The following is a 71,928-nucleotide window of genomic DNA, read 5'->3' as shown; positions in this document are numbered from 1 at the left end:
CTGTGTTGGTGCTTGTATTTAAGACTTTAAATCTCATCAGGTTTTGCACAGTTAATACCTCTATTAGACTCTTTAGAAAAGTATCTTTTACAGTTAATAAAATGTAAAGACTGCACCTGCTATTATGCTGGCTTTCATTCCTACATATTTTCACAGGAAACTTGCTTTAATGAATTTATTTTGAGAAGTTTTAAATCAAATTCTGTCAGGATTTTACATTAATGTCCAATAGGTGGTTAGATTTGTTCAGTGTTAAAATAGGTATTATGGTAACTTCCTCATCAGTTAAATTATTAAAGTATAACATGTTTTTTTATTAAGAGAAACTAACTTACAGAGAAATTTGGCTGAGAATAGACCACTCTTAAGGCCCTTTGTTGTACAGAATGCTGTGCTTTAATAAATCATGATGTTGTAATAGAAAAAAAAAAAAAAAGAGGGCAACCAAAACTAAAGAAATTAAGTATTTTTTTAAAGTGCTGATTCATTGCTTTGTTCCACTGAAGGTAAATCATGAAAATCAAAAGGAAGAAAAGAAAGTTCTGCTCAGGAGGCCGTGGTCCTCTGTGTTCTGGCCCAGGATTGTCTGTGCCCGATCATAACATTCCTGGGGACAGTTTGTCACCAGAAAGGGCCCAAAACACATGACTTAGGGGAAAAGGCCCAGTAAGAAGTTTTCAACATGCTGGGTGGGGAAGAAAGGCAGCAAAATGGCCCAGAGGCTAGGAGATGAGGGTGGAGGGAAAGACTACCCCTGGAAATGCCTGCATTAGTCATGAAAGCATCAGAACCAGAGGCTGAGCTACAACACACAGGTTGGATTTCGCAGATACGGTCATCATGGTGCTGTTGCTCATGCCTATTGGAGGAACTGGCCCAACAGAACTCACATTCCCAGGCCATGGGTTCTAGACAGAACACAGAGGGGCTCAGACCTTGAGGAGCACGAGACCACTCAAGAGGGCCTGTGAGCAATGGGTCCCAGGCCCAGCCCATCAGCAGCCCTGTCACTTCCGGTGAGTTCCCTGGGATGCTGAGGCTACTGGTCTGGGGTCCATGCTCTGTGCTGGCACCTGTCTTCCCTTCCTTCTCCAAGTACCCCTGAGGCTCTGCTGACACTCAGCACCTGGTTCTGGGAGCAGCATTTTCCTGGGAAATCTGCCCCAGAGACCAGTTCAGTTCAATTCAATTGCTCAGTCATGTCTGACTCTTTATGACCTCATAGACTGCAGCACATCAGGCTTCCCTGTCTATCACCAACTCCCAGAGCTTGCTCAAATTCATGTTCATGGAGTTGGTGATGTCATCTGATTCTCTGTCCTCCCCTTCTCCTCCTGCCTTCAATCTTTTCTAATGAGTCAGTTCTTCATATCAGGTGGTCAAAGTATTGGAGCTTCAGCTTCAACATCAGTCCTTCCAATGAATATTCAGAGTTGACTTCCTTTAGGATTGACTGGTTTGATCTCCTCGCTGTCCAAGGGACTCTCAAGAGTCTTCTCCAACACCACAGTTCAAAAGCATCAATTCTTCGGCATTCTTTATTGTCTAACTCTAATAGCCATACATGACTACTGGAGACACCATAGTTTGACTTATATGGACCTTTGTTAGCAAAGTAATGTCTCTGCTTTTTAATATGCTGTCTAGGTTGATCATAGCTTTTCTTCCAAGGAGCAAATGTCATTTAATTTCATGGCTACAGTCACCATCTGCAGTGATCTTGGAGCCTCCCAAAATAAAATCTCTCAGTGTTTCCACTGTTTCCCCATTTATTTACCATGAAGTGATTGGACCAGATGCCATGATCTTTGTTTTCTGAATGTTGAGCTTTAAGCCAACTTTTTCACTCTCCTCTTTCACTTTCATCAAGAGGCTCTTTTGTTCTTCTTCACTTTCTGCCATAAGGGTGGTGTCATCTGCATATCTGAAGTTATTGATATTTCTCCTGGCAATCTTGATTCCAGCTTGTGCTTCTTCCAGTCCAGCGTTTCTCATGATGTACTCTGCATATAAGTTAAATAAGCAGGGTGACAATATACAGCCTTGATATACTCCTTTTCCAATTTGTAACCAGGCCATTGTTCCATGTCTGGTTCTAACTGTTGCTTCTTGACCTGCATACAGGTTTCTCAAGAGGCAGGTAAGGTGTTCTATTATTCTCATCTCATTAAGAGTTTCCCACAGTTTGTTGTGATCCACACAGTCAAAGGATTTAGCATAATCAATAAAGCAGATGTAAAATTAATAAATAAAGCAGATGTAGATGTTTTTTCTGGAACTCTCTTGCTTTTTCTATGATCCAGTGGATGTTGGCAATATGATCTCTGGTTCCTCTGCCTTTTCTAAATCCAGCTTGAACATCTGGAAGTTCACGGTTCATGTACTGTTGAAGCCTCACTTGGAGAATTTTGAGCATTTCTTTGCTAGCATGTAAAATGAGTGCAATTTTGCAGTAATTTGAATATTCCTTGGCATTGCCTTTCTTTGGGATTGGAATGAAAACTGACCTTTTCTGGTCCTGTGGCCACTGCTGAGTTTTCCAAATTTGCTGGCATATTGAGTGCAGCTCTTTCACAGCATCATCTTTTAAGATTTGAAATAGTTTAACTGAAATTCCATCACCTCCACTAGCTTTGTTTGTAGTCATGCTTCCTAAGGCCCACTTGACTTCACATTCCAGAATGTCTGGCTCTAGGTGAGTGATCACACCATCATTGTTTTCTGGGTCATTACAATTTTTTATGTATAGTTTTCTGTATACTTGCCATCTCTTCTTAATATCTTCTGCTTCTGTTAGGTCCTTGCCATTTCTGTCCTTTATTGTGCCCATCTTTGCATGAAATGTTCCCTTGGTATCACTACAATTTCATGTAATTGGGCCCAGAGATGTGATAATCTTGTACTAACATCAGGGTCATTTTTTAAGGGGTGTGTAAAGTGAAGGTCGCACTAGTGGTAAAGAATTCACCTGCCAATGCAGGTTAGATGCAAGAGACTCAGGTTCTACCTCTGGCTGGGGAAGATCTCCTGGAGGAGGAAATGGAAACCCACTCCAGTATTCTTGCCTGGAGAATCCCGTGGACAGAGGAGCCTAGCAAGCTGCAGTCCATAAGGTGGCGCAGCGTCGGACATGACTGAAACAACTTAGCACGCACGCAAAGTGAAATAAGTCAGATAGAGGAGAAATATCATATAACAGCCCTTATGTGGCATGTAAAAAGAAATGATACACATGAACTTACAAAACAGAAACGACTCACAGACTGAGAGAATGAACTTGTGGTGGCTGATGGGGGCAGGGGTCAGGTAGGACAGGGATAGTTAGGGAGTTTGGGACGGACATGTAAACATTGCTATATTTAAAATGGACAACCAGCAGGGACCCACTGTATAGCACAGGGAACTCTGTTCAGTGTTATGTGGCAGCCTGGATGGGAGAGGGGTTTAGGGGAGAAAGGATACACATATATGTTCGGCTGAGTCCCTTGACTATTCACCTGAAACCATCACAATATTGTTAATTGGCTATACTTTAACAGAAAAAGGTTTTAGTTGTTTTTTTTTTTTTTTTTAATAAAGGGGTGTGTGGCAGGTCAAGTCGATGATGGAGGCCCAAGGAGCCACACCCTTCCCTGCAGAAGACAAGGCGCCTGGACTGTGGTCCCCTTCCCAGACAGAGCAGTCTCCCTGCTGGAACTCAGGAGGAAGGAATTGAAGAGGAGGAAACACAGACCTTGATTTCAACATTTGTGAGGTTTGGTTTCATTGTACTTCAATTTATAAGGGCAAAGTAACTTAATCTTTAGACTCTAATGTCTTCTCAGAAACTAGACAATGGGAAAAGGCTGAAAATCAAATTTGGGACTACAGAATAATACTTCCTGTGTGTGTTTTGGATACTGTCAAAACCACAAACAAGAGGCTCCATTTACGTACAGCACTAACTTTCAACTGCTAATGCTTCCCAGGTTTATGGTGACTGCTTTACTGGCTTGACTGTGCTCAACAAAGGCTGTTTCAGCCATGTGATCCCGCAGCCCCACTCTGGGGCATATATCCAGACAAAAGTATAATCCAAAAAAATACGTGTATCCCTATGTTCACAGGAGCCCTATTCGCGGCAGCCAAGGCACGGAAACAGCCTAAATGTCCATCAGCAGATGAATGGGTAAAGATGTGTTGCATGGACACAATGTAATATTACTCAGCCAGAAAAAAAAAAAAAAAAGAACAAAATAATGCCATTTGCTGCAACATGGATACAACCAGAGATTATCATACTAAGTGAAGTAAGTCAGAAAGAGGACAAATTTCATGACATCCTTATTGTGGAACCCAAAATATGATATGAGTGAACGTACATGTGAAACAGACAGAGAACAGACTTGTGGCTGCCAAGGAGGAGAGGGTTGGGGAGGGTAAAGTGGGAGTTTGGGGTTAGCAGAGGCAACCTACCATATAGAGAGGATCGACAGACAAGGTCCTTCTGCATAGCACAGACTATATTCACTATCCTATGATAAAAGTGAAAGAAAGTGAAGTCACTTAGTTGTGTCCAACTCTTGGTGACCTCACGGACTGTAGCCTACCAGGCTCTATCCGTGAGATTTTCCAGGCAAGAGTACTGGAGTGGGTTGCCATTTCCTTCTCCAGGGGATCTTCCCGACCCAGGGATCGAACCCTATGATAAACCATAATAGAAAAGAACATTTTAAAAAGAATGTATACATATGTATAACTAAATCACTTTGCTGCATAGCAGAAATTAATGCAAACATTATAAAAATCAGCTATACATAAAATATTAAAACTTGGGGGACAAAAGGGTATTTGACCATCTCCTTGAAAAGAATAAAACTGGGAGCCTCTCTGTTTGGTTGGCTCTTTACTTTTGGCCGTCCGATTTCCTTGCACATCATGTGATGCGCTGTGTCGGACTAACTGGGCTTAAATGTATGAACCACGTGTTTCTGAGGCTTTGATATCCAGGCCTCACTGGCTCTGAAGGGACTTCCCCTCCCCAGGCTAGCCAATTCCCAGAGCATGTGTTTCGAACAGAGTCCACACCCCAAACATCTCCTTTATCAGCTCTGACATTCTGGGCCGCCGTTCACCTGCCCCAACCCACACACCTGCCACCAGGGACAGCCCCGGGCCCCAGAGCCCACTGACATGATTCAGACGAGCCGCCACTAAGCCCACTTCCCCTGCCTCACCCACTCCTCCCACAGGAACCACAGTAGGGGCTCTCTCCTCGGCCTCCCTGACCCACACTGGTGCAGCATACCCCTTCTCCTGGGATCTGTGAGTAACATGCCATCTTTCCAGTGACACTCATCTCCTGATCTGCTGGTCTCGCCAGCCCTGAATAATAATAAAACCTACATTTTCGTGTGGTTACTGGGAACAGGAAACACAGTCAGGTGAGTTTCCAGCTCTGAGTAGAGCGTGGTTTTGCTGCTAATCTAATTCCCATCATGCTCTGAATCATTTCTGAGCCTTTTGGAGGCTGAATGCATGTTGTCCGACAGCAGGCTCAGAATGATCCAGAAGGTGCACCTGTACTTCCTGGACTGAGTGGGACTGTATTGGTGGGCTGCTCACCTCCATCCCAGTGCGGTAAGCAGGGCCCTGGCTGGAGTCCCACGAGCCAGGAGAACAATCCCCAGCAAAGGCGACAGGGACCACTTGGCTCCCATGTCTGGCATTTGGTGCTTCCTCCCGAGTGGAGGGACCCCCATGAGTCACTCCGGTCCCCTCACAGATTCTAGATGAGTGGGGAGAGGAGCTGGACACATGTGGCTCAGCGCTTCTCGACAGTCAGGCTGCGCTCCACTCCCCGCCCCCCCCAACACCCAGAAAGCAAATATTTGCCCTGCTCCTTCTTCCTACGTTCTTGAAAAAAATTTGCCCCCAGCCTGGACCAGCTGTTCTCAGCTGTGCTGAGTTCCGGAATCCAGTCTTAGGCAATCCTTTGTGGCTGCACATCTAAGCCACCTTCTCTGGGAATTAATGTTTAAACTCCTTGGTTTCCTCATCTCTCAAACATGAGTTACAGTATCCACCTTGCAGATTTTTGTTGAGGATTAAATTAGGTAAAACATAGAAAATCTTGCACATTTACAGATGCTTAAGTGTCTTTCCTCTTATCCATTCTTGCTTTTTTTTCTCTCTCTCCTACATCAACAGTTTTTCTCTCCGAGTCCCGGCCTCTGGCGGAGCAGCTCCTGACCCCACGGAGCCTGAGTCCTGGGCCTCCCTCAGGGCTTGGCAGCTGTGCCGTTTCTGAAGAAGCAGTGGTCAGCACCCCGGGGAGTCTCTCTGCAGGAGAGTTGATCTGGTTTCTCTCTATCTGCCAAGGAATGAGGAAGTGGTTTCGGCAGGCGGCCAGGGAGGAGGAGGGTGGCTCCGTGGCCAGGCCCGTGGGAGAGAGGCTGTCAGGCCACCGCATCTCCATTGTGACGCCTGGAACGGGGGCCCCTATGACAGTACGAGGCAGCTCCTGACACCATAGCTGACAGAGGCTGCAGCCGCGGGAGGGGGGCAGCTGGGCTGCTTGCTCCCCAGTCGGGTCACCCAGAACACTCTGTGGGGTGACAGCGCTCTCAGAGGCCAGCAGCTGTAACAAGGGGCCCCGACAAGATGGCATGAGTGACAGATGCCCGTGGGGACCTTGGGCTTGTTTTTCCCATGGGCAGCAGAGAAGTGCAAGGTGGTCAGATGCTATCTCCCCTCGCCCCCACATTTTGTAGGAGGAGGTAAAAAAATTCACCTTAAGAAAGTGAAACCAATGGAATCAAAGTAAAATGGGTGAGATCAGCCACATTAAGAAACCATCTTGTTTCTTTTTTGTTTAATTTGGACTCAGGGGCTCAGAATTAGATTAATCAGAATCTTTGGTTCAGGGCACATACTCTTAAGCGGCCTGTTTCTTGATCTGTTTGATAAAAATAAAAGCCCACCACCCAGCATAAGAGCCAGGGCATTCTTGGAGGCTCGGTGGTAAAGAATCCACTTGCAGTGCAATGCAGTGCAGGGACACGGGTTTGATCCCTGGATCGCAGAGACCCTCTGGAGAAGGAAATGGCAACCCACTCCGGTATTCTTGCCTGGGAAATGGAGGAGCCTGGTGGGCTACAGTCCATGGGGCTGCAAGCAGTTGTACCTGACTTAGTGACTAAACAACAGTGTGACAGCCAGCACTTGAGGAAACTTACACCTCCCTCCATATTGCCACCCTGGTCCTATCTGTCACCTGATGATGTCACTATCCTGAAACTTACATTTCTCATTCTCCTGCTTTCTTAAGTGTCAGTCACTCAGCCGTGTACAACTCTGTGCGACCCCATGGACTGTAGCCTGCCAGGCTCCTCTGTCCGTGGGATTCTCCAGGCCAGAATACTGGAGCGGCTTGCGATTCCCTTCTCCAGGGGATCTTCCCAACCCGGGAATCAAACCTGAGTCTCCCACATTGCAGGCGGATTCTTTACCAGCTGAGCCACCAGGGAATCCTGCTTGCTTAAAAGTACAGGCAATTTTAAACCCTTCAAATCACATATGTGCTCTTTAAATACAGATACATTCACATACAGTTAAAATAGTTTTATCATATGTGTTCAGATATAAATTTGAATGTATGTTAACATATGTGCATGTAGGTATGTAGAGTTTAGTTTGTTTTCCACTTTATATAAAAGAATGTATGTGCGTGCTTGGTTGTGTCCAACTCTTCGCAACACCATGAAATGTAGCCTGCCAGGCTCCTCTGTCCATGGGATTTCCCAGGCAAGAATGCCGGAATTGCCATTTCCTTCTCCAGGGGATCTTCCCGACCCGGGGCTCAAACCTCAGGTATCCTTCACTGGCAGGGGGGTTCTTTACCGCTGAGTCACCAGGGAAGATCATATAAAAGGACATCATTCTATAAATCAATGTTTCTGGGATTCGCTATTTCTGCAAGAATATCTTTCTAAGATTCAGCTGCAGGTAGCTGTCATTTACTCATTTTCACCTTTGTAGAAGATTCCGCTGTGCTACGATGTCTCAGTTTATGTACCCACTGTCTTGTCTAGTGGGTATCTGCGTTGCTTCTATGTGTTTTTTTTTTAACCGCTCTGACGGAAACTTTTAAACATAGAGAGATTGGTGTGAGGAATGTCCTACACACGTGACCGGTGTAAGCAATGGCCAGCACACAGCCAGTCTTATTTCACCCGCATCACTCCCACTCCAGCACCAGATTGTGCCTGTGGGTTAATTGCTTGTCGTGTCTGACTCTCTGCGACCCCATGGACTGTAGCCCATCAGGCTGCTCTGTCCAAAGGATTCTTCAGGCAAGAATACTGGAGTGGGTTGCCATTTCCTCCTCCAGGAGATCTTCCCGATCCAGGGATCAAACCCACATCTCCTAAGTCTCCTGCACAGGGAGGCGGGTTCTTTGCCACTAAGGCCACCTGGGAAGCCCAGGGGTCCCACTTACCCCTTGATACTATCATAAATCAGTGCCCCAGACTCCCCCAGTGTCTCCCACTTTCTCATGCTGTGACCCAGACTTCAAATCTTCGGAGAGGGGAGGAAATGCATAAGGGAGCTGTCAGGTAGAGTCTGGTAGTGGTCTCTCCTGGCTGCAGACTGGTCCTTTTCTGGGTCGTGGCTGAAGCCACCCAGATCTGAAGGTGGGGTGAAGAGCCTTGGAGGAGGGGCCCCAGGAGGGAAGCAGGATGAATGCCACGTGGCCCCCAAGTTGAAGATGCAGCAAAGGAGAAGCACCTGAAGCAGCCGTTCACAAGGCGCTCACCTGTCCACCATCTCCAACCTCACTTTCCACTCCGTCATGTGAAAGTTCCCGATGGATGCAAAAGCCCTCTGCCTGCGCCATCTCACTTCGCTCTCCTCACCAGCTTCGAAAGCAGGCAAAGAAGGGGACATGATAGTAACAGGGAGTCTAAAATGAAGGGTCGAAACTGCCCATCATCTCCTTGCCTAAACCAGCCATCTGCAAACCTTTCCTGTAAAGGGCCAGAGGGTAAATTCTCCAGCCAGAGCTCCACTACTCAGCCTCACCTTCAAACAGCCAGGGTAGCTCTTTGAAGCCACGCTGCATCCACAGACAGGCCTTCCCGTGTCCTGATAAAACTGAATTTATAGAAACAGAGGCCATCTGGATTTGGCCAGAAAACTCATTTGTTGACCTTTGGTCTAAACAATACAACTATATTTACTTCTGTCTATTCCTAGGTGTTTTTTTTTTTTTTTTCCTTGCCACTCGGCTTGTAGGATCTTAGTTTCCCCGACCAGAGATGAAACCCGAGTCCACAGCAATGAAAGCCCTGGAGTCCTAACCACTGGACTGCCAGGGAATCCCCACTATGGTTTTTGATTATTAAAGAGCCAAAGACTCAAAAAAAAAAAGATAAACAAAAAGAGCGAAAGGCTCTATTAAAGACTCCAGGGTCAGTCCTGTTACTATCCCCATTTTTCAGATAAGACTGACCTACCATGAGATGAAAGGGCTCGTGCAGGATCACGAAGGCAGCTTGACATGAGCCTAAGAAACATGTGTTCAAAGTCTCTGGGTTTTGTTTTCTCCTTGTCTCAATGCAAACAAATTTTAACATCGCTGCAACCATCTAAACTGCATGGGCCCAGGAGGCAAGAATGGCTCCTCTCTTGCTCTCTGTGCATCCCACCCGTGAATCATACGGACTTCCCCTATGCCCACTCACACGAGAGTGCTCACCCTCTGCTCCAGGCCCAAGACTGTTCTGATCCTTAGGCCAGAAGGGCTCCACCTGCTAGCTTATTAAGGGGAAATGTCTTTAACCTGAGGGCCTGTGAGGTCAGGCCCGAAGCTGGTTTCCCAGGTAACCAATAAGCCAATCTGCATCAATTCCCTTTAGAACCAGTAGCTTCCTGCTCTTCCCTGGTAGCTCAGCTTAAGGAATCTGCCTGCAATGCAGGAGACTCAGGTTCAACCCCTGGGTTGGAAAGATCCCCTAAGAAGGAAGTGGCAACCCACTACCAGTATTCTTGCCTGGGAAATCCCATGGACAGAGGAGCTTGGTGGGCTGCAGTCCATGGGGTGGCCAAGAGTCGGACACGACTGAGCAACTAACACTTCCTACTCCCCCAGGAGTGAAGACTGCCACTCTGTGCTGCTAGCCAGCTACGGTGGGCAGTGGCTCCAGGCCACTTGGTCCCATCCAACAAGCCACTCATGTCTCTGCCACTGTTTCCAAGCTTTCTTGGGTCTCCAATCTGGGCAATTACAAGGCCTGCAGACCTGTGGGGTGCAGTCCAACTGTATAAGACAATTTCTGTTTTGCATACAAACTTCCTTTAATATTATAAATATCCTGGTCTCAGAATCTTGATAATTATCACTTATTACTGAGGCATAATGTTTCATCATCAGGGTGGTAAGTTTCACTGAACGCTATCTCCTGTCTATTTTATTGAATCAGGTCCTAAGTTCCCAGGAATAGCAGTACTGGGCATCTCTATGGTCCTCATAATGGGGTACCACAGAGGGGAGACTTGTGGCATTTGCCAATTTCTATGATGTAAATTCTCCCACCAGAGTTGGCTTTAAGCTGCAGTATGACATCACCGAACAGAGTAGAGGAGATGACATGGCTCTTTAAGGAGGTGCAAGCTGGCCCCAGGGGGTGCAGTGGTAAAGAACCTGCCTGCCAACAGGAGAGGCGGGAGACTCTGTTTCGATCCCTGGGTCAGGAAGATCCCTTGGGGTAGGAAATGGCAACCCACTCCAGTATTCTTGCCTGGAAAATTCCATAGATAGAGGAACCTGGAGGACTACAGTCCATGGGGTCGCAAAGAGTCCAATGCGACTGAACCGACACGCACAGGACTGGAAGCTGGTCCCAGGACCCCACTGGCATCACATGTATACCTTGTCACCTCCCAGTGCCAACGTATACACAGTATCACAGGGTGTGCAGGTGACTGTTTTGTAATGATCTTGGTATCACCTTTTAACACTGGATAGCAGAGGATGAGATGATTGGATGGCATCATTAACTCAACGGACATGAATTTGAGCAAACTCCAGGAGATGGTGAAGGACAGGGAAGCCTGGTGTGCTGCAGGCCATGGGGTCACAAAGAGTCAAACAGGACTTAGCAACTAAACAACAAAAGTGTGTGAGTGCTTATTTAATTCATGATTATTACTGAAGCCACAGGTCCCTGGTACATGTTTCTTCTGCAATTCTTTACTCATGTTCTTTCATCTGTTCAGTTCTGACACCTTTCTTAAAACCTTGAATCACTCTGCAAATTATAGTTACTAATGCCTTGATCTTGCTTGATGCAATTTCTTTGACATTTTGCTTTTATTGTTCTATTATGCAGAAATTGTAACATAATGAATCCTGTCCATCTTTACTCAGGTGATTCTTTTATTGCTAATAAAGAGAATTCATCCTATTTTCTTCTATTCTACAAATAATTATTAAATGCCCAGTGAACAGCAGTCTTGATTCTAGGTACTGGGGATATAGTTGAGACCAAAACAACATCTCTGCCCTCAAGGAACTCCCATGCTGGTGGGGAAAACAGACAGAAAATAAACAAGCAAATATAAAATGGAAGGTCTGGTGTGGGTAAGAGCTAAAATGACACAAAGCACAGTTGGTGGGGGGACAGAGAAGGATGGAAATAGAGGGTCTCTTATTTAACTTCTATGCAGAGTACATCATGAGAAATGCTGGACTGGAAAAAGCACAAGCTGGAATCAAGATTGCCGGGAGAAATATCAATAACCTCAGATATGCAGATGACATCACCCTTATGGCAGAAAGTGAAGAGGAACTAAAAAGCCTCTTGATGAAAGTGAAAGAGGAGAGTGAAAAAGTTGGCTTAAAGCTCAACACTCAGAAAACGAAGATCATGGCATCTGGTTCCATCACTTCATGGGAAATAGATGGGGAAACAGTGGAAACAGTGTCAGAATTTATTTTTTTGGGCTCCAAAATCACTGCAGATGGTGATTGCAGCCATGAAATTAAAAGACGCTTACTCCTTGGAAGGACAGTTATGACCAACCTAGATGGCATATTGAAAAGCAGAGATATTACTTTGCCAACAAAGGTCCGTCTAGTCAAGGCTATGGTTTTTCCAGCGGTCATGTATGGATGTGAGAGTTGGACTGTGAAGAAAGCTGAGCACCGAAGAATTGATGCTTTTGAATTGTGGTGTTGGAGAAGACTCTTGAGAGTCCTTTGGACTGCAAGGAGATCCAACCAGTCCATTCTAAAGGAGATCAGCCCTGGGTGTTCTTCAGAAGGAATGATGCTAAAGCTGAAACTCCAGTACTTTAGCCACCTCATGCAAAGAGTTGTCTCATTGGGAAAGACTCTGATGCTGGGAGGGATTGGAGGCAGGGGGAGATGGGGACAACAGAGGATGAGATGGCTGGATGGCATCACCAACTCGATGAATGTGAGTTTGGGAGTTGGTGATGGACAGGGAGGCCCAGCATGCTATAATTCATGGGGTCACAAAAGTCGGACACGACTGAGCTACTGAACTGAACTATAAGGGCCTTTGGGAAGATCACATTTGAACAAAGATTTGAATAGGTAAAGGAATGAGTCATGCCAATTTTCCTGCAATTTGATTTTTAGATTTAACTCATTAACTTAGCAGGAATTTATTTTTGATATATTATATAAAAGAGGCTGCGATTTTTTTTTTCCACAATGTGTATGAATCATCTCAACACTCTTCCTCTTTATTTTCAGAAGTTTAATTATGAAAGCTAAATCCATTTCTCCATTCACTGGTATGTTACATACTTTTCAGACCATCTATTTGAAATTACCATTTTCTGGATCATCCTTTTAAAAAGTATTTACCAATGCTTGAGGATTCTTCCTCTTTAGCATTTCTAAATCGTCCAGTCCAGTATCAAGATAAAATTCCACCTTTCCAAAAGGAAAGCCATGCCTTCACTATTTTCATATCTAGAACATCTGCCATAGAGCACATTCAACACAGAACTTTTAACACATTTTTATGAAATGAATAAATGAATTTCAAAATTCATTTCGATGTTTTCAACTCTTATTCAAAGAACGCCTCACACCCACCCACAGGCACACTGGTTCCCGTGATCTGGTTTCGCAGTAAACATTACGTGGACATGTCAGCCTTTCACTACAAACCCACTATAAACACAGTTTTTGGTAAATAACTGAGGAAAAGAACAGCATCCTTCAAAAAGCTGAGCCGCTTCCGTTGGAAAGGACGTGGTTTGATTTGAACTATTTTATTTCCTTCATTTTACTTGGATAGGATTGCGAGTCTGGATGGCCAGTCTTTAACTCCATCAAACCATAGGCTTTTCCAGTTCTGCGTTTATACCGTCTGTGCATCCATATGCCCCCCAGAACCAAGACGATGAGGGACAGGGGGGCAAGCATGATCTCCCAGGAGAACGTGGTGGCTGTAGGAAGAAGAGAGACACACGAGAGGTGAACAAGCGCCTGTGGCCAAACAGGACACTGCCGTGCGCTCTACAGAGAAGGAAACGGCGTTCGATTCTTCTAACAGATATGCACTGATTTTCAGAAAGTGTGTCCCTTACGCCCGGATCAAGGGTACTTGAGAACGATATTGGTGGCATTATGGAAACAGGAAGGTAAAACAGGAATTTCCTGGCAATCCAGTGGTTCACTAGAAAAGCCCCTGAAGCTGGGAGAGAGTGAAGGCAAAAGGGGAAGGGGATGGCAGACGATGAGTTGGTTGCAGGGCATCACCGACTCAATGGACATGAGTTTGAGCAAACTCTGGGAGATGGTAGAGGACAAGGAAGCCTGGCGAGCTGCAGCCCATGAGGTCACCAAGAATCAGACATGACTTAGTGACTGAACATCCAGTGGTTAAGACTCCAAGCTTCCAGTGTAGGGGGCACGGGTTTGATCCCTAGTTGGGAAAGATCCCATGTGCCCCACAGTGAGTAAAGAAATAAATAACAACAAAGTCAGGTAGAACAAATATCCACCAGAGAGAAGCAGTGTGGATTTCGGCAGGGGGCGGGGCATGGGCCAAGGTCTAATTTTGTTCCACCTGCTGGACTGTTTGCAATGAGGGGTCCATCAAGGTCTTTGCTGGCTAACTGTGATGTGGCCAGGGTATAATATGTCCTTTTCCAGGGAGCCTGGGTGTCAGGAGGAGTCAGTAAAGTAACAAAGGAAAAGAAAAATTTGGAATAAAGGCGCTTTAGGTGTCAAGATTATTGCCTGGATCCAGCTATTTTTAATTCTGCTCCTTTGCAGCTCTGTGTTACGAAAATATAGGAAGCAAGTGTTGATTAAAAGTTAACCAGTGGTGCAGGAGAGGGATAAACTGGGAGGTTGGAATTGGCATATACACACTATTTAAAATAGATAATTAACGAGGACATACTGTATGGCACAGGGAACTCTACTCAATACTCTGTAATAACCTATATGGGAAAAGAACCCAAAAAAGAATAGATACACATGTACGTAGAACTGAATCACTTAGCTGTACACCTGAAACTAATACAGCATCATAAACCAACTATACTCCAAAATATAATGAAAATTAAATTTTAGAAAGTTAACAAGGATATTTTAACACGTTAAAATGGTGACTGTTATGGTATGTGAATAATATCTCAATAAAATAAATATAAAAGCACAAAAAAAGAGTAAAGCTGGAATTAGAGAAGGTGTAGCTCAGACGTAGACAACAAATGTATAGATACCAAGAGGGAACGGTAGGGGTGGGGGATGAACTGGGAAGTTGGGATTAACATATACACACTATTGATACTGTGTATAAAACACATGATTAATGAGAATCGACTGTCTAGCACAGGAAACTCCACTCAGTGTTGCGTGGTGAGCTAAATGGGAAGAAACTCCCAAAACGAGGAGGTAAATGTAAACAGACAGCTGATTCACTTTGCTGTACAGCAGAAATTAATGCATTGTAAAGCAACTACGCTCCAACAAAAACTGGTGAAAAGGTTAACAAGTATATTACTTGTTAGATGCACAAAAGAGGCTCTGATTATTGATCACACATGGATGAGGAAGCCAGAATTCTACACTTCTAAGCTACTATTTATCCTACTCTGTGCAGATTTGGGGGAAAAAACACATTCTCAGACAACTTCTCCAGATGATTCTTGCATCTTAAAATTCCACAAACCGAGTGAAGCTTTCGTTTTTGGAGCAATTATTGGGAGGCACCTCTGAGCCCTGGTGGAGGCTTTCAGCTGTGAGCTCTGTGCTCAGTCACAGCCGAACCAGCGAAGGACATGCAAGGTCAGGGCTCACGTCCTAGAAATGTGAGCAGGTTCCCAGCCTCAGGACCAGACACACCATGGCTTCCTCTGGGTTACTACTCTGCAGCCTGGCAGTGGGTCCTCCACCTCTAAGTCTGTACCACCACCAGCTTGTTCATGGAGAAATGATCTGAGACGTCAGCCCTTGCTTGTGTCCTCCACCAGTGGTTCTCAAAATACAGCATGAATGGAGCTTGCTAAATGTCAGTCTTTGGCCTCCCCCCGAGAGAATTTCACTGGGTAGGTCTGGGGGTGAACCCAGGAATCTGCATTGTCAACCAGTGGCTCAAGCGGAGCATGCTGGTATGTGGAGAGCACGGTTGCAGAGAAGCTACACTGTGTGGTCATTCCTGCCCTGAGGCTTATCCAGATCCTCAACTGTCCAAGAAAAGCCTGCCTGATGTTTTAAGTTAAGGAATTTAGCGCTTCTCTCTGTAAGGCTTCCCTGGAGGCTCAGAGGTTAAAGCATCTGCCTCCAATGCAGGAGACCCAGGTTCAATCCCTGGGTCGGGAAGATCCCCTGGAGAAGGAAATGGCAGCCCACTCCAGTATTCTTGCCTGGAGAATCCCATGGACGGAGAAGCCTGGTGGGCTATAGTCCACGGGGTTGCAAAGAGTCGGACACGACTGAGCGACTTCACTTTCTGTATGGGAAGATGCAAGAGTCTGGGCTAACTACAATCGATCCTTTCCTATACATCTCAGCTTTCTGGGGCCAGTATCTGGTGGTTTTTCACATCCTCCTCCCACCCACCCCCAGCTCCTCCACAGTCATTGTAGGAAGTGGGTGCAGCCTGGTGGGGGCCCAGATCATAGGTATTGTTCTTTCTGGGTGCCCTCCAGAAATAACTCTCAACTTAAAAAAAAAAAAATTGTCCGCAGCTGCCTCCTCTGCAAACACCCAAATGTAGGGGGGCTTGTGTTTATTGATTGTGCTGATGGCCCAGAAGTCAGGGTAAGGTCCCCAGTGGGAATCACTTTGTCTCTTCCCTTCTTGTCGTTCGAGCAGCTGACAGACTACATCACTCACACCTCCCTTTCCTGCTCAGCACTCAAACACTGAGAAGAAATCGATCTTTCAAAATGATTTTTTTTTTTTAGTTTTGAAAGTTGCTCAGTTGTGTCCGACTCTTTGCAATGCCATGGACTATACAGTCCATGGAATTCTCCAGGCAAGAATTTAGGAGTGGGTTGCCTTTCCCTACTCCAGGGGATCTTCCCAACCCAGGGATCAAACCCAGGTCTCCCACATTTCTGGAGGATTCTTTACCAGCTGAGCCACATCAAAAGGATAAATCAGGCTTTTCTTTTCTCCTTGTTTCAATGTTCTTCCACGAGCAGTGAGTTGACCTAGCTACAGCCTTCACTTTATTTCCTGATGTTGTTGTTTAGTCGCTCAGTTGTGTCCGATTCCTTGTGACCCCATGGACTACAGCCCGCCAGGCTCCTCTGTCCATGGGATTTTCCAGGCAAGAATACTGGAGAGGGTTGCCATTCCCTTCTTCAGGGGATCTGGCCCAACCCAAGGATCAAACCCCTTTCTCCTGTATTACAGGCAGATTCTTTACCACTAAGCAAGCAGAGAAGCCCTATTTCCTGGTGACTGATGGCTTTAACCCTAAAGCCACCTGAGCTCTGGGTACCTCCCAATCCCCAGCCCTGGGAGGATGAAGTTTCTCAACCTCAGGATGAAAAACCTCCCACCCACCTCGAGGGGTCAGGGAAGCACACTGGCCCTGCTGATCCAGCAGAACCACAGGAGACACATGGTTTGGTTTTGTTTTTTAATCTATCACAGAACCATTTTATCTTTTTTCCAAAAAAATCAGCTTCCTCTTTAAATTTTCCTTTGAGTATAATCTCCCAAAGCCAGCCTCCACCCTACCAAAAACATTCACAAATACGGAGAGAAAAACATTCACAAATACGGAGAGAAAAACATTCACAAATACAGAGAGATGTGTTTTCTGAGCTCCACTAATAGAAAACACACACTCACCTAAGTAACCACCTGATGAATTAGGACCTTTGTTTCACACCCACAGAGCACCCAACACTTGTCTTTCCCTTTCATGGCCCCACCCCCACAAAATCCATACCTTCTTTGACCATGGTACGAAGCGTCTGGGAACTCATTGTGTTACGGACAACACATCTAAAATCCGTGTGCAAATCCTCTCTTCTGACAGGATCAAAAATCAGTGGCACTTCAATGTAGTTCTCATTGTTTTCTGAGTATGCCCTGAGTGAGGAAACAGAGCTCAACATCCACAGCCAAACGCCGGCTCGGCTTTTCAATACACACACCTACACATCCTCAGAGCTCCGCGGGACTTAAACGGATGGCACGATTTACCAAGTTAGGGCCACTTGCCATTACAGTTGTTATGTACTCGGGAGACTTTCTAAGCCTGTTCCTGAAGGTAAGAATAACTCTCAAGCTGCTGGTCGCTGGGATAGGATGCTTGTGACAATGCAAACTTACAGAAGCCAGCTTCTTTGGATAAACAGGTAGGGGCGGGGGGGGGGTCACTTTTTAAGGCTCTTGATGAGCAATGAACCATTGGTGGGAACAGAAATGTCTCGTCTGGGGAAATTGGACTGTATGACCAACCAATCATTTGCATATTGAAGGGAGGGAGGGAGTGCCAGGAATCCCATCCTCCTCTGCGTCTGCTCTCATCACCATTCACCGCCAACTCTCACCCTGGAAGTTCAAGTTCAGAACCAAGGGCAGCAGACGCGGGGCAGGGCTCTAGTCAACATTACTGCCACTTGTAATGTTACAGGCATCCAAAGATGCTTCACATTATTTATTAGTACAAATAAAAATACCGTGGCTGTGGATCCACTAGGACTATTTTTGTTTTTCATCTATGGGGGAAAAATAGGCTCCTTTAAGTAAATGGATAGTATGAGCAAGCTGACATATGGCATGTGAGTCTCGCCCAAACTTCTTGCAATGAGGATCCACAAGCAAAGGGTCATGCTAACCACATCTAATTTCTATCCACTAAACTGCATCTAGAAAGTTCTTGTTGGATAGATCTTTCCAAAAAGAGAAGAATTTGGCAAGCAAAAATTCAGGCAAATTCAGAGTACTGACACTACAATTTTAAAAATCCTTTATGATTTGGAACATGGAAGGGTCTGCCTTCCTCACACAAAAATGGTTCCCATTTAGAAGGCCTGACTGTTCTGCGTTCAGAGTGAGAAAACGTTTTCCAGAGATGAAGGCTTATGAGAACAGAATCCTCGCTTTCTTTCATAGCATCCTTCCTTAGAGACTGTGGTAGCCCACTGTTCCCTGAGAAATAGGTGGGGCTTAGATCCTGCCGCTACATCTCAGGGTCTCTTTAAGGGCTGTGAAAATGTTGGACTCCCAGGTTGCAAAGTCAGGAATGGACACATCTTAGCTCAAAGTATTTGTTTGAAAATGTAACACTCGAGGAAAAAAAGGTTTAATTAAACAACCAGAAGAGGCAACACCAACCAAGTATTAGGCTGCTACTCAACTCATAGCGTTCCAAGCCTTGATTCTCAGGAGCAGTTGGTGATTCTTGGCAAAACTCAATGTCAAAGATGCTAAACATCCAACAGATTAGAATAAAAAATATATATAGGTTTGTACTGTGGTGTGTGTGTGTGTGTGTGTCATATAAGATGGGTTGGCTAGGACACTGTCTGTACAAGGAAGTAACGTCTGCAGAGGGTCACAAACAGCTGTGCCCAGGGGACAAGGAAGATCCACCCCATCGCTTACTGGCGCTCCCCCTCGGTCACGCGGCCCCCGTGGTAGGCATCCTCTATGCGGGTGTTGTTGGCCGTCCACCACAGCAGAGTGGTTGTGTGTATGCCGGCTCCCAGAAACACCTTACATGGGATTGTCAGCCTTGACCCTGTGACAGCAAGACATAGCGCATCAGATGTCAGAACCCAGCGGGCGGACAGGGGTCGCGTCAGGGGATCTGAGCAGTGAGTGGGCCTTTCCACTTCTTCTCAGACACCCTCACCACACTATTATTTTTTCTTAGAAGGAATGTTAGTTCCCTTAAGCTTTCACCTCGAGCGTCAGTATTTACTAAGCATCTCCAGCTCCTTCCTCGTGGTAGATGGAAAGCCAGAGGCAAACAGCTTCCCAAGGCCACTGGGCTCCTACAGAGCATTCTGAAGTCCCAGGCCACCTTCCTCCACAATTCATTCTCGCTGCCTCCAAAAATCTGGATGGGAGTGTGGATTCTCTTTGCCCACTGCTGGTCTTGGCTCTCCTGTTTGCCCAGGGAGCTCTCCACCCAGGTCGTGTTCATCTAGGATCAACCCTTTCAAAGGTCGCTGTGTTTACCATTCATAGTCCAAAAGGATACACGCACCTCAGTGTTCATTGCAGCACCGTTTACAATAGCCAGGACATGGGAGCAACCTAACTGTCCACGGAGGAATGGGCAAAGAAGATGTGGTGCGTATATACGGGGAAACGGTGTGTGTGTGTGTGTGTCTGTCTGTCTGTCTGTGTGTGTCTGTGTGTGTCTGTGTGTCTGTGTTAGTCGCTCAGTCATGTCTGACTCTTTGCAACCCTACAAGTTCACCAGGCTCCTCTGTTCATGGGACTCTCTAGGCAAGAATATTAGAGTGGGTTTCCATTCCCTTCTCCAGGGTAACCTTCCTGACCCAGGGATTGAATCTGCATTGCAGGCAGATTCTTTACCATCCGAGCCACCAGGGAAGCCCAAAGAAGACATGGCACATATGTACGATGGAATATTACTAAGCAGATAAAAGAGCAAAACAACGCCATTTGCAGCAACATGGGAAGACTTAGAAACTGTCATCGGAGTGAAGTGAGTCAGACAGAGAAGGAGAAATATTATATGACATCCCTTATATGTGGAATCTAAAAAGAAACGATACAAATGAACTTACAAAACACAGGCTCATAGACTTAGAGACTGAACTTAAGGTTGCCTGCAGGGAAGAAGCCGGGGAAAGGATAGTTAAGGAGTTTGGGATGAACATGTACACACTGCATTATTTAAAATGGATCAAACAAGGGCCTGCTGTAGAGCACAGGGAACTCTGCTCAATGTCATGTGGCAGCCTGGATGGGAGGGGAGTTTGGGGGAGAGTGGATAAATGTATATGTATGGCTGAGTCCCTTTGCTGTTCACCTGAAACTATCACAACATTGTTAATTGACTATGAAAGTGAAAGTGAAGTTGCTCAGTCGTGTCCGACTCTTTGCGACCCCACGGACTATAGCCTACCAGGCTCCTCTGTCCATGGGATTTTCCAGCCAATAGTACTGGAGTGGGTTGCCATTTCCTTCTCCAGGGGATCTTTCCAACCCAGGGATTGAACCCGGGTCTCCCGCATTGTAGACAGACACTTTACCGTGTGAGCCACCAGGGAAGGCCCCTAATTGACTATACCCCCATACAAAATAAAAACTTCTTTCAAAAGAAAAAGCCACTGTCTTTTACGTGAAGGGTGCCTTCTACAGTTGTGCGATGTGATAGTCCTGAGTCCCTTGCCTCAACCACTGTCTTTTTTTTTAGTCACCAAAGTTGGGAACAAAAGAAGAAATCCTGCCCGTGCATGTCTTTCTCGAGAGATGGGCCTCCCTGGGGCATGGGCTTTAACCCCCCGGCCCCACTCAGGCTCAGAAAGCCTGCTTTTGTTCTTCCTGCACACCCCTCTGACCTTAAAAGATTTCTCAGGCAGAAGCAGCCCATTCAATCCGGCCACAAGTGACTCTGCCAGGCACATCCATGCATGCAAAGCAACGGGGTGGGAGGCACAGTTTTGTGGGCTCAGGAACATGGAGGAGCCGGGGTCAGCACTGACCTGGGTCCCCACCTCCCCAGGCTTCCAGAAGGCTCTTCTGAGAGCCCAGATAGCCTCAGGAGCTGCAACTCAGGTGTCAGGCCACAACCCCAGCATCTGCAAGAGCCCCCCTAGGCTCCATGGTCAACAATTAAAGTTTAAAATATAAGTGCTAGTTGCTCAGTCGTGTCCGACTCTGCAACCCCACAGAATGTAGCACACCAGGCTCTCCCATCCATGGGCCTCTCCAGGCAAGAACACTGGAGAATACCGTTTGAGCCACCAGGGAAGCCTCAAGAATACTGGCGTGGGTAGTCATTCTCTTCTCCAGGGCGTCTTCCCAACCCAGGGATCAAACCCAGGTCTCCTGCATTGCAGGCAGATTCTTTACCATCTGAGCCACCGGGAAAGCCCTTAAAATATGAGCCTAAGACCAAACAGAAGAGATAGGTAGGTAGACAGATGGATGATTGGATGGATGGATGGATGGATAGATGGATGGATGGATAAATGATAGGTGGATCAATAGACATATGATTGATAGATGGATAGATAGAACTCTGCAGCCAGGGTTTAATAAATGAGCATAAGACCTAAAAAACAATTATATAAAAACAAACACACACAAAAGGTACCGGCCTCACAGACACACAGGCCTGAGTCTGAACCCCAGCCAGACTCAACTGAGACTTTTTGACAGACACTCAGCCAATGACCCCCACCACCACCTTCACCCCAGGCATCTTTTCTTCTGGAAAATGGGAGAAATAAGACCATCCCACAGGGTTGATGTTGGCATTGAAAGACATCTTATTAGACAGTGTTTGAGAAGAAAGTGTGTGCTGGCCGGAACAGTGAAAGGGTGAAAAACGAAAACCTCTGACAAGCATTACCTACCTTGACCCACTGACCTGATAGTAAGCGACAAGAAACTGTCTCCAGGGAGCCAGCAGGGCAGTCTGAGCCTTGGGCGTAATGCTAGCATTAGCCACATGTTGGTGAAGTGAATTATTAATATTTTAAATACACCTCAGGTGCTGCCTGGGACATCATGCCATCAATTATTCCTTTCATGTAGTTAACAATGGCCACAGAATGTTCTGATTTTTTACACTGAGTTTTTTTGTAGGTAGAGTTTTCAAGAAGTTAAATATGCATACTTCCAAACAATGCCATTTCTATAAACACTTGACAAAGAGAAATGTTCCCTCACACTTGTTAATTCTCGCTGGGGTAACAAGATTGTTATTTCTTGCAGGGAGGGTCTCCACCCGACGTGCATCCCCTAGGGCAGGCACAGTGGGTGACACAGGGGTCCCGGGCCCCCAGGTTTGAGATTGCAGGCACCCCCATGGATCACACGGTCCTTACCCAGCGAGGCTGAGATGGTCTGGTGGGGAGAGATGATCACAGGAATGGTCTCCTCCTCTCGTTCTGAGAAAGCAGGAGGAAAGGAGATTCAATGAGGAAGCGCTTCATTGCGAGCTGAGGGCCAGGGTCTATTGTTTAGCTAATTAGCTAAATTCTCTTTTGCAGCAGAGCCAGACATTGTGAGACTCCGCTTTTGTCTGGCAAAGGAAACTGGCTAGCCATGAAATTGAGGCTCTCTGGCCAACGCTTTTCCCAGAAGAGAGATTACTGGAAGAAGCCGCAGTTATACACACATTCCTCTCGCAGATGTTCTATGCTCTGCGATAACAATTAACCATTCCACTCCCCGGCTTCCTGAATGAACCCTTAACAAGAATGTTCTCGATGTCCACGGGACGGGCATTACTTCAAAGGCTCCTCACCCTAAAGCAGCCCCCTCCACACCTGCCACAGAGTCCTGGAGTCACTTGTGAAAAATAAAAAAGGCACAGGACATCCAGAACCACCTGTTTGTGATGCTAACCCCTGTGTGTGTGCTAAGTCACTTCAGTTGGGTCAGATTTTGTGCAACTCTATGGACTGTAGCCCACCAGGCTCCTCTGTCCATGGAATTCTCCAGGCAAGAATACTGGAGTGGGTTGCCATGCCCTCCTCCAGGGGCTCTTCCTGACCCTGGGATCAAGCCTGAGACTCCTGCATTGGCAGGTGGGTGCCACTGGGAATGGCCACCTGGGAAACCTACTAACCCCCCCACTGAGAGAGAAATAGGGTAACCCAGCTTGGCCCCCTGGGCTTGTAATTGAGGAAATTGACTCTCTGTGGAGGAATCAGAGCCCAGCTCCCCAAGAGGCAGTTCTCCCAGAAGCGTGAAGAAACTGGGCATCTGAACTGGGGCAGAAAGGCCAGCGAAGGGTGGATGAAGGGCTGCCCATGTCCGCCACGGCTCCATCCTCATGTCTTCCACTAAAGAGCATCTGCAACCCTAATGGGATAAGCTGTAGGCAGCAACCCAGGTGAGCCCAGAGAGCAGCCGGCTTCTCCACTGTGACCGAGATCATGACCAGGAGCCTGCGCCTCCCTCCAAGGTCACAGGGCTGCTTCAGGGAGGCAGAGAGGGGAGAAAGATGCCCCAAGGACGAGATACATCCGTGGGTCGAAAGTCACCTGGGAGCTCATTAAATATGGGCTGCTCATTGTTTCTTGCTCAGTACGTCTGGGAGGAGGCCTGAGAGTCTGCATGTCTGATGAGCACCCAAGTGATACTGCAGCTGGTGGAGGACCACCCTTGAAAGCGGCCGAGACACAGTGTGGGCCTCAGGACACAGGATAATAGGTAGGTTGGCGCCCCCTCGCGTTCCTGTGCAGTATCACATGAACAGGATAACGGTGGAGGGGGTCGGGATTCTAGGGGATCCCCTCTGCGGGGGAGCAAGGGGCTGATGTGATTGAATCCTCACCAGACACAGAGATTTCCGTCCATGGAAGACTCGATTTTCCCTGTAATAAGACTGAATCTCTGTATTCTCTGGGAGAAGAAAGTCTTTTCCCTTTGTAGACTAATTATATGCCTGAACATAGTTTCAAAGCTCTCTGAAATGTCCGTGTGTGAGTGTGTGTGTGTCTGCTCACTTGCTCAGTCATGCCCAACTGTTTGCAACCCCATGGACTGTAGCCTGCCAGGCTCCTCTGTCCATGGGATTCTCCAGGCAAGAGTACTGGACTAAGTTGCCAGTCCCTCCTCCAAGGGATCTTCCTGACCCAGGGATCGAACCCTTATCACTTGCATCTCCTGCACTTGCAGGCGGATTCTTTACCACTAGTGCCACCTGGGAAGCCCTGAAAAGACCCTGACTGTGTAGTTATTCAGTGTATAAAATTAAGAGAAGCACCATACTGTCCAGAGCAGGGGCCAGGACTTCACCGCTTGTGTGCCTCGTGCACCAAGCTTGATGCCCAGCACGTAGGAGGCGTGGAAGAAACAGTGACCAAACTTGAAATGCTGATTGGTACTGTTCACACATTATTTTCAGGTAGAACTCATGTAAACCAATGCACACCCTTGCTATTTTAAATCCTGGTTTCAAGAGCCACGAGACCCACTTGTGTGTTAGTCGCTCAGCTTTCTCAGCCGTGCCCGACTCTTTGCGACACCCTGGGTTGTAGCCCACCAGGTTCCTCTGTCCATGGAATTCTCCAGGCAAGAATACTGGAGTGCCTTGTCATTTCCAAATCCAGGGGATTTCCACAACCTGCACTGCAGGAAGATTGTTTACCGTCTGAGCCTTCAGGCTAGACATGCTTGGGGAAGACCAAAAAGGAGAGGTTTTTTCACCAGCTATACCAATGTATAGACTTCTCATTGAAAACTCCAAAAAACCCTAGTATCCTAGAATTAGGAGAAGGAAATGGCAACCCACTCCAGTATTCTTGCTTGGGAAATCTCATGGACAGAGGAGCCTGGTGGGCTACAGTTCATGGGGTCACAAAGAGTCAGACACGACCCACCAACTGAGCACACATGCACCTCCTAGAATTAGACACAAAGTTATGGCAACTGGGTTCTGATGACTGGCCCTCGATGTGCAAGCCTTCCAAACGGACCTGGCAGAGGGGCCTTCCAAGTGAACTACTATTTGGCTCCCTCTAGTGGTGTATATTTTAACTTCAGACTTAGGACCCTGTCAACTACCCAGGGATTCACTGTTCATAAAATCACCCAGCTTCCTATCCTTCCAAGTGTCATACACGTCTTATAAGCCTGGTGCCAAGAGATTTGCCATATCTGTTTTCCTCTCATACCAAAGACACTCAAAGAATTCTACGTGAAATCAAACCAATATTGTAAAGCAATTTTCCCTCAATTAAAAATATTTCTTTAAAAAAGTCAATCAAGAAATAACCACCTGGGGGGAAAAAAGAGTTCTAGGTGAGCCCTAATTTCTTCCTTGCATGCTTGTTGCTGAACCAGGGTACAGAGGGTTCTTGATGGCAAGTACTCACTCTTAACTTGGAGTTTGATATTCCTGGTGATGTTGTATTGCCTGCCTTTGTGGGCATACGTCATGGCACAGGTATAGTAGCCTGCGTCCTCCATGGACACATTGTTTATGAGTAAGCGAGTTCCCTTCACACTGAGAAACTTCTGGTTGTCTTGATCCAAAGGGACAGAATCCTTAAGGGAAAATGGTTTTCAAAGTTACACTGTATCCTTGTATATGTATGGCTGAATCTCTTCATTGTCTACCTAACGCTATCACAACATTGTTCATCGGCTATACCCCAATACAAAGTTTAAAGTTTTTTAAAAAGTTAAACGATATTCTAATCGATATCTCAAAAGCTATGAACAGCATCGGTATTATACATCACTATTGAATTTCCAACCCAAGAATCACCTTGGTATTTACTTTGCAAATATTGTCCTTTGAGGCATGCTTTTAACTGTATTTTTAGGAGAGGGAGTTTTAGCATATAAAATAAAATGGCTGGATTGAAAAGAATGAAATAATGCCATTTGCAGCAACATGGATGGGGCTAGAGCTTGTCATACTGAGTGGTGCAAGTCAGAAAGGAGAAATAGCATATGACATTGCTTACATGGGGATTCTAAAAAGAACTGATACAAAGGAACTTATTTACAAAAAAAAGAAACAGACTCACAGACCTAGAAAAAAAAACATAGTTGCTGGGGAAAAGGATGGAGGGAAGGATAGTTAGGGAGTTTGGGATGGACATGTGCACACAGATATATTTTAAATGGATAACCATCCAAGGACCCACTATTTAACACAAGGAACTCTGCTCAATGTCATGTGGCTACTTGGATGGGAGAGGAGTTTGGGGGAGAGTGGATACCTGTTATGTATGGCTGAGTCCCTTCGCTGCCTACGTGAAACTATCACAAGATTTTTGTGAATTGGCTATACCCCATTACAGAATAAAAAGTTGATAATAAACGGCTGGGTCTGTTTAACCACAAAGTTTAAAGCACGTTTGCTTCAGCACAACGGGGAAAAAAGAAACTATCTTCTTTGACAAAGTAGGCCATTAAAATATAAATATATTTATGGCCTGACTGGTGCCTATAGGCCCTGGGAAACATCCAGAAAGGAGTACTATGAGGTAGTCATGGTAAATGCCCACAAGAGTTGATGTTGCAGTAATCACATTAAGAATCATTTCAAGTTAAAGAGTCAGGAGAGATGGAGAAAATTTTGTAAGAGAAAACTGAGTGTGAGACATGAAGCCACACTTTGGACAAAGGTACTGCAGAGCAGAGCAGAGCAAACATCTCATGAGCACAAAATGTTCTCAGGAACATCTCTTTCAAAACCATGACGATTGCAATCGTCGAATAGAACCCTGAGTCATTTCATAGACTTATTCTGAATGAGAACTCAGGCATAACTGGAAGAGTTTGTCAGCCACATGACTCATTAAGTCTAATTGAACAATATACTTAATTAAAAACAGAGATTTCATCATTCCCAACACATGTGATCAAATATGAACAAACCCAAACAGGGCTCAGATGGTAAAGAATCTGCCTGCAATGTGGGAGACCGGTTTTGATCCCTGGATCAGGAAGATCCCCTGAAGGAGGAATTGGCAGCCCACTCCAGTATTCTTGTCTGGAGAATTCCACAGGCAGAGGAGCCTGGCAGGCTACAGTCCATGGGGTCCCAAAGAGTTGGACACGACTCAGAGACTCACACACACACAGAGTGTGGGTTTCTGATTAGTGTACTTCAAATGTGAACAGTCTCTAGTGTGCCGATTAAGTTTAAAAAGGTAAAATAGGGCAGAGCCACACAGTTCTTCCAGGGTCTACCAGTCTCCAGGGTGCCCTGTGTGGCAGGGATGTGCGCGTTCTGGCCTCCACCATCAGAGGTCTGACTTCACCCTCTGCCGGCTGAGTGAACTTGGGCACGGTGCTCACACTTGTGTGTCTCCCTCTCCTAATCCATAAAATGGAGGTGTTAACAGCCCCTGCTGCACTGGGTTCATGTCGGGGACTTGAGAACGACTTGGACACAGTGCATGCCCAGCGACGGCCAGCACGCTTGGGAGGGGAACCGACATGATAAGTACTACCAGGATGCCCCTGTCCACCCGCATTTACACACCAAGCACTGCCCAGGGTGTGTCACACACTTGCTCCACGTCAACTCGAAAAGTCCCAGGTGAAGGGAGGCATGCACTGCCGCCGTGCAGAGAAAACAGGGTAAAGAGGGAAAGAAGCTGACCAAGGCTAGAAAACAGGTCACTGAAGATGCAGGGTTTCCAATCCAGACTGGTCACCCCCCAGAATCGATGCTCTTTCCTCTATTGTAAAATCTCTCAGTTGACCTTTCTATGCTCTTATGAAACCAAGAGTTCCTCTATTGGGTGGACTAATTCATAAGAGCTGGCTACTTACTGGGTTCATTAAAAAGGCCGTTCAGGCTTTGCCACGCCATCCTGTACAAAAAAACTGAATGGACTTTTTGGCCAACTCTGAAAATCATTTTCTCTGAAAATCACTTAAAAGTTTCCAATATTAACTTGACATACTATAGCTATTTTGTAGTTAGAATGCTTGTCAATTGGTCAACCTATTTTTTTTTACTGAAGTGTTCATTTCTATCCATTTTTAAACAAGTAACTGTACTTTTCAGTATCAACTCACAGTCTATATCAGGGGTCAGCAAACTTTTTCTGTAAAGAGCCAGAAAGTAAATATTTTAGGTCACATGTCTTCTGTCCAACTACTCAACTCAGTTGTTGCTGCCCCATAAAAACAGAGACAAATGAGCCTGGCTCAGTAAAACATTACTTACAGACACTGAGATCTGAGTTTTATATCAGTTACACAGGTCATGAAATAATAGTCTTCTTTTAATTTTTTAAACCATTTAAAAACGTTAAAACTATCCTTAACTGGATAGTTAACATCCAAAAAGGAGTAGCAGCTAATATTTAAAATGGATAATAACAAGGACCTACTCTATAGCATAGGGAACTCTGCTCAATGTTATGTGGCAGCCTGGGTGGGAGAGGAGTTTGGGGGAGAATGGGTATATGTATATGTATGGCTGAGCCCTTTGCTGTCCGCCTGCAACTATCACAACATCATTAATTAAATATACTCCAATACAAAATAAAAAGTTAAAAAACAAACAAAGGAGAGGCAGCTCACTGCCCCGCGGCTGCCTTCTGCCCACCCCTGGTCCACACAAGGGAGCTGACAAGAGTATTTATCAAGCAAGACAGGAAATCGTGTCTACACCAATATGTACTCCTTTAACCCAAAGGTTAATTTTCATGTGCTTTTACAAAAACTCTACTAACACGTATATAAAGTTGTTACACAGTTCTTTCTAAATGTCTATAGACACAACATAGAGTAAAAAGCTACTTTCTTCAGCTTTTATTTATTCTGCATTCATTTCACACTCTATCTTTTCAAATCACTATCTGAGGATGTTTATTCAAGCCTTATAAAGATACATAGAATATACTAATCATGGCCCTCTTTAAAAATCACTGGTTAAAAAAATAGAAAAGTGAACATATTGCCTTCAGAATGGGTATTTTATATCTTTTCTATGGGTCTTCAAACATGTATTCATTAAATGGCAACTTTTAGAGACGTACCTTGTACCACTGAATCTTCACGTCAGCATTGTTACCGATGAACTCGCTCAGATCAGGACAAACTAGTAGCCCAGAGGCTGACAAGGGTATAATTTGTGGGTAGAAGATGAGAGGCACGGAGGCGTCTGTCTTCTCGAAAACCCTGAGCTCAACGGACATTTTGTCACAGTAAGAGGCATTTCTGATTGAAAAGGGGAGAAAAGAATACTAAATGGCAAGGCAGGATGAAAGTAAAACTTAATGAAATTAAGAATAACTTCCCCAATCTCAGTGAATACTTCATTCTGTATTTTTCTCATTAGTATTGTAGTATTTCTGTCCCTAGTCCTTTTGAATTTTGGGGGGCAAAAGAAGTACCGTGTCATAATTGTCATATAGGAACGGTGATGTATTCTGCATGTTTCTCAAAGGACCCTTCACAAGCCTGCTTTCAAGGCCATTGAGGCCACTAAAAAGAAATTCCAGTTTCTTAGTGGAGAAGGCAATGGCACGCCACTCCAGTACTCTTGCCTGGAAAATCCCATGGATGGAGGAGCCTGGTAGGCTGCAGTCCATGGGGTCGCTGAGAGTTGGACACGACTCAGTGACTTCACTTTCACTTTTCACTTTTCACTTTCATGCATTGGAGAAGGAAATGGCAACCCACTCCAGTGTTCTTGCCTAGAGAATCTCGGGGACAGAGGAGCCCAGAGGGCTATAGGCCATGGGGTTGCCAAGAGTCGGACACAACTGAAGTGACTTAGCACACGTACACAAGAAACTCCAGGTCCTCTTCAAAGGGGTCTACCCCCTCCCAGGTTCTGGGGGGTGCTTCAGCACAGCCCCAACATGCTCCAAATTCCTAGCCCAGGAAACCTTATCCAGATGGAGAGACTGTTTCCGAAGAGCCACTATGTTTCCATAGAAAGAATATCCCCTTTACTTCTCTTGGAAATCATGTATCAACTGAAATCACATATCAGGAAACTACTAAGATCTTTGGATAAGATCTGTGAAGTATTTTTTTCAATACTGCATGGGGGAAATGAACTTGGTCAGTTTGTTTGGGTTTTGTTTTTTTGGTTGGTCTAACAATAATCTCAGTATCATCATTCTATCAAGACCTTAGAACTGGAGAAAAGGCAGAGGCAAAATGGTGATAGTAATAGAAACAGAGAATTGAAAGCCTGCAATTGACACACAGACACTATTGATACTATGTGTACAATAGACACTTGATGGGAACACGCTGTCCAGCACAGGGAACATAGTCAGCGCTCTGCAGTGACCTGAATGGGAAGAAGGCCAGAAGGGAGTGGATGCACGCATAGGCACAGCTGCTTCACTGTGCTGTGCAGCAGAGACGGACGCCACACTGCAAAGCAGCTACGTGTGCTTAGTGACTGGCACGTCCAACTCTTTGCGACCGTTTGAACCAGAGCCTGCCAAGTTCCTCTGTCCATGAGGTTTTTCAGTCAAGAATACTGGAGTGGGTGGCCATTTCCTCCTCCAGGGGATCTTCCTGACCCAGGAATCGAACCCGCGTCTCCTGTACTGCGGGCAGATTCTTTACCCACCAAGCCATCGGAGAAGCCCAGTTAAATTTAGAAACAAATAAAAATAAATTCAGCTGAATATTTAAAAAAAAATTCTTTTTAAAGGTTAAAATGGTAAATGTTGTATTATCCTTGTGTCACCACAATTAAAGAGGAAAAAACCAGCAGGACAAAGAAGGGGGAACTAAGTCCCATGTCAGGAACTGTGGGTTCCAGCTGAGCCTGGCTCTCCCCGCCCCAATAAGTATTTGGATTAACTGCTTCCTAAAGTCTCTCCCCCGTCTCCAATCCGACTCAGGGTTCTGCACGTATTCCTTAAGTCCCTGTGGATTCAGCAGTGAACAAAACAAACCACGCCCCCGCGCTCTGGAGTGTCTGTTCTAATGGGGTGGACAAGGCCTTAAATACATCAAACCAGTACATGTGGTCAGATGGAGACAAAGAACTACAGGTTCAGGAGAGAGAGTGACCGGAACCCCGCTCTAGACAAAGGAACCAGGGACATCCTCTTCCTAGAGGTGACACTTAGACAAAGACTTCAGTGAAGGGGAAAGCGGGCACCGTGAGGACATCCGGGGACAGGCTCCCGACTAGGAGGCATTTCGGGAACAGTGAGGCAGACGTAAAGTGGGTTCCCACCTGTGGGCTGCATTTGGAAGCCCAGGTTGTTTTGGAGATGCCATGCAAGCATCTGCTGTGGAAGAGCCCCCTCCCCTCTTCTTGTCCCCAAGGGGCTGACCTGGTGGTGCAGATGTAGGCTCCAGAGTCTGCCCGGGAGGCTGGCACGATCCAGAGAGCTCCGTCTTGGACCCACACGCGCAACTCTTCTTCCCCTGGGACTGCCGTGGCGGAGTCATTCCTACGCCAAGTCACGTTGACATGGGCGCTGGTAGACTCCCAGTGGAGCACCTGGGGGCATCTCAAGACCAAAGGCTCCCCCTCTACCTGGAATCTCGTTTTGGGATGCCTGCCATGAAATCGGCAGCTTCCTGCGGCCACTAAAGGACAGAGAATCCACGGTCAGGTTTTGGGTCTCTCCAGGGACACTACATGCCCTGACGATGGGGGGCCCCACCAACAAATCTGAGAGCTCACAATGCTCTCAAAGCTCCCAGATAATGACATTAGGGCTGCTAACAAGGTCCATCTACATTTTGTGGGAAGAGTTAAATTAGGTTCACAAGATAACAAAAAAAATTTTGGTCTTTTTTAAGAATTTTTTTTTTTTTTAACGTGGACCAGTTTTAAAGTCTTTACTGAATTTGTTACAATACTGTCTCTGTTTTACGTTTTGGATTTTTGGCTGTGGGGCATGTGGGATCTTAGCTCCCTGACCAGGGACCAAACTCACAGCCCTTGCATTGGAAGGCAAGGTCTTACCTAACCTTACTGGGCCGCCAGGGAAGTCTCAAGTTTGGCCTTATTTTTGACTTGATGACAGCTGGCCATTCAGAGTCGATCTTGATTGAGTTCAGCTTAGTTCCAACACATTGGATGGTAAATTCCAAAGGCACCCTTTATCAAGGGCAAAAGCACTGTCTCTTTGGTTTGTTCCTTCAGCAGGAGTGACTGACGCCCACAGCAAACTCATCCACCAGAGGAGAACGGCAAGAGAAGGCTGTGTCTCCTACCAAGGCATGGATGGCCACACCTTGCTTCTCGATAACAACAAAATTTCCCTGGATAAAAGCAACTCCTATCCCCAGGTGGCTCAGTGGTAAAGAACATGCCTGCCGATGCAGGAGACGTGGGTTTGATCCCTGGGTCTAGAAGATCCCCTGGAGAAGGAAATGGCAACCCACTCCAGTATTCTTGCCTGGAGAATCCCATGGACAGAGGAGCCTGGCGGGTTACAGTCCATGGGGTTGCAAAGAGTCAGCTTAGTGACTAAACAACATCCCCAGAGAAGCTGCAGGCAAGCCCCTCCAGCTGAGAGTCACCACTTACCCATGTGCTCCTCAGACCGCACGGCGAAGGTGGACACACCCATTATCAATACGGACAAGAGGAACATGGCTCCCAGAAACTTCTGGAGGACACAGGAAGGGGAGACTGCCAGCCCAGCACACCAGAGCCTAGAGGAGGAGACAGACGGAGCAGGTGTCACCAGGAGCCACCACACCAGCAGAGAGGACCCCGCGAGGGTGGTCCTGGGCTGCTTTCTGGAGATTTTACCTGACAACAGAAACCTTGTAGCCTAGATTATTCTTATTTTTTTAACAAGAAAACTCAAAATTTTTTAATCTGTTCTTCCTCTCCGGCAATTTTCACTTGAAATAGGAGTTTTGTATCCTAAGTCTCTCTCTCTCCTGAAACATGCCTTAGCACTCCCGGCTCCTCAGCCCAAGAGGTTCTTTCATCACCTAAGGCCACTGCTAGTGTCTTGCCTTAAACACCACTCTTCAGGAGGTCTTCCCCGACCTGCCCGTATAATCGCACCCACTTCTGCCCCAACACTCCATCTTTCCTTTCCAGCGCTATTGCTCTCTTGACATTTATCATCAACTATGTCTCATCTCACCAGCATGTAAGCTTCAGGTACTCCTAATTCATTTAGTTCAGAGCTGTTTCCTAACTCCTGTCTATTGAGTGAGGGATGAGTGAATGAATCACAAAGTCAAAAGGCCCTCATATTAAAGTTAAATATCACTTTAAGTCAATATAACTTTCAAGTTAAATATAACTTGTCAGAGAACTTTTGCTATAGTCCTTATCAGTGCAGTTCAGTTCAGTCACTCAGTCGTGTCCGACTCTTTGCAACCCCATGAATCGCAGCACGCCAGGCCTCCTTGTCCATGACCAACTCCCGGAGTTCACTCAGACCCATGTCCATCGAGTCGGTGATGCCATCCAGCCATCTCATCCTCTGTCGTCCCCTTCTCCCCCTGCCCCCAATCCTTGCCAGCATCAAAGTCTTTTCCAATGAATCAACTCTTCGCGTGAGGTGGCCAAAGTACTGGATTTTCAGCTTTAGCATCATTCCTCCAAAGAAATCCCAGGGCTGATCTCCTTTGGATTAACTCTTATTTTACACACAATTCTGACATAACCTGAGGAATTCTATATAATCTGTGGTCTAGAGCATCCCAGAGGAAAAAGCAAAATGAGGGCCAAAAACTGAATATTTTACACCAGTTCACAAAGCATTCCTCCCCATCAACCTCCCCAAAGCTGGAGTATCAGACGCCCCCACACCTCCCCCACGGGACCCCCACACCTCTCCCCTGGACCGTCCACATCTCCCCTGGTCCCTCTCACGCTCTATCACAGTTGCCTGTTGTATTGCCAGCCACTGCCACAACAATGCTCCTAGCAAGCCAACCCCAAACCAGTGCCACAGAACGCCAGTCTTTCGTTCTCGCTCACAGGTCTGTGGGTGAGATGGAGGTTGGCCGACCTAGATCACGCTGGGTTAGGCTCAGCTCAGAGCTTCAGGTGGGACCCAAGTCAGCTCAATGGATGTCTCACTCTCCTTGGACCAGTGACTTTCTGGGAGGTGATGTTCTCATGTGATGGCAAAACATAAACAACGTGGGCAAAAGCACGCGAGGTCTTGCTTGCTCAGAACTAGCTCACTCTTGTTGGCCCACATTCCATTGGCCAAAGCAAGACACGTGGCCAAACCTGCCATCTGTGGGGCAGGTAAATACCCCCACCTGTAGAGGGAGGAGTTACCCCAGGAGGGAATGAAGTGGGCACCATCAGACCTTGGACCACACCTGTGGACCCCAGGGGTGGGGACAGATTTGAGGACACAATACTCAGCGGCTCAGTGTCCCACTCTTTGCGACCCTATGGGTTGTAGACTGTCAGGCTCCTCTGTCCATGGGATTCTCCAGGCAAGAAAACTGGAGTGAGTAGCCATGCCCTCCCCCAGGGGATCTTCCCAACCCAGGGGAAGAGCAAACGCACATCTCCTGCACTGGCAGGCAGATTCTCTACCACTGAGCCGCCTGGGAAGCCCATGAGGATGCAGGCTCCATCTTATTCAGTTTCCATGGACTACGTGGTGCCCACTCCCAGATAGTACCAGGGAATGTGCACACCTGAAAGTCAGCTAGGGGGCTGGGAGTGATGAATGAATCCAGATAAAAACACCCTTGCCAGAACCTACCTTCATATTCTTGAAGGAGTTTGGCTTGTTCCCCATTCCTGGTGCAGATATCATTCAGAATGGCTCACAGTAAACCCAGATGGCTCTTAGCTTGCCAGGGCAGTGTTGGCAGACAGAGAAAGTGACCCTTGAACTCTAGAAACCTCCCCCACCTCATCACTGGGCAACCACCAGAAGATGGGGGCTCAGAGCTGTGTCCTGAGCTCCCCTACTGGTGACAGGTATTGACATGGAGGACCTGAGACTTTCCCCTTAGCTGGGTGTCCACTCTGGGCTGTCTCACCATTAGCTCTTCCTGCTTCTATTCCTGTAACTTTGCCTCTAACCCCACCCAAGGTTCACCAGGCTATTTACTTAGCATAAAGGTAATCCCAACATTGACCATGTTGCTTTATCCTCTTTGGACAGGGACTTCCCTGGTGGCTCAAATGGTAAGGAATCTGCCCGCAATGTGGGAGACCCAGGTTCGATCCCTGGGTCAGGAAGATCCCCTGGAGAAAGAAATAGCAACCCACTCCACTATTCTTGCCTGGGAAATCCTGTGGAGAGAGGAGCCTGGCAGGCTACAGTCGAAGGGGTCGCGGAGGGTCAGACACAACTGATTAACACATGCAGCTAATCCCATCCTAGTTGTACTGGTCCTAGCCAGACTCATGAGATCTCTAGTGAGGACTGAAAGAAATAGGAGTTAAACACACGTGCAATAAATACCAGTAGTCATGTACAGATGTGAGAGCTGGACCACAAAGAAGGCTGAAGAATTGATGCTTTTGAACTGTGGAGCTAGACAAGACTCTTGAGAATCCCTTGGACAGCAAGGAGATCAAACCAGTCAATCCTAAAGGAAAACAACCCTGAATATTTTTTGGAAGAACTGATGCTGAAACTGAAGCTCCAATAGTTTGGCCACCTGATGTGAAGAGCCAACTCATTAGAAAAGACCTTGATTCTGGGAAAGATTGAGGGCGTGAGGAGAAGGGCTGACAGAGGATGAGATGGTTGGATGGCATCATTGATTCAATGGACATGAGTTTGAGCAAACTCTGGCAGATGGTGAAGGACAGGGGATCCTGTGTGCTGCAGTCCATGGGGTTGCAAAGAGTCAGATACAACTTAGTGAGTGAACAACAACAATCAGTACCATAAATCTGAATAAATGAATGAAGTCAAAGACATTGATACAGGGACCAGGGGACCTGTGACGGCTGCTGTGATAAATACTGAGTGTTGATTCTTTTGTTTTGCCCCTGTGATGTGAATATCATGCCAAATCCATGGATGATAAAGTAGAAGAGATTAAAAAGGTAAAGTAGCTTGGCCAATATCTCACAGCTAGTATATGGGGTTGATGTTTAAACCCAGGATTGGTGATTCCAAAGCCTCTAGTCTTCAGAAACAAAGTTTCTATGACAGATGCTAACTTCCTTCTCCAGGGTCTGCTTCCCCAGTAACAGAAACCCCCTCAATTCTTAACCGAGCACCTCCCATCCCACACAAAGACTACATTTCCCAGCCTCTCTTGCAACTAGGAGTGGCCTGATGACAAAATCTAGGCCATTGAAATGTAAGTGGAAATGTATGATCCTCTCGGACATCAACTTAAAACTATCCTGAAAAACTTCAAAGACAGCTGCAAAGTCTGCCTTGCTGCCAGCTCAGTGTGGAGACGGTGGCTGGATGGGGCCGTGTGCAGGCCATGTGCGGAAGGAGCCTGGTCCTCAGCGCCTTCGTGGAGCTGCCCCCACCCCTACCCTGACTGCCCTCTTGGTTCAGGCGTCCTGTCACCCCTATCCTGAACCCCTAATTTCAAGGAGCTCAGTGAAGGAGCCCCACAGGGATCTGTCACACATAACATTCTCGCTGCTCTTCTTTCTGAGACCTGACTCTTAAAAATAAAACATTTCTGCCCGTTGACCGTAAAAAGTCATCTCAACTCTCCTGGGATGAAAGCACCCCCAAGGCTCAGGCTTAGCCTCCTCTGACGGGGAGAAGGTTTGTAACCACTTTTAAAGTCATTCTGACCCCAAGAGTCAGGCTGCGTCCACTCTGGGGTGGCTGCCTGCTGAAGCCTGGGAGCTGGGAGGGGATCCAAGAAATCTCGCCCCACCACTTTCTCTTCAACCCTCCTCTGGAAACCACATCTGGTGGGGGTGAGGAGTAGGGCTGACCCAACAAGGACACCCTGTTCCAGGGGTACAAAATTCTACACTGTTGCTCTCCTCCCAGCCCCTGCCCATCCATCCCTGACCCCTGCTGGACCCTCCAGTCCCACCTGGTTCCCCAGTCTCCCACCTGGACCCTGAGCCCCACCTGGGCTCCAAACCCCCTACCTAGACCCCCCAGTCCCGCCTGGGTCCCCCAACCCCCACATGGACCCTAGCCGCTGCCTGGACCCCTAGCCCCACGGTGACTCCCCAAGCCACCGCTAGGACCCCTGTAGCCCCACCTCGTGCCCCCCCAGTGTCACCTGGGCTCCCGAGCCCCCGCCTGGACCCCCAGCCCCCTCTGGGCCACTGATCCCATCCTGGGCACCCAGTGCCACCGAGGCTCCCCAATCCCTGGCCTGGACCCCCAGACCTGCCTGGGCCCCTAGCCAAAGGCAGCTGTCTCCAGCCCTCTCTGTGGACTTTGGCAAAACAGCAGCTTCCCTGTGACCTCTCCAGGAAGTGGCTTCAGACAATTAAACCGCAAACACATAGCAGTGATCATTTTCAATCATCTAAACCTCAGAAGCAGGCTGGAACCAGAGCTGCCACAGTGTGGGAAACATCAGGTTTTGGCAGCCCCGAGGAAGAAGAATTCATTTTGCAGCAAAATGCTATTTTCCTGTCCTACTTTCTTTAAATGTGTCTTTAAATTACAGGCAGTTTGACATTTCTGCTTGAATCTGAGATGACCTTCTTACTGGAAGAAAGAAATTGTAAAGGCATTTTGTTCCAAGTATTTGAGTTACAGTTCTAGCTTTATTTTTTGCTTCTGTCAAATGACCTGTTTTGCTGAACTCAGTGTAAAAGAGGAATAGGAGGCAAAGCAGGGCCAGGCTCAGAAAATGACCAAAAATGTGGGGAAAATTGAAAAAAAGAAAAAGAATGAAGTAAGGTGGAAATTGTTGATGGTTCAACCTAAGCCAGGGGTGCCCAGGAAGAGGAAGGGGCGGGAAGGAAGCGGAGGCCTGAGCAGTGTCCACCACAGGCCGCCTGAGGCCCAGGTGACTGTACCTGCCTGTGACCCTGGGCCTGACTCCTGCTCAAGGATGAACACGCAGCCTACGGGGTGTACAGGTGTTTACTTCGCCTTTTACTTTAATTCTGAACAATTCCAACAGACTAAAAATTTGCAGGAAGTTATATAAACTAAAAAGTAGAGCACCAGTATGTATCCCACCTTGTTGTTATTGTTTAGTCGGGTCTGACTCTTTGAGACCCCATGGACTGTAGCCCGCCGGGCTTATCGGTCCATGGGATTCTCCAGGCAAGAATACCGGAGTGGGTTGCCACTGCCTCCTCCAAGGGACCTTCCTGACTCGGGAATCGAACCTGTGTCTCCTGCATTGGCAGGTGGATTCCTTACCACTGAGCCACCTGGGAGGCCCAGTGTATCTTACCCAGAGTCACCAATTTTGGTTTATTCTCATCTTCTCTGTCTTTCTGTCTGTCTCTCTTTCTGGGCCCTTGACCCCTTCCTGACCCCGCATGACCTCTGTGCTTCTCAGAAACTTGGATCCAAATACTTTTCATTTTGCTTCAACTTTTAATTTAGAAAAAATTTCCAAGCTTAATTTTGATGTAAACAGTAATTTCCCATAGTTTTCAGAAGTGGGGCCTGGGCCCCCAAACCCTGGCTGGACCCCCAGCCCTGCTTGGGCCCACCCCAGTCCCACCTGGGCCATACACACACACACACACACACACACACACACACATACTTTCCCCTGAACCCCTGAAAGTTTATTGAGAGTAAAATAAGCAAACGTTAGCTCCAGAGATAAAAGGAGCAAAAATTTTACTCTCTAGTATATTTGAGTGTCTCTCTTAATTCACCTAGAAGATGAAACTTTTCTTCATTTCTACCTTCACCTTGTTCCCGGAAGGTTTTAAGCCACTACGAGTGGCTTCCATCTATGAGTCAGGAAGTACAGTCATCCAGCACACAAACACACGGTGCCAGACCTTGACTATCGGTGAAGTCAAATATCTCTCCAGCCTCACGCCTACCACTGAGTCACGTCCAGTTTGCAAATTCCTAAAAATCTAAACAGGGTGTTTCAGGGATGTGATACAAAACCCCCTGAAACCTATGGGGAAATAAATATTTACATCAAAATTAAGCTTGGAAAAGCAACTACTAATTCAATGTTGAAGCCAAATAAAAAGTATTTGGAACAAGGTCTCTGGGAAGCACAGAATGTTAGGCATTTGAGGTTCTCTAACTTCAGATACAGAGAAATAACAGACAGGTTTGAGGCAGACAAACATGTTGGTTCAGAGCGGAATCCCTGAGAGATGTCCACACACTGTTTTTGTCCTGTAGAAAAGAGAAGCTAGCATTTCCCTCCCGCCTGGGATTAAGGGAATTTGGAGCACGACGGTGGGACTGCTTCAGGTCTGCGTGGCTGTGTCAGCGGCAAGCCTTGACCCTAATGGGGTCAGGGAGACAGATGCGCTAACTGGAAGCCAGGGTACAGGAAGACCCTTCTTTGGCAGAATCAGCCATTGGGCCATATTCGGCGGAATCTCAAAGGCGACAACTTGGTAAGGCTCAGACTCAGCTCCACCATGGGCTACACACTCTCTTTCTACTGTACTGTCTACCAGTAAGCGTCTTTCTCTCTAAAATCACCCTTTCCCAGTGAATTTATCTGCAAAACAGAAGCAGAGCTACAGATGGAGAAAACAAACTTACAGCTGCCAGGGGGTAAAGAAGGGTGGAGGGATAAACTGGGAAATTGGGATTGACCAATACACACTACTACATATAAAACAGAAAACCAACAAGGACCTACTGTACAGCACAGGGAACTCCACTCGATACTGTGTAATGACCTATGGGAAAAGAATCTCAGAAATAAAAAGGAGCAAATAGATGTATATATATATATAACTGATTCACTGTGCTATACATCTGAAACACAACATTATAAATCAACTATACGCCAATAAAAAATTTTTTTAACAAAAATAAATTTTTTAAATTAAATAAAAAAATAAAATCACTCATTCCCTGTCAAACTTTTTAAACTTTGACCAACTTCTGCCCCAGGAACCATTAACCAAGAGAGTCAGTAAATCAGCTCAGCTTATCCTGCCACTCAAATACTCCATTCACGTGTTTCATTCCCAGCAAGCCGCAGTCGTTCAGAACCCCTGGGGCCATCAGGGGGCACAGTGGGGCCACGTCAGCCAATGCATTGGCTCTGACTCCCAGGCAAGACCAGACCCTGGGTTTCCCAGCCATGAACTTCAGCAGGAGATATTAGGTGGACACTGTGTGGCCAGCCAGGCCCAGGACCATCTTCATGGAAGCCAGTGAGGAGCCCCCGGGCCAGCAGATGGGGACCAGCCACCCTCCCCATCACACCCTGGGGACACAGCTTCCCCAGTTCTCAGACTCTGGTCCTGGCAAGAAGTAGGTGGCAAGGTCAGAAACTCTCAGAGACTGAGCATCTACCCAAAGCTTCAGTCGCTCGGTCATATCTGACTTCTGGCAACCCCGTGGACTGTAGCTCGCCAGGCTCCTCTGTCCATGGGATTTCCTGGGCAAGAATACTGGAGTGGGTTGCCATTTCCTTCTCCAGGGGATCTTTCTGACCTAGAGATCAAACCTGGGTCTCCTGTATTGCAGGCAGATTCTTTGCCATCTGAGCCATATACCCAAAAGAGACTGAATAAAACCCAGAGAGGCAGAGCTGGGCCAACCTAGACCAGAATAACATGGACTGGCAGCTTAAATTCCCCTTTACTCACTAACAGGAGTGAGAAGTGGAGTATTTCCTGCCATATCAGTAAACAAGGATGTCACAGTCATCAGCGTTTCCAGCCCTCCAGGGCACTCAGGAAGAAGAACACATGCCCTGGCAACCATTAGGGTGCAGCCACCCTCTACAGTGAGCCCTGAAGAACTCAGGATGTGAAAAAAAAAAAAAAAAACACAGGATACTGGGTGTGTGTTTTGAGATACATATGGAAGGAATGATTTTAGTGAGCCCAGACTCTTGCATCTTCCCATACACAGGAGGGCACTGGATTCCTTAATTTGAGATTGGTTTTCTGTAATTCACAAAAATACTTTTGATTTTCAGACTACCTACCCTTTGTTGCAAACTCCTATACAACCTAACTCCTCCCCACCACCTCCTCAGAGTAATTCTCTCAGGGTTACTTGAGATGCTGTCTCCCAGGCCTGAAGTCCTAAAAAATTCCCATCAAATGAAACATAGCTCTCAACTTTTAGGTTGTGACCATTTTTTAAGTTGACAGGAGCCTCAGGAATCAAATGAGATTATTAGAAAAGTTATTAAAAGCTCATTTTTGTGACATCAGCTTGCAGTGAGTACAAATATTCACCCCCATACATATATTTTGGAAATATTTCCTCCCCAAGTTATTAAGCTGTCAGAACAGAGGAGATTTTTCTTCTTATGCTTTAAAAGATCATCTCCTACTCCCTGGAAAATATGCCCACCCAGAATGGCTTGTCCCCTAAGGGTCACAAATGGCATTAAGTTCCCCCCAGCCCTGTGCCCAGCACAGACAAGAGAAGTGAAAATCAAGCCAAAATAAACCAATCACGCTAGGAAACCCAAGCGATTCTGGTCTATCGGGTGTGGAGAAAGTCCTTGGCACAAGAATCCCCAGTCATTAGCCTGAAGACAGCCCAGAAATGACTGGATTGTCCACCAACCCAGGAAGTCCCACCAAGAAACTCTTTGCTCTCCTCTGGGCCCAGAGGGAGAGTTTCTGTTGCAGGGAAAAGGAAAAGAGAGGAAGGAGTTTTTCTTTTCTTTCCTGAGACCGAAGAAGATAAAGAGAAGAGTAAGCAGGCCTGGCCACTCTTAGTTTTTACTTTAATTGTTCCTCATCTGCAGTCTGTAACTAGGTTTGTGTTTCCGCCCCCCAGCTCCCATTTTGCACCTGTTATCCTTTGACTGTATGCTAATTACATCCTGTATCTGCTCACCTTTACAGCACTCTCCCCCACAGATCACCCCTTGTAGTTTTTCTCTTTTTTACATTATAGAAAGAAGGCCCAATACAACACCCAAAAGACAGTAGACTCAACTACAGGCTACCAGACTGCCGGCCTCAATGCCAGCCTATGACTGTTTTTAAAACAATGCAAGAGAAAGAATACAGGATCCTTACACCTTCGCTCCTCATCACCTCACCCTGACTGTGAGCCCTCATCGAATATAAGCCCCCAGGTTCCTCATGGAAAGGGACACAATTCTTGAGGCTCGAGCCGATCGTGTTCTCCCCCTCTGCCGGCTGGGGATTAAAGCTGCCTTTCTATTTCCTCCAAATTCCATGTTTTTTCACTCCACTTCAGTGGGCAGAGAAAGCCAAGATTTTGGTGGTACTCCCTTCACACACGTGCTCCCTCTGGCTTCTCCCAGGCGGCCAGGACAGCCAGATCCATCCCTGGTGTGAGTCAAGCATCCTGAAGCTGAGCTACCTGAAATTCTGCCTCCTCTCTGGCAACACAGGGGTTGATAGACTCAGGTTCCCAGCATCTGGACTGGTGCTACCTTGAGGCGCACAAGGAATTTCACTTCTCTGTACCCTTGAAGTTAGGCACGGTCACAGGACTGGTTATCATAAGGAAGCGGGAAGGACGTGGGTCACCCCCAGGAGTTTTATTTCTGGTTAATCCACGCCCCCACCCAGCTTTGTCTTCTACCATGGAGAACCCTGAACCCTTGTTGCTGGATGGCGGCCACCTCGGATAGTCAGGGCACCCTGATAGGAGGCTGAGGTTTACTTCTATCCATAGGTTCATTCCCTTGTTCCTGAGTGTCTATTTTCCCTTTGGTCATGTACGGATATGAGAGTTGGACCATACAAAGGGCTGAGTGCCCAAGAATTGATGCTTTCAAGTTGTGGTGCTAAAGAAGACTCTTGAGAGTCCCTTGGACAGCAAGGAGATCAAACCAGTCAATCCTAAAGTAAATAAATCCTGAATATTCATTGGAAGGACTAATGCTGAAGCTCCAATACTTTGGCCACCTATGTGAAGAGCCAACTCATTGGAAAAGACCCTGATGCTGGGAAAGATTGAGGGCAGGAGAAGGGGATAACAGAGGATGAGATGTTTGGATGGCATCACTGACTCAATGGCTATGAGTTTGAGCAAACTCAGGGAGATACTGAAGGATAGGGAAGCCTGACGTGCTGCAGTCTGTGTGGATGCAAAGATTTGGATACAACTTAGCAACTGAACAACAACAAATAGAAACACCAATTTTTCACCCCAGCACTTGTGTTGAGATAATCTGAAGTTGACATTGTCTACCAAAGTTCTCTTTAGGCACAGCAATCCAGGAGAAGAATGAGGTCACTGGATTTGCTTTCTATTGCCCTGGAGCAAAAGACCACAGACTCAGTGACGCGAAACCAGGCCCCATTATGAGCTCACATCACTGTGGGCCTACCTGCTCGGGTAGATTCTGTTTAGGGTCCCACAGTGAAGTGAAAGCCGCTCAGTCGTGTCTGACTCTTTGTGACCCCATGGACTATACAGTCCATGGAATTCTCCAGGCCAGAATACCGGAGTGGATAGCCTTTCCCTTCTCCAGGGGATCTTCCCAACCTAGGGACTGAACCCAGTTCTCCCGCATTACAGGCAGATTCTTTACCAGCTGAGCCACCAGGGAGGCCCCACAGGCAGATATCAAAGCTTGGGGTCCCGGCCCACGTGCCTGGGGCTGTTGGCAGAATTCAGTTCCTTGCAACTCTACAGCTGGGGTCCCCACTTTCTTGCCGGCTGTCAGCCAAGGCCGCTCTCAGCAACTAGAGGCCGCTGCTGCTTCCTGCCCCGGGGCCCTCTCCTCAACAGGACAGTTTGTTTCCTCAGAGCCAAGGGACAATCTCGGTTCTACTTCACATCTCTCTTACTCTGGACTGTGACCCCAGATCTTCTTTTAAAGAACTAAGGGCTTCCCTGGTGGTCCAGGGGTTAAGAATTCACCTGCCAGTGCAGGGGACATGAGTTCAATCCCCAGTCTGGGAAGAACCCACATGCTACAGGGCAACTAAGCCCGTGAACCACACACACCGTGGAAGCCCACACACCCCAGAGCCCGTGCTCCACAACAGGAGAAGCCCACCCCTCAACTAGAGAGCAGCCCCACTCCCCGCAACTGCAGAAAGTCCATTCGCAGCAACCAGAGCCCAGCGCAGCCAAAATAATACACAAATAAATAAGGAGCCCAGCTGGTTGTGCCAGGCTGGCCTTCCATTTGACTAATTTCAAGTCAATTGACTGGAGACCTAAAATACACCTGCAAAATTCCCTCTCCTTTGCTGCATATGGTCCCCTAATCGTGGGAAAGCCATTCCATAATGTTTGTATAACCCACTCTCGTTCAAGGGGAGGGGCTTAACAAAGCATGATCAGTGAGGGGTGTCTTGTAATTCTGCCAACCACAGACAGTTAAGGAAGCATTCTGATGACCATCAGCTCTAGAAAATTTAGGGCACATCCAAAGCCATACATTAACTTCCTTGCTCCCAGATAAGAACACTTGGTCTCAAATATTCTAAAGCCTTCCTACTCAAGGTGTGGTCCCTGGGCCAGCAGCATAGACATATACCACTTATGAGAAATGCAAAATCTCTGGCCCCAGCCCAGACCTAGGGAACCAGAATCGGCTGTGCTCTACTCCCACGTGATCTGAGAAGCATTGATATTTAGGCCTGGCTTATCCTTAAATAAAGTAAGCAGATACCCACAGGAATTAAGAGCAGAGATTATGTTAAGTCCCTGTGCCTCTGATCACGCCAGCCCTCTCAGAGTGGGTTTTGAAATTCTGAGGCCAGTGTCTGATAATCTGACGATGATGACGGTGAGGATGGTGACGACAACTAACATTTCTTGACCATCCCCCATGTGCCAGGCACTGGCTGAAGTCTTGACACCTATGATTTCTTTCAACGTTCTCAGTACTTTACAAACTAGATATTAGTATTTTCCTTTTAGAGATAAAGACATTGAGGCTTCCAGATGTTAAATAACACCTCCAAGGAAATACAAGTAGAAGCGGCGGAGCCAGGATTGGGCCCTCGTCCCTTTAACTTAAGGGTGATGGGATCTGATTGTCACAAGGTGTCAAAACTACGCTGGGAACCACAGACTGGGGGTCACAGACCTATTCAACATGTGGGTGTGCATCTTCCAGTCAGAGTGGTGGCGCTGTCTTCCATTAAATGTCTTTCCAAGGGACAGACTCATTGCAGTGGGTCACAGGCCCTGTCACTCACAACCTCACAGATTTGACTTACTTCCTGGCCCCTGACCACTTTCAGACTAACAATTCCCCAATTAAGCCCAAGCACTCTTAAAGTTCCTCTTGACGTGCCATGAAAAATCTGAGTGAAATGGGTACTATCCAAAACCATTTTTAAAACAACAAAAGAACCCCTGCTCTCTAATCCATCCATTTCATCGGATGAATGAAACATCCAGAAACATAAAGTTATATGTCCAAGTCACAAGATAGCAAGATAATATCCCAGTTTTAAATGGAGCTCTTTTGGCCCATAATCAAGTGCCATGATAACTGACCTCCTGTGTTTAGGAAATTACTTCTGTTTCATATGAGGTTCTTAACTCAAGGATGCTCCAGACATGTTTCGATGGAGTTCCATACAGATTCTCAGATTTCTCTCTGTTCATGCTACTGGTGAATCAAATGCCCATTTATCTAATGACAGTCAATCAGATACATAACAGGTTTAGAACCCAGGTTCTGAGGGGAGACTTAGATGTTTGTGAAAAAAGAAATGTAATTTTTTTCCCATCTAAGTTCACAGACTCCCAGAATTCTAAGCCCCTTCAGTGGACCCCACATTAAGAATCCCTCCTCTGGGACTCCCCTAGTGGGCCAGGGGGTAAGACTCCATGCCCCCAGCGTAGAGGGCCTGGGTTTGATCCCTGGTCAGGGAACCAGATCCAACATGTCACAACTAAGATCCAACATGCTGCAACTAAAGAGCTCGCATGCTACAACTAAGGCCTGATGCAGGCAAATAAGTAAATAGATGTTAAAGAAAAAGAAGTCCCTAAACAGGTTATAAAAGTGTGCCAGTGAGGAACACAGCAGGTAGAACAGAGCAGTGGATATCGGCCTTGGCTACACATCAGAAGTGCCTAGAAAGCTTTAAAAGCTGAAGATGCCTGAGCCTCACCCCTCAAAGTTCCTGATGTAATTGGTCCCAGGTACAGGGAGTTTTAAAACCTCTCTAGGTGATTTTAATGCTCAACCAGGGCTAAGAACACTGGAGCAGGTATTCTGAGAAGCTAGAGGAGCAACACCATCCTCATCACTATTTTTCCTGTGACCCCATCAACTGGAAACTTCCATATCCCTTTCATCTTTTCGCTGTCCTCTTCCTCCCTCCTTCAAGCAATACGCCTTCGTGAGTGGGGAACAAAATTGAGAGGAAACTGAGGTCTGGTTTCGACACTGATATACTCACTTGTTTCAGCTGATTCGCCTCTGGACATGAGCTCTCTTAACCTCCTAAGGAAGTGGTTCTCCAGGTCCCCAGACCAGTCACCCTAGCACCACCTGGTAACCCAGGAGCAGCACAGGTCCTCCTCCCCCTCCCTCCCCTGCACCTACTGAATCCAAAACCCTGAGTGGTCTCAGCCATCATTTTAATAAAGTCCTTCAGGTGATGCTGAAGCACACTCAGGTTTGAGAACCTCTTGTCAAAGGCACTGTCATGATCTAGTATCCCCCATGAACAGAGCAGGTGATGGTGATGTAAAAAGACCACCTGGGGCTTCTTTGATAGTCTAGAGGTTAAGAACGTGCCTTGCAACGCAGGGTTCGATCCTTGGTCAGGGAAGATCCCACATGTCACGGAGCAACTAAGTCTGTGTGCCAAAATCACTGAGCCTGTGCCCTAGAGCTCGGAAGCTGCGACTGCTGAAGCGCGTGTGCACAGTCTGTGCCCCACAACGAGAAGCCACTGCAATGAGAAGCCTGCACACTGCAGCAAAAAGTAGCCCCCTCCTCAAGCAAGTAGAGAAAGCCTGCACGCAGCAACGAAGACCCAGCACAGCCAAACATAATAAATCTTAAAAAAACAAAAAGACCACCTGACTCTACGCTGCATGCTTGCTCTACTTCAGCTGTGCTTTACTAGATGCCACCTCTGCCGTCCTAGCTCTGAGCATTCCTGATCACCCAGGTGTTGACTGTCAAATAGCCCGGCTTTGAGGGGCTGGTGGGAGTAGAGACATTGCGGGGAGAGGGGGAAGGCTGGCTGGCAGCATGGAGAGAGGGGTCCCAGACCAGCTGGGAACAAATGCGGCAGTGACTGTCTTCACAGCCCCCCGCCCCATTCCACCTGAACTCTCTTCTTGCCCATTAGGATAACCAGACAGGTTAAAAAGTGGGAAATACCATTAAAATGGACAAGACTGTCATGAGGTTTGAAGGAAGGTACCGCTTCCATGATGCATGTGGGAGGCGCCCCCTCCCCACCCCTGCCTTGTTTGGAAGGCAGAGCTCAGGGAAGGGTGAACTGAGGGGCATGGAGGGACGCCCCATCACCCCACCGCAGACAGCGAGCTGCGGGAAGAACTCCGAAGGGCAGGTCACTCAACAGCCCCAGTTTACCAAGATGACACGCCCTGACCCAGGATCACACAGCATTAGAGGCAGAGTGGGGCCAGGGGCTCCCGAGGGAGCTGGGAGCCAGGGAGAGAACAGGCTTCCAAAGCGGAGTTTGGATTTGAGAAGGACGGTTAACACAGAGAGAAAACATTCAGATGGCACCCCCCTGTGCCTGGCACTGAACCAAGCTCCATGTGGGTTGGATTCATTTACTCTGCTGGGCTTCCCAGGTGGCCCTAGTGGTAAAGAACCCACCTGCCAATGCAGGAGACATAAGAGATCCAGGTTTAATCCCTGGGTGGGAAGATCCCCTAAAGGAGGAAATGGAAACCCACTCTAGTATTCCTGCCTGAAGAATCCCATGGACAGAGGAGCCTGGTGGCCTACAGTCCATGGGGTCGCAAAGAGTTGGACACAACAGCAACTTCACTTACACTTACTTAACGTTTCCTGACTGCGGATTACTGGTGAGCTGCTGGCTATTGGGTGGACCATCTCTGTTGATGGTACTCCTGATTCACTCAAGTACAGGGTTCTTAAAAGACAGTCACCATAGGAACACACGCATGATGTCATACAGTTATAACAGGCACAGCCGGACTTGAACTTGGGCCCTTCAGCCTCTGGGACTGGCACTTAACCACACTCTGCCTGCTGCTCTTCCAAGCTGGCCAAAAGGTTTGGGGCTCAGCCAACCCCGAGAGCTCAGATGTTAGAAAAGTTACTCATACTTTGGAAAAGAAAGCATCCCGTGATCTTTCCAAAGAGGAAAGCCTCTAAGCTCAGTGTAAATCCCAGAGGCACAGCCTCCTCTGAGCCAGAGACAGACCCTCTCAGCCATTCCTCCCCTCTTCCTGATTCCATGGCAGTTTCGCCTGTCACTCCAATCACAGCGACAGTAAACAATCTGCCTCCAATGCAGGAGACCTGGGATCGATCCCTGGGTCAGGAAGAGCCCCTGGAGGAGGGCATGGCAACCCACACCAGTATTCTTGCCTGGAGAATCCCATGGACAGAGGAGCCTGGTGGGCTACAGCCCAAGGGGTCGCAAAAGAGTCAAGACAGGCCTGAGCGACTTTCACTCACTCACTCCAATCATAGAAAGTCCTTGGAAACCCTCTGATCCAGCCCCTTTCTTGACAGAGAAACTGAAACCGCCAAAGGTCCAAGTCACCTTCCCATGGGTGGGGAAGGTCACAGAGAGAAGGGAGCCACCTGGAGGGGCAATTTGCGGTCTAGAGACATCAGGGAAGCTTCCTGAGGTTCCCTGGAGAAATGATGGAGCCCAGGTGCCCTGACTCCCAGATCGATCCCGTCTCCCCTTACCTGCAGTTCTGCATTGCTCACCTGGAGCTTGTCTCCTGGGAAGGCTGCCAGGCCTTTCACCTTCAGTGGAAGCTCAGCGGCCGGGCAGGAATTTATATCCTCGTTGTCTAGGGATTTCCCAATCGGGCTTGCGTCCCTCCCCCAACTGGGTGGCTGTGAACACACCTTTTCCCTTCTCACTGAGAGCGCCCTCCAAGCTGCAGCTCTGGGTGTGTGATCACTCAAATGGGGAAGTGGCCAAGGAAACTCTGTGTGAGTTTCCCTATTTTTTGTGACTCGCTAAAACTTGCGTACTTCCAGCTGCGAGGTGATTTTACAGGGATGTGTATTTTGCCTGCCACAGTCCTGTTCAAAAGGAAAAAGAGGACTTTGGAACTTTAACCAGGGACAGAGTTGCTATTTCCCCCGTGAAGTCCTTCTGGGGATAGAGAACCCCTGCCCCCAGTCTTATGTGATGTTTAACTGTTACTGAAAGAAGAAGGTGGTTTTTCCAAATATTTATCAGAGTTTGTGGGATTTGGTTGAGTAATATGTACCCTGGAGGTGGAAATTCATGTCTATGCAAGACAGATGGCGGTAACTCTCCCCTTAGGAGCAGTCCCTGGAGCTAGAAAGGATGGAGTCCTGGGGAGAGGATGAGCCTGGACCCAGGCTGGTGCTGGGGGATGGAAAGGAAAAACACACTTCCAAATGTCCTTAAAAATCCCCGTTACTATCCTAACGGACAGTTTCTGTCTGATTTATTCAGATACTGATGTTCTTAAAGGTAAAAATGCAGAAACAGAAACCCTTGTAGAGAAATCTTAGGAATTTCATACCCAGGGCAAATGGTTCAGAGTCAAAAGCACCCACTGACCCTAGTTTTATTCTTCTGCTGACAAGGAAGGTAGGGCTTCCCTGGTGGTAAAGAATCTGCCTGACAATGCAGGAGATGTGAGTTTCATCCCTGGGTTGGGAAGATTCTGCTGGACAAGGAAATGGAAACCCACTCCAGCATTCTTGCTTGGTAAGTCCCAAGGACAGAGGAGTCTGACAGGCTACAGTCCCTGGGGTCTCAAAAGAGTTGGACATGACTTAGTGACTGAACAACAACAAGAAAGGTAATTCTTGGGGGTCTCAACTCAGATGAGTAAATAAAATCTGAGAAAAACACCATACTGGAGCAAGATGGAGACTTTTGAGATGGTCAAATCCATCCTCCAGTTTAAAGCAGAACAAACTGAGGTCCAGGCATATAGGGGTACCACAGATGAGCTTACTGGATTAATTTAGTGTTTGCGTAACTTCATGATGAGGTTCTTATGGAAGCTGTCTGTTTGTGTGAGTTGCTCAGTCATGTCTGACTCTGTGACCCCATGGACTGTAGCCTGCCAGTTTCCTCTGACCATATTTCCCAGGCAAGAATATTGGAGTGTTGCCATTTTCTTCTCCAGGGGATCTTCCCAACCCAAGAATCAAACTTGGGTCTCCAGGAGCTGGGAATACCCACCAAAACAGTTTATTAGGCAAAGAGTAAATGTTACACTGTATCCCTGTTTCATCTTTTTTCAAGGACCAGTTGAAGGGGGAATACTTGTTTCTGTCCCATAACTTTAACATGGTAAGATCAAAAAGTATGCTATAAATTTGCAGTCCAGCCAAAGAAATTCCAAGGGGGTACATTCACCTCAGCAGGTAAATCTCACCAAACACCATCATCATCCCAGGATGAAAGGCATGTTGATAACTGAATCCTCTCCATACTATCACTGTGGTCAGCCAAACACATGAGTCCAGCTGACCCGCCTCTTTGGGATCCTAGTCACTGAATAGCACAGGGCAGCCCACATGAGTAGCGCCAAAGAGAGGAAGTGAAATCACGCCATGTGCCTTTCAGCATTTGGCCATGCTGAAGGGTAACTGCTTACCTTATGATCCACAAAGAGGAATTTACACAACCTTGGAGAAGGCAATGGCACCCCACTCCAGTACTCTTGCCTGGAAAATCCAGCCTGGTGGGCTGCAGTCCATGGAGTCGCAAAGAGTCGGACACGACTGAGTGACATCACTTTCACTGTTCACTTTCATGCATTGGAGAAGAAATGGCAACCCACTTCAGTGTTCTTGCCTGGAGAATCCCAGGGACAGCGGAGCCTGGTGGGCTGCCATCTATGGGGTTGCACGGAGTCGGACACGACTGAAGCGACTTAGCAGCAGCAGCAGCAGCAGTTTTTTCTATGGGAAACCTTGATCCTCAAGACACAAGAATTGTTTGAATAGTCCTTTTAAAAAACTAATACTTCAGGGAATTCCCTGGCAGTTGGGTGGTTAAGGGGCTTCCCTGGTGGCTCAGATGGTAAAGAATCTGCATGACTCCAGGCTTCCACCACAGGGGAAAACAAGTTCTGTTCATGGTTGGGAAAGTAAGATCCTGCATGCCTTGTGGCCAAAAATTAAAAAAAAAAAAAATTAATGCCTCAGACTCACAGTCATTCAAGTCAGACTGCAGGGGCCCGCAGCAGTGCAGGTTGACCTCATTTTACTGGACTTTATTTAGCAGATACTGCATTTATTACACATTGAAGGTTTGCAGCAACCTGGGTTTGAACAAGTCTAGGGGTGCCACTCTTCCAATAGCATTTGATCACTTGTGTCTGTTTCACATTTTGGCCATTCTCCAAGTATTTCACATTTTTCATTATGATTATTATAGTTGTGACGGTGATCTTTGACAGGACTATTGCAAAAAGGTGATGACGCACTGAAGGCTCAGATGATGGTTAGCATTTTTTAGCAAGAAAGTATTTTTCAGTTAAGGTATGTACTTTTTTTTTAGACATAATGTTATTGCGTGCTTAATAGATTACAGTAGAGTGTATTACACTTTTATATACACTACAAAACCAAAAAAAAAAAAAATCCACGTGACTCACTTTATTGCGAGATTCACATTATTGCGGAGGTCTGGAACCCACCCTGCAGTACCTCCAGGGCTTCATTTCTGCATCGTCCTTCCCGTGCAGAGTTTCTCCACCAAGTGATGGGAAATAAACAAGGCACAGCATGTTCTGTGCCATCTCGAAACCTCTGAGGTTTGAGGTGAAGGTCACCCAGGATGTTTATTGCAAGGGTTGAAGCAATGAGTCTTCATCCTTTTAGACTCAGGAGGACTTTTCAAAGTCCGTTCTGGTTCAGAAATCAGCAGCGTCCTCTGCAAACCCCGCAACAAGCTTCACCTGGCCCCCTTTTCTTCCTTCCTTACAATGATGTGGAGGCAGAGGTTGGGGCTGATGAGAGGGGAGCTGGAGGCAAGGATGCTGTGGCTTGGCCACTGCGATGTGTATTACAACATGGGCTACTGGTCCCCGGTTTAATGGGACAGCCTCTGCCATAGTATCCCCATAGATCCACTCATTCTTTCTCTATATAATTTTATTTCCTTATTTTTGCTTGTGCTGGGTCTTCGGTGCTTTGTGAGGGTTTTCTCTAGTTGCAGCGAGCAGGGGCTCCTCTCCAGGTGTGGCGCGCAGGCTTCTCCTTGCGGCTCCTCTGGTTGCGGTGCACGGGCTCTCGGGTGCACGGGCTCAGTAGTTGCAGTTCCCAGGATCTAGAGGACAAGTTCAATAGTAGCGGCACACAGATTCGGTTGCTCCGCGGCATGTGGAGTAATCTTCCCAGACCAGGGATCAAACCCGTTTCCCCTGCATTGGCAGCCGGCTTCTTACCCACTGTGCCACCAGGGGAGTCTCACTCATTATCAGATCAGAGTTCTTTCATTTTGATTCAAGAAAATATAGGCATCAAATCCACAGGATTGATTTAGTAATCAGACCCCGTAAAACTGAAAATTCTAAGGCCTGCTCTGGTCAGCAGGACAGTTACAGAAAAAAACTTTGTCTTATTCACAGAGGCAGGAGAAAAGTCATTCCCTTCTGATAAATACTTTACAAGTTAGCAAACTAAAAATAAAATATATACTGCAAACAGGCTTCCGCCTCCTCCGCTATAAAAAGAGAGGGCTGAGCTCAGTGAGTGCTGTATTAGTTTCCTTCAGCTGCTATATCGAGTCATCACCAACAATGGCTAAAACAAAACCATCTGATCTTCTAACCGCTCTGGAGGCCAGAAGTCCACGGTGGGCCCCAGGAGGTGGCAGTCAAGGGGTCAGCAGTGCTGTGGTCCTACTGAAGGCCCCGGGGACGATCCGTCCCTCCTCTTTTCCATCTTCTGGAGTGGTCCTCATTTCTCCCCAGCACGTCACCATCTCCTCCCTGCTCCCAGCAACAGGTGGCCTTTTTCCTGACCTTCTTCCCTCTCACTTTTGAGGACTCTCTTGGTTCTATTTGTGTGTGCATACTCAGTGGCTCAGTTGCATCCAACTTTTGGCAACCCCGTGGACTCTAGCCCGCCAGGCTCCTCTGTCCATCGGATTTCCCAGGCAAGGATACTGGAGTGGGTTGCCATTCCCTTCTCCAGGAGATCTTCCCGACCCAGGGATCGAACCCAAGTCTCCAGCATCTCCCACACTGGCAGGTGGGATCTCTACCACTGAGCCACTTGGGAAGCCCCGACTCTATTGGGGGCCCATTGAAATAATCCAGGGTAATCTTCCCACCTGAAAATCCACAACCTAATGAAACCTGTAAAATCCCTTTTGCTATAGAAGGTATCAAAATCATAGGTCCCAGGGATGAGGATGCTGGTGTGTTTTGGGGACCATGGCTCACCATCAACAAGCTCAAAGGTTCCTTTCCTTTCTCAGAGTCTGTGCCTGATGATGCCATACAGTGTAGGACACTGGTCTGCACAAGTGTGGACTGGAACAACGTGGTTCCCATCACACCTATGCGCCCAGGTTGTCTCTAGATGGTATGGCTTAGAGAGAATGCACAGAGCACTTGAGAGCTACAGGAGAGATTTTGTTTTGTATTCAGTTCAGAGGAAATCAGTCTTCATTGTGGAAAGGCCTGTTCTTCCCAGCTTGTCCTTGGCTTCCTCCTCCTCACCCTGGTTTCAGAGAGAGACACTCAATGGGATGAGGACACCAAGGGCCGCTGCCCATTCTCCCCTCCAACCTGCCCATGGGGCCTGGAGCATGCACAGAGGCCAGCTGGACACTGGACCTATGTCACACTGATGCTCCCTCCCCGGGGCACCCAGCCCAGAGCCCCCGGTCCTCCTTCCACACACCAAGCCCTCCCCCTGTGCAGGCGCGGGAGGCTCCAGCAGGACCCTCTTGCTCTGATTTGAGGCCTCCTGTCCCCTAACTGTACCCTGCCTCCCTTAACCTTACCCTCCACCTTCGGGCCAGGGACACAGGGCCAGCACTGGGGATGTAGGCAGTCCAGGAGAAGACCCCTAGAAGCCAAACCCTCAGGGCACTGCCAGGCCACTCGTGGAGGACAAGCCCTGCTCTCTATTCAGTGGTAGGGGGAAAGAGACACTCCATTGCCTTACAACCAGAAAGAGGAAGATCTCCTCTTCACAGAGATTTGATCTCTGTAATGAGTGACACAAGGATTATTTACCATATGGGATTCTGCTGCTGAAAACCAACCAAGCGTCCACCCACCCAGGGTGGGAGGAAGACGTGCTGCTGGCAGTCTTCCTTGCCTTCCAATCTGGTCCAAATGGAAAGGGAAGTTTCCAGATCTTGCCTCCCCATCCCACACCGCCTACCTCCTTTGGCCTTGATACCCCTGCAGTGTCCACTGTCTGCCCCCACCCCCGCCCCCGCTTCCACTGCGTCATGGGACCCTCCTTTGCTTTCTAACAATCACAGTGACACACAGAACATTTGCTCAGCTGACACCTGAGTGCCACGTTTCTGGGAAGCAGTGATGGCAGGGCCTGAGTCACCCTGCCGGGCCCCGGGTGCACCCACGGCCGGCTCATCCATGTGTCACGTTACATAAGAAACCCCATCTGGGCACGGCACCTGCCAGCCCTCCCAACAGGCATGCAGGCTTCAGGCTGAGCCAGCTTTGATTTGTCGTCTTCGCAACACTCCAGCCCCCAGGGCAGGCTGTCACAGGCGGGCTCTGCAGGCTTTGGCAGCTGGAAGGAAGGCTCTGGTGCAGTGAATCACACGAAGAGATTCCTTGGAGTCCCGTCAGGAGGTACCTTCCATGTGGCTCCAGTCACCCCCCTGCCCCAGCACACCCCACGCTGTTACACTTGTCCCCTGAGGGCTTGTAAGGGGTCTATGACCTCACACGGCAGCAGCTGGTCTCAGTCCATGAACCCTGACCAAGGGACCGCCTTCCTCACCTAAAGAGGAAAAGGAAGGGGGCACCCCTAACCTGGTATGCGAGAGAGTGGCTGAGCTTGGAGGACAAGAGGCAGTGACACCCCAGAGCATGATTTATAGACTGGACGGTGCTTTTAGGAGACTTTAAAATGGACCTGAAGCTCAGAGCCAACACCACTTCCCACTGCCCATTTCTCTGCGAACCATCCTGGATTAACCAAGTCTTACATTAACCAGGTCTGTGTTTTAGCTTTGACATCTGGGGCCTGTTTGACCCTTCCATGGACTAGCCAGTTCCTAGAGGTTCCAACCACAAACCCACTCGTGTGCCTCTCAAATACAAACCAACCAGCCCAGAGCCCACACCCTAGCCACCCCCAAATGTGTTCCCTTCCTTGCGTTCAGTTCCCCCCTTTGTTGTTGTTGATATTGTCCAGTCACCCAGTCATGTCTGACTCTGCAACCCCATGGACTGCAGGACGCCAGGCTTCCCTGTCCTTCACCATCTCCTGGAGCTTGCTCAAACTCATGTCCATTGAGGTGACGAGGCCATCCAGCCATCCCATCCTCTGTCGTCCCTTCTCCTCCTGCCCTCAATCTTTCCCAGCATCAGGTCTTTTCCAGTGAGTCGGCTCTTCGTATCAGGTGGCCAAAGTCTTGGAGCTTCAGCATCAGTCCTTCCAATGAATATTCAGGGTTGGTTTTCCTATAGGATTGACTGGTTTGCTCTCCCTGCAGTCCAAGGGACTTTCAAGAGTCTTCTCCAGCACCACACTTTGAAAGCATCAGTTCTTCAGCGAACCCATTTCTCCCCCAGACAGAATACCCTTTGAAGCATTCCCATCTCCTTCGGGTTGAGAAAAGCAAAGAAAAACACTTTTTTCTCTATCTCGTCAGGGCTAACCCAGAGCTCAGTGAAGGCCAGACCAGTATAGAGGGCATAGCAAGTGCCCTAGCTGGAGGAAGGGGGACCAAGGGGCACGGCTAGGAAGCAGAGGGCAGTGGCTCAGCGAGAATCAGAGAGGCCGTGACCGAGCCCTGGGACAGGAGTTCTCAAAGTGTGGCCTGGACGACATCAGAGCATCCTGGGAGCTCATTAGAAATGCAGATTCTGGGGACTTCCCTGGTTGTCCAGTGGTTAGGACTCTGCACTTCCACTGAAGGAAGCACATGTTCAATCCCTGCTTAGGGAACTAAGATCCTGCAGGCCACATGGCGAGATCAAAAAAGGAAATAACACCCTATTATCCAGGAAATGCAGATTCTGAGCCCCCACCTAGAGCACTCAATCAGAAACTAGAGGAGGGGGCTTCCCAGGTGGCTCAGGGGTAAAGAATCCACCTGCCGATGTAGGAGACACAGGAGACATGGGTTCGACCCCTGATATGGGAAAGTCCCACGTGCCACAGAGCAGCTAAGTTTCTGTGCCGCAACTATCGCACTTGTGCTCTAGAGCTCAGGAACTGCAGCCACACTGTCACAGCTGCCAAAGCCCACGTGCCTAGAGCGTGTGCTCGACAATGAGCTGCTGCGTTGAAAAGCCCGGGTACCACGACTAGAGAGTAGCCCCCGCTCACTGCCACCAGAGAGAAGCTCGTGCAGCGACAAACATCCAGTGCAGCCAAAACATGAATAAATCACATTACTTTTCCAAAAGAGAAACTAGACAAGGGACTGAACAGCTGGGAACTGAACATGTGAGGGACTGAACAGCTGGGGTTAGGGAAACACCCCCCAACCCCCAGATGATTCTGATGTGGACAAAACTTGAGACGACTTATTCCAGGGGCTCTCGTCTGCCCATAAGAGGTGTTTGACAAATATCAAGGCCAGGACACTTTCTCACCAATGAGACCTGGACAGGAGAGGTGGAGCTGGGCCAGGCAATACCTTCAAGTTCCCGCGTGGTCTCTGTACCCCCTGCCAGGGCTGAGAGCTGCTGCCTGAGGACTTGGACTGCTCACACCCACCAGGGCCGTGTCTTCGGCTCCTGCAGGGGGCAAATACCAACAAGTAAGGAAATTCCAAGCGTGATTCACGGAGCACAGGTCCTAAGAAAGACACAGGTGAGGCCAGGTTGCAAGGCTTGATCACAGGGGGCTGACAGATAGCTGAGCTTCCATATCTAACAGCCAACCAGGGGGAGCAGATCCCAGTTCACAGCCACAGAGCTCAGAAAAGACCAAGGTCGGAGGGGGCAGCCCATTCATTCGTATTTGTTTTTCTAATACGTTTTTGAGCGCCTGCCCCAAGCCAGGCATTATTTTCAGCCCCAAGAACTCACATGCTAGCAGAGAAAAATGACAATAATAAAGGAGAGAAAGACCGGGACTGACATATATACACTATTGACACTATGTATACAACAGATGACTAACAAGAACCTACTGCACAGCACAGGGAACTCTGCTCAGTACTCTATGGTGATCTAAATGGGAAGGAATCTAAAAAAGAAGGGATCCATGTATACGTATGGCTGATTCACTTTGCTGTACAGTAGAAACACAACATTGTAAAGCAATTATAATAAAAATTTTGTAAAAAGGATTTGCTAAAAGCTCCATTTCCTGGAAAAATTGGCAGGTACTTGAGATGCTAACTGGAAAAAGAAAAATTTAAAAAACAAACTCTTTGTAAAGAAAATTTTATGTTAATGGTTCACTTTATAACAAGCGAGATGTTGGGTAAATAACTGACACTAAGGTCCTCTGGGGGCTTCCCTGGTGGCTCAGAGGTTAAAGCGTCTGCCTGCAATGCGGGAGACCTGGGTTCGATCCCTGGGTTGGGAAGATTCCCTGGAGAAGGAAATGGCAACCCACTCCAGTATTCTTGCCTGGAGAATCCCATGGACTGAGAAGCCTGGTGGGCTACAGTCCACAGGGTCGCGAAAGGTCCTCTGAGCAGGACAATTCCCTCCATGAAGGTCACTCATATACCAGTTTTTGCTGGATTCAGTCTGGCAACTGGGATTCATGCGTTCTCACCCACAGAGTCTGCAGCGCCTGACCTTGGGGTGTCTCAAGCTTGATCTGGCTACACTAACCCAGTAAAGGTAGGGCATCAATAGTACTGGCATTTGAAACAGGACTGGGGTGAAATGTATTCTGATTCCATCTGTACCAGAAAGGGTTGCTAAGTGAAAAATAAACAAAATTATAGAAAGTACACGTTATATATGTAGGAAAAACAGCCACGTGCCATAAAATGATGACGCACTGATGGCAAATCACAATCAGTTCTTTCTTCGGAACATTCTGTTGGCCTGGATCTATTTCCAGAGTGAACGTGACAGGCTTCCAACAGCCTTCGGTACACTCCTTTCCCCTCCGTTTGGAGCTGGTGTGCTTCTCAAACCAAGGACAGAATCATCGGGCAGGAAATGATCCCCTCCCTGAATCACAGGTTCATGCCTATCTTTCCAGCGTCTGGATGGAGGGGTAAGACTCCCTTCCCTAATGCTCCAAGGAAGCACCCTTCACCCCACAGTGGCCAGGAAGACAATGTCTTAGGATCACACACGGGCAGACCTACCCTCCTAGGCTTGAACCCAGAGGAGTTGACCCAGGAAGGGGTGCCAAGGAATCCCACCTCCAGAGTCCATGATAGCCCTTGTTAAGGGATGGGGAAGAATCCACCAGGTTCTGTGCGATTCAGTCAATCTGTAGCACCCCAGGGGTTCCCCACCCAGCCCCAGGTTCTGGCTCCTCCAGACCTGAAAGACAGAAGGAGGCAGCGGACCTGTTCTAACAAGCGTTAAGGAGCTGTCCAAGTTTGGGGCCACCTTGAACCAAGTTCTAGTGGAACTAAGCAAACTGTTCGTTGGGGCTTGTTTGGCCAGAACGCCTTGGGTTTTGTTCTTGTATGTGGAGATTCATAGACCCACAGGTTGTCAGAGTAGGAAGAGGCTCAGTTGCCCCTGCCCAGGGAATCCCCCACCTTTGTAGATGATAAAGCCCTGTTGGTGGGATTTCACCAGGTTGAAGACTGAGGACTGAAGTTCTCCCTGGCTCTCTGAGGAGTATCCAAGCCTCACCAGCTTTGAAAACAATTCTTTGAAAAAGAAGGAGAGAGTTAATTCCAGATCAGGCTCAGGGCTCTCTGGGTGCAGTCAGCTACACAGGGTGACACTGAGCTCCATGCCAGCCTCCCTCAGAGTCACCTCTCAGTCCCAATTCAACTTCACACCCTCAGCAAGCGTCTACACCTCCTACAGGTCTGTGACCGTGAGGAGGGATCATGATAGGAGTGACTCTCTCTCCCAGGGCACCCACGAAGCGCCTTTGTTCCAAGCATGTTATTTACATACTCACTGAGTCAATCATCCCAACAGCCCGGTGAGGTTAGTATTATGATGCATTGGGTTGTCCACAGAGTTCCTTCAGGTTTTCCTGTAAGATGGTACAGAAAACAAACTTCTTGGTCAACCCAATATTATCTGTTCTGCAGATAAAGAAAATGAAGTATGCAGATGTCAAGTAACTTGTCCAAGGTAGCTCAAGTTATGGGTCAAATTCTCTTCTTCCAAAAAGATATATTGGAATCCCACCCCCCAGATAGCTCAGAATGTGACCTTAACCAGAAATTGGGTTTTCAATGAGGCAATCAAGTTAAAGCGAGGATACTGTGTGTCTGACTCTGTGATTTCCATGGACTGCAGCCCACCAGGCTCCTCTGACCATGGGATTCCCCAGGCAAGAATACTGGAGTGGGCTGCCATTTCCTCCTCCAGTGTGAGGTCATTAGGGTGGGCCCTAATCTAATGTGATTGGTGTCCTTATAAAAAGAAGTGTGGACACAGAGATGGACCCACCTGAGGGAATGTGAAGACAAAAGTAGGAGATGGCCATGTGAGTGGAAGGATGCAGCTTCCAGCCAAGGGAGGCCAAGGATGAGGGCTGGTGACACTGGAGGCCAGGAGAGGCAAAGAAGCACCCTCCCCTGGAGTCATCAGAGGGAACTTGAGCCTGCGAGCACTTTGATCGCTGACCTCCAGGCACCAGAATGGAGATATTCATTGCTGCAGCTCTAAACCACCCAGGAGAGTAGCTGGGGTTGGGGATAAGCCTCCACCTTGGGCCCTGTGGCTCTGGAGTCCACACACCCAGCCCCACCACCTAGGGGCTGCAGGGGAGCTGCCAACATATCACAGGACACAGTCTAGCCCTCATGCCTGAGGGTGGAGGTGGCAGCCGAGAACTACCGCTGAGAAGAGATCAGCCCCATGGATCGGATGGCCATCCACAGCCTCAGAAGATTAACACACACCAAGAAAGACAGCAAACACCTCCAACAAGACTGAAACCACCCCCTCACTTCCCAGCGTGTAGCAACACAACTGTTCACTCCAGAATGTCACATCCCTGCAGACACGGGAGGGGTTTGTTTACCATCTCCTTTTTTCTAACTTGTATTTCACTCTGCCAGTTAAGCCTATCACATTCCATCAAGAAGCAAGCAGCTCTGCTGCTCCTGCCAAAGTGGAATGAGGCCAAAGTCACCATGCCTTCCTAGGTCGCATGGGTGAGATACCCTCTCCACACTCACCCTCCTCAAGCCCGCTCACCCCCCAGGGTTGGAGCTGTATCCCACCTCAGCAGAGCACAGCGGTGGGTGCCCAACAAAAGCCCAGCCCGCTCCCTGCCCCTGGAGAAGAGTCTGTATCCTGACCCTGGACAGTCACCCAGAGACGAAGGCATGGATGCTCAAGTTGTATCAGTCACTAACCTTACCTCACGCACATTTACTAAGAGTTCAAGGAGCTGAACTCTTTCCTGATGGCTCAGTGGTTAAAGAAATCTGCCTGCAATGTAGAAGACACAGGAGATGTGGGTTCGATCCCTGGGTCAGGAAGATCCCCTGGCGAAGGAAATGGCAACCCACTCCAGTATTCTTGCCTGGGAAATCCCAGGCACAGAGGAGCCTGGCCGGCTACAGTCCATGGGGTCACAAAGAGTCAGACACGACTGAGCATGCATGCATTTGCCAAGGAGTTAAAGGCAAAGGTGACCACAACTTTCTGCTGGTTAGTGGCTGGGCATGATTCCTAACCTCTCTGGGTCTGCTTTCCCCTCTGTACATCAGGACAATGACAACATCTCTCCAGGGTTGTTGCAAGGTTAAGTCAGCTTGTAGCAAAGTATCGAGCACAAGCAAAGCACCCAGCAAATGCCAACAAGCACACCAAAACTAAGCTCAACTCATGAGCATCCCAGGCGCGAGGAACCAGCCCGAAGCACAGCGACTCAAGGGGCCAAGAGACCCTCGGCAGGGGGTGAGATCCCCCTGGAAACGGCACTGTGTCCCCAGGGCTGAGGAAGTGCCTGCCAGCCCCCAGCTCCTGGCCACACCCCCAGGGCTGGGACCTGCCTCCTGCAGATGGGGGGGATTTACGGAGCCCGGGCACCTGGCTCAATGTCGAGTCAGTCCTGCCAGGCCTCTGACCTGGTTCCTTCCAGGCCCTCCTGCCAGGTCAGGCTGGGACCTGCAGGCGCTGCTCCCTGGCTATGCACAGGCATTCGGGTTGTGGGTGGTAGTGGAGATAGGCCAGAGGCAGGAAAAATGGGGCGAGTGCTTGCAAGGCAGTGACCTTTGTGGAAGGCAAGGTGGGGGCTGGGAGAGTGAAATGGGCCCCGTTGGCCCAGCCACATCCCTGGGCACCTGCCAGAGTGACCCCAGTGCCTAGCCCGGCCTCTGGGGACAGGTCCACAGACCCCTGGTGACCCTGGTGCCCAGCTCGGCCCCTGGGGACAGGTCCACAGGCCCCTGGTCCCGATGACTCATGATCAGCTCCACCACCACCCTGGTTCCCACAGAAGGAGACAGAGAGCTGATGTTCACGAAGCCCATTTGGTGGTAGGACCGAAGGAACTTCCTGGAAGGTGACATTAGCTGGGACAACTCCAAAGACCGTGACACCAGCAGCCCCCACCACAGCCAGCTACCAGGATACAGTAAAAGCAAGTCTAGGACCAACTCTGCCTCACACACACACAGATGTTGTTGAACTAAACTCGTTCATTAGCCAGCAAGGACAAAAGATGTTCATACATCCTGTTCAGTAGGCTCAAGAAAGTTCCAGTGTGCTGCAGACCACGCCTGGCAGGGAACATCCATTCAAGTCAAGGCCAAGCCAGGACTGGGTGGCTGGAACCCACCTATGATCTGGGATGGAGTCAGGTGAGCAGGCATCATCTCCAAGGGGAGTCCGATATCCTGTTTATCAGGAGTGGAGAATGTTCTCTACAATGTGGGCCTTTCATCTCAGCAACGAGAGTCCAGGACTCAGTCACCTATTATCAAGAGGTCACTGTTATCACTCAAAAGATCCATTCTGACACACATCAAGAGGTCACTATTTTCCCCTCAAAAATCCATCCTGACATTCTGTTGGTTGTTGATTTCGACAGAGATGGGGTATGGCGTTTTTGCTAGAAGGCCAACTGACCTTTGGCCTGAGCTCTCTTGACCAGAATGCATGCAGGCCCAGAGCACAAGTTCGTCTCAGAACCTCACCCAGACGCCCATGTAGTTTCAAAGTCAGGGACCTGAGGCATAAGAGGAGGTCGGCCCAACCCCAGGGGTTCCCACCAAAGGCACAAACCTGAATCTAACCCCAGGCAGACACCAGACAGAGAGCAGGAACCTTCCACAGACACCCTGAGCCACACTCTCCTAAAGGGTAAACAACGTGAAACATGAAGAAAGATGGAGACCTGGTTCCACAGAAGGAGACACGAGAGGACAACCAGATGCTATGAACGACTGGGACAAATGGCAGAATGGGCATGAGGTCTGTAACTGGATAAAAATATCACATGAAGGCCTTCCCAGGTAGCTCGGTGGCACAGAACCCACCTGCAGTGCAGGAGACATAAGAGATGTGGGTTCGATCCCTGGGTCAAGATGATCCCCTGGGGAAGGAAATGGCAACCCACCCCAGTTTTCTTGCCTGGAGAATCCCAAGGACAGAGGAGCCCATGGGGTCACAAAGAGTCGGACATGACTGAAGCGACTTAGCACACTCACACGCATCGTATGAAGGACCTGGTTTTCATCACTGTGCTGTGGTTATGTAAAAGGATTCCTTGCTTTCAGGAAATAGACCCTGAAGTATTTAAGAATAACAAGACATGCCCACAACTTACACGGTTTTTGGTACCATAACTTTTTAAGTCTTAGAATATTCTCTCTATATATATATATTCTTATATTAGCATATAATAGCATCACCAACTCAATGGACATGAATCTGAGCAAACTCTGGGAGATAGTGAAGGACAGGGAAGCCTGGTGTGCTGCAGTTCATGAGGTCACAAAGAGTCAAATAAGACAGCAACTGAACAACAAGAATTGTTGTTGACAATTTTGACAAAAATATCATTTCACATCAGTACACATCAAGCTGGCTCATTCTTTTTTATAACTGGTAGTATTCTCTTAAATAGATGTGCCATACTGATTCAGTCCTATTGGTAGTGGATGCTGAGGTTGTGTTCTTGGCTTTCACAAGCAATGCTGCAGGGAGGATTCATAAGGGAGACACAGTGGTGCTCACTAGAGTATCGTCCGGTCCTCTACCAACAGGAACTACATCTCAACCCGAGAACAAGTTACTGGTTTTAAAACTATCTGGTCACCTCTTCCCAGACTTCGTCAGCATTACGTCACACAACATACTCATAAATGGTTCAGGAAAAACTAACGCATACATGTGCAAGCAAACACACACAGTCATAGGAGAGACAATGAAAAAGGATAAAACAAACACAATGAAGTGATTTGGAGAATCTGGATGAATCATGTGGAAATTCTTTTTACTATTCTTGCAACTTTTTTTCTAAAGGCAAATTCATGTCAGATCATTTTTTGAAGTTAAAACTTGACACCTGTAATTCTGTCCCACACCTGGCTGGTCTTCTCGCCTGCTGGTGGACCTGGGCCTCCTCCTGCAGCCCTTGATCTTCCACACGCACCTGGGGCCACCTGACTGTGGGCCGCCAGGAAGGCCCGTGCCAGGTTCTGGAGACTGCTTGCTCCAGGAAATGGCTTGCAAGGACTTCCAGGTCTCTGAAATTCCCAGGAACACAAAGTGCCAATCAGGACTCCCACGCATTTTTCTTTATTGTTTTTTTTGGCTGCTCCATAGCATGTGATGGAGCACATAGCGCCCCCGACCAGGGGCTGAACCCAGGCCCCCTGCAGAGGAAGCACAGAATCTTAACCACTGAACTGCCAGGGAATTCCAGGATCCCCACCCTCCTGAAACTTCCTCCTCTTTCCCTGCCATCGGGGCCCTGGAAGTACCCACTGAAACTATCCCTCAAGCCTTGGGTTATGCCCCCACCCCCCTCCCCCAATCTCATCCCAACTCCAGGAACTGGGAGAAGTTCTGAGTCAGGAGTCCTTTGAGCTGGCCCTGCCCACTCTGTTTTAGGTCTGGCTGCTGGTCAGATCCAAGCTTTTGTTTCCACAAAGACCACTCAGATGAGAACAAGCTAGGGCTCTTTACTCACAGCTGGCTACAGCAGGGGAGTCAGCCTCCCTCACTTGGTTTTGGCATAGACACAAAGGCAGGCAGTAGAGTGGGAAAGCTCTGCAATGGGGAAAGGGAGCCCCCGGGATGCCCTGGCTGGAGGCTGCTGCCCCCTCACTAGAAGCTGGGCATCCTTTGTGGCTGGCCAGGCACATGTATTTGGCTTTCCCTGGTCCTAATGGGAAGCAGGGACAAAAATCAGGGCCGCTCAGACCCTCAGAAGTGTCTGACTCTTTGCAACCCCATGGACTGTAGCCCATCACACTCCTCTGTCCATGAGATTCTCCAGGCAAGAATACTGCAGTGGGTTCAGTTGTCAGTTATTAATCAAGCCCTGGTCATTTGGGACCAATCGTTACAGGGGTTATAGTTTGGCTGCCCGCTGCTGCTACAGCAGTACTCTGACTTCTGACAAGGCTGATTTAGAGATAACAGGCTGGCTTCTGGTTGCTGCAGACTACGGGTCAGTTTTGTTTTTATATTTATATATTAACTTGCATTTTATATTTATAATATATATTCTGGACATCGTTCACATATGCGTTCAGTCTCTCCATTTCCAAGAGCAAAGGTGATCTCAAATTCCAAACTTCAACCCATAGCTGGAAGATTTTTAAGGAGCTAGACGACCAGGTCCCTGAAAGGTGCCCACAGCTGGGTTATCCAGCCAAAGACACTGCAGCGTGAGCCCCAGGAGCTTGGGGCTTCTCATTAGCAGCAGCACCTCTCAGCCTCCGAGAACAGTTGTTGCCCCGGCATCTCTGCTGAGCTCTGGAGCCAAGGTTCCAGCCCTCCCTGAGGTGGCAGGTCCTCCCCTCAAAACGCCCTCACTTCCTGGTGGCTCACTGTTCTCATCACTGTCAGCCCAGCCAGCCCACTCCCTGCCCATCACGTTGGCCCGGGTCTCAGGAGTCAGGCCCAGGCTTGGGCAGGAAGGATGACCACATCCTCACTCACGACAGGGCCCTGCACACCCTTCTTTCTCCGGGAAGGGTTTCAGGTGTGCGGAGTTCGATTCTGTCTTGTTCTGGAAAGTTACTGTGTCGTGATGGTTGTGACTGCTGCTTTTAGTCATTCAGAGTCTGAAATACATCCTTAAACTCACCTTCCAGCCTCCTCCCTCCTTTCTGTTTTTTTACTTTTCACTGTTTATCTTTTATACCTTTAGGTTTTTTTGTGCTTTTCATTTTAGATTGGAGCATAATTGATTAATGTTGTGTTAGCTTCAGATGCACAGCAGTGATTCAGTTATACATATACTTGTATCTATTCTGTGGGTTTCCCTGGTGGCTCAGTGGTAAAGAATCCGTCTGCTAATGCAGGAGACACAAGAGACGTGGGCTTGATTCCTGGGTTGGGAAGATCCTCTGGCGAAGGAAACGGCAGCTCACTCCAATATTCTTCCCTGGAGAATCCCATGGACAGAGGAGCCTAGAGGGCTACAGTCCGTGCTGTTGAAAAAGAGTCGGACAAGACTGAAGCAACTAAAGAACATGTATTCTTTATCAAATGCTTTTTCCATTGAGGTTGTTACATAATATTGAGCAGAGTTCCCTGTGCTATACAGTAGGTCCTTCTTGGTTACCCATTTTAAATATAGCAGTATGTACACGTCCAGCTGGATAACTGTCCCTTCCCTAGTAACCATAAATTCTTTCTCTTTAAGCCTGTGAGTCTGTTTCTGTTTTGTAAATAAGTTCATTTGTATCATTTTTCTTTCTGCATATAAGGATATCATATATTTATCTTTCTCTATGTGACTTACTTCACTTAGTGTGATAATCTCCAGCTCCATCCATGTTGCTGCAAATGGCACTATTTCCTTCTTTTTTGTGGCTGAATAATATTCCACTGTATACCTGTACCACTTCTTCATCCACTCCTCTGACCATGGACATTTAGGTTCCTCTCACGTGCTGGCTATTGTAAATAGCACTGCAATGAACACTGGGGTGCATATATCCTCTGGACTATATTTTTCTGTAGATATAAGCCCAGGGGTGGGATTGCAGGATCATATGATAGCTCTGTTTTTAGTTTTTAAGGAACCTCCATACCAGTCATCTGCATACCACATCTCCAAACCAGTCGGACTTGTGGTGAATTTGTGGTGCAGACACTCAGCTGCACAAATGTTCCTAGCAAGTCCAGACCAGCCTCCAAGATCCAGCATTCAGGACACTTGCCCCATCAATCTTAGATGCAGGAAACTTCACGCTTTTCAACTTTTCCACACCAAATGACACCTGGCTCTGAGTCTGCACCCCCTCAACCACAGACGCACATACCTTAGTCAGAGCTGCTGAGAAATTCAATCTCAGTTGAGTCCAGGATCAAACAAGAATCCACAGGAAGGACCTCATTGCCAATATCTTCACTCTGCCCCGAGGCCACATGAAAAACTTTCTCTCTCTGGACAAACAAATCCAGGCCCCAGACTTTCAAAGTCATGCTGCTTCATATTTGGTATTCAGGGACACCTGGGGCCATCCATCTGGAGTGGGTAGCCATTCCCTTCTCCAGGGGATCTTCCTGACCCAGGAATCGAACCAGGGTTTCCTGCATTGCAGGCGAATTCTTTACCTGCTGAGCCACCAGGGAAGCCCGCATATACAAACACACAGCCTTAAAAGAAAAAGGTAAAACCATGACTCTCATACAAATATACAAATAAATATGTATTTAAAAGATATGAGGGAGGCATACAGATTTTATAACAGGATCACGGGAAAAGTCAAAACAGCACAGATTTGTGTGGAAAAGGCAATGTTGGGATGAACTGTAAATGGAAACAAAACTATTTTTTTTTCCCCAAGAGGATAGGGGAGAGATAGTTAGATCTCTACAGGACAGGAATTAATTCCGAGGTGACTGTAGCTCTGAAATTAAAAGACGCTTGCTCCTTGGAAGAAAAGGTATAATGTACCTAGGCAGTATATTAGAAAGAATAGACATTACTTTACCAACAAAGGTCCATATAGTCAAAGCTATGGTTTTTCCAGTAGACGTGTACAGATGTGACAGCTGAACCATAAAGAAGGCTGGATGCTACAGAATTAATGCTTTCGAATTGTGGTGCTGGAGAAGACTATTGAGAGCCCCTTGAACTGCAAGGAGATCAAACCAGTCCATCCTAAAGGAAATCAACACTGAATATTCACTGGAAAGACTGATGTCAAAGCAGAAACTCCAATACTTTGGCCACCTGATGTGAAGAGCCAACTCACTGGAAAAGACCCTGATGCTGCGAAAGACTGAGGGCAGGAAAAGGGGGTGACCGAGGATACAACGGTTGGATGCATCACCGACTTGATGGACATGAGTTTGAGCACACTCCAGGAGATAGTGAAGGACAGGGAAGCCTGGCATGCTGCAGTCTATGGGGTCGCAAAGAGTTGGACAGAACTGAGCATCTGGGGGACTCTAGGGCACTAATGGGGTTGAAAACTGGTACCCCAGGATGGAAGGATGGAAGCGACTGAACAAAAACAGCAAGTTTCCCATTGAAACACAACTTGTTTTACTTCAACCAAACCTCACCAAGCTCCACCCTTGTATACTCATCCCTCCCACATCTGGATCAACTGAGACGAATCCTCTTAGTGGGCTCAGATCTACTGGAGGAGGAAAGGCTGAGACACTGAACAGACAGACAACCGCCAGGCCATATACACAAATACTGGGTTGGCCAAAAAGCTCACCCAGATTTTCCTGTAACATCCTATGGAAAAACCCAAACGAACTTTCTGGCCAACCCAATGCCACCAACCTCGGAGCTCCCGAGCCAGGATCTGGAGACCCCCAACCCTCAGCCAGTGCTTCCTGGGCTCTGGTTCCCCCGGCCTTTTCTGGGAACAGGAGTGAGCAGTCTCCTGTTTCAGGCACAGCCCTGCCACTCCCCAGTACGTGGTCCTTGAGGAAATCACAGCCTCTCTGAGTCTCCTCCCTCAAAGAAAACACAGCAATATCTGTGTTCCTCGTCAGCTGACTCACCAGGCTGAGGTGGGGATCAGATCGCATGGAGTCTGTGAATGTTCTTTGAAAATGATTTTTAAAAAATAAACCTCAAAACACACCAACAAATAAATGAAACCAAAGTCATACACCTGGAAGACGCTCGTTCAGTCGCTAAGTTGTGTGCCAAGTCTTGGCAGCCCCATAGACTGCACACCAGGCTCCTCTGTTTACCACCATCTCCTGGGGTTTGCTCAGACTCGTATCTGTTGAGTCGGTGATGCTGAGCCCACCCACTACAGTGCAGCCTTCAGGGGGCCCAGCAGGTGAGAGGAGATAGGCGGGCATCCCCGCTCCGGCTCTGCTTGCCTCTCCCTGCTCCGGGTCTCTGGCTGCTCCAGGGTCCCCATTCCCCGACCCCTGCTCAATCTTTGGACAGCAGCCCTCCTGTCCAAGAAACACCTAGGACAGACCTGCTTTCCCAGGAACTCTGGCTGGCACCAGGGGTCTGACCACGCCACCTGGCCGGAAGTAAACCTGCCTCTGCCTCTAAGCTCCAGCTGCTGGCATCTCACTGCCCAGGTGCGTGCCCTCCCACAGAGTTGTTCCCTGCAGGGGGAGCAGCGTGGACCGTCCTGGTCTGTGTCTGCATCCTGTCTCCCAGCACCAGCCACCCTGGCTGACATGAGTGACTCTCCTCCACCCCTCACGAGGTTGGGCCTGGGGACTGGGCTGCTTGCGGAGGGCAAGCTGGAAAGGGAGTCGGCAGAGTCAGGCGCTCCAAAGACACGAGCCAGCTCGCTTTCTGGCAGTCATCAGGGTGTGTGCTTTCTGCATGGTGCTCAGTCGTGTCCAATTCTTTGCAACCCCATGGACTGTAGCCCGCCAGGCTCCTCTGTCCATAGGATTCTCCAGGCAAGAATACTGCAGTGGGTTGCTAAGCTCTCCTCCAAGGGATTTTCCCGACCCAGGGATCAAACCCAAGTCTCATGTCTCCTGCATTGGCAGAGGGGTTCTATACCACTAGCCCTACCTGGGGAGCCTGTGCTTTGAGCCCCATTTAAAGACGGGGAGACTGAGACCCAGAGGGTGTGCAGTGAATTGACCGAGCCCCCACCAGGAAGTGGCCCAGTCTATCAGTTCTCTTGATGTCTCCGGGGCCTTCAGAGTCAGGCTGGTCTTCGCTGACCGCATGTGAAGGGCTGAGATTTGGGACAAAAGCCAAAAACCACCAGGTTTCCATTAGAGCCTGTTTCGACACAGGGGTTGCTTAACAGCATCATGCTTACAAAGAAGCGAAGCCCAGAACTTCTCTGCCCGGTTGAGAAAGAGCGTGCAGATTACTCGATGCAAAACAGAAACACGTTGTGAAATCCAAGAGCCAAAGCCCAGGTGGCCACCGTTTGTTCCCAGCTCCAGGGAAGAGGTTGCAGGATGGGTCCTGAAAATGTTGCTTTAGGCCAAGCCATTACATGAGCCTTGGCCCAGAGGCCTCAGATTCCTTAGACTCTGAGGTCAGCTCACAGGCCCCCTGACACAAAGGGCCATGGCCGGGACTGGGGCGTGAGCCAGTTTCCAAGGAAACTATCAGCCATTTTTCAGGAAGCTGTGTGTTCCCAGGATGGTAAGCAGACACCATGATCTTCACCATAATCGGGAGGTGGCCTGTTCTACCATCTGTCCTTGAGCAAGTCACTTTGCCTCCCCGTGTTCTCACCTTCTCACGTGCAAAAGGCACAGACAGCAAGTCCTGCCCCCTGCCATGAGGTGTTAGCATCCTTGGGAGGGTCCAGGTGGCTCCACATTACCTTGAAGCATACAAAGCTGGAGATCACAGCATCTGCTCTTACAAATTGTTGTTGTTGTTGTTTTAAAAAAAAGGGCATCTCCCGTACAACCTCATTAGCTAGAAGCAAGATGCTGCTAGTCCTGGGGTTGTGGAGGAAATACAGAGAATCAGAAGCCTTGGACCCTAGCTCTTGCTCTGCAGGACTCAATACATAACTTTGGACACAAGTGTTCATGTCTGACTCCTTGCAACCCCATGAGCTGTAGCCATGTACAAGCTATGTAGGCTCCTGGGATTTCCCAGGCAAGAATACTGGAGTGGGTTGCCATTTCTACTCCAGGGGATCTTCCCAACCCAGGGATTAAACCCGAGGCTCCTGGGTCTCTCGCATTGCAGGTGGAGTTTGTACTGCTGAGCCACTGGGAAGTCCCCAGTTACCAGTATAAATATTCTTTATAAGCTGAAGTAGATATTGCAAGAAACACTTGTTAATGGACTCGCAGAGGCCCAGGACCAATCACATTATTTTTAAGATCCTGGTGTTTGTACCCACCCCTGCCTTCCTGAACTGCAGCTCTAAAAGCCTTTGTGGGACTCCCTGTGGTCAAGTGGTTAAGACTCCACACTTCCAATGCAGGGGGCAGGGGTCTGATCCCTGGTCAGGGAACTAAGATCCCATATGCCATGCATCATATCCAAAAAATAAAATAAAAGCCTTTTCTAGATGCAAATTAGGTCCCATCAATTAGATTCATTTCTTCATGGTTCTGAAGGAATAAGAGTGCTATACCTATAGTCCTATGGCTATGAGAAAACTAGACAGTGTATTAAAAGGCAGAGACATCACTTTGCCAACAAAGGTAGCCAAAGGTAGTCAAACCATAGTCAAAGGTATGGTTTTTCTAGTGATCATGTACGGATGTGAGAGTTGGACCATAAAGAAGGCTGAGTGCTAAAGAATTAATGCTTTCGAATTATAGGGCTAGAAAAGACTCTCGAGAGTCTCTTGGACTGCAAGGAGATCAAACCAGTCCATCCTAAAGGAAATCAACCCTGAATATTCATTGGCAGGACTGATGCCGAACCTGAACCTCACTTTGGCTACCTGATGCGAAGAGCCGACTCACTGGAAAAGACCCTGATGCTGGGAAAGGGTGAAGGCAGGAGGAGAAGGGGACAAGAGAGGATGAGATGGTTGGATGGCATCACTGACTTGATGGACATGAGTTTGAACAAGCTCCGGGAGACAGTGAAGGCCAGGGAAGCCTGGGGTCCATGGGGTCACAAAGAGTCAGACACGACTGAGTGAGTGAACAGCAAGCAACAGCCATTGTTGAGTGTTGTTTCTGGCAACTATGACCAAAGAGACACGGAATGTTTCTAAACAGCATTCCAGGGACCACTCACAAGTGAGAGCTAGCTGCAGTGGCTACAGGGACAGC

At 47.9% G+C, this 71,928-nt stretch overlaps 1 protein-coding gene across 2 annotated transcripts; it reads right to left on the bottom strand.

Annotated features, from left to right (window-relative positions):
- Positions 1 to 12,752: 12,752 nt before the first annotated feature.
- IL1R2 (interleukin 1 receptor type 2) lies at positions 12,753 to 49,108 on the bottom strand. Of its 2 annotated transcripts, none has more exons than XM_040267759.1 (9): positions 49,004 to 49,108; positions 32,649 to 32,776; positions 31,441 to 31,699; positions 29,167 to 29,347; positions 25,531 to 25,702; positions 22,531 to 22,593; positions 19,103 to 19,238; positions 17,439 to 17,581; positions 12,753 to 13,467 (listed from the first exon to the last, which is right to left on the bottom strand). In XM_040267759.1, the coding sequence occupies exons 2-9, from the start codon at positions 32,713 to 32,715 to the stop codon at positions 13,286 to 13,288; spliced, it is 1,203 nt and encodes a 400-aa protein (XP_040123693.1). In that variant the 5' UTR covers positions 32,716 to 32,776; positions 49,004 to 49,108; the 3' UTR covers positions 12,753 to 13,285. The 2 variants fall into 2 exon arrangements, with proteins under 2 accessions (XP_040123693.1, XP_040123692.1); XM_040267758.1 differs by having other exon boundaries at positions 48,983 to 49,102.
- Between the last annotated feature and the right edge of the window lie 22,820 nt (positions 49,109 to 71,928).

The sequence above is a fragment of the Oryx dammah genome, unplaced genomic scaffold (assembly GCF_014754425.2).
Source record: "Oryx dammah isolate SB20612 unplaced genomic scaffold, SCBI_Odam_1.1 HiC_scaffold_25, whole genome shotgun sequence".
Taxonomy (NCBI): Eukaryota; Metazoa; Chordata; class Mammalia; order Artiodactyla; family Bovidae; genus Oryx; species Oryx dammah.
The sequence above is the reverse complement of the archived record's forward strand: the minus strand, read 5'-3'. Positions and strand labels throughout refer to the sequence as shown.

Coding starts and splice junctions, on each gene's coding strand:
- IL1R2 (XM_040267758.1), bottom strand. Junction 31,700..32,648: donor GCGGTCTGAGGAGCACATGG/GTAAGTGGTGAC, acceptor TCTGTCCTTTAG/TGGCCGCAGGAAGCTGCCGA. Junction 25,703..29,166: donor TGAAGATTCAGTGGTACAAG/GTACGTCTCTAA, acceptor TTTTCCCTTAAG/GATTCTGTCCCTTTGGATCA.